Source organism: Parus major, chromosome 7 (genome assembly GCF_001522545.3).
Source record: "Parus major isolate Abel chromosome 7, Parus_major1.1, whole genome shotgun sequence".
Taxonomy (NCBI): Eukaryota; Metazoa; Chordata; class Aves; order Passeriformes; family Paridae; genus Parus; species Parus major.
Window position 1 is genome coordinate 29,224,969 of NC_031776.1, and position 61,007 is coordinate 29,285,975.

Below are 61,007 nucleotides of genomic sequence, written 5' to 3' on the forward strand. Positions count from 1 at the left end.
TAATAATTTTAATATTTATTATTTTAATATTTTAATTTTTAAAATTTAAATACTCTAAATTTAGGAAATTACATATAAATCTAAAAGAAGCCCCTCTGATAAAATCAGCTTTGATACTGATCCATAGATTTTAAGCTATAAAGTGTTTTGTTGGCCAAGGAAAAATCATTATTCCAGCCAAGCCTCAATAAATTTCTATGTTGTAGTTCCTAAAATATTTTCCTGGAATTTATGGCATCATTGGAACTTACTCCTTACACTTTTTAAACACATAACTGTATTATTTTGCCAGTAATTTTATGTTTTGCACTAAATCATTGGGTTATGAATGTTCTCATTCTTTTCAGACTTTGTCTTTTGCAAATCAAATTAATCACAATTTAGAAGTACATAAACTTGATAGGACATTTTTATAACTTTGTTGAGTATTTCAAACTGGATGTACACAAAGCCCATTAAAATAAGAAAATATCTTGAATCAATATTATTTGAGTTCATTTATCAGTGGTATAGAATAAATCACAGTTTCTACAATCTGATTTAGGCCACTTTGTAGCTTCAGTGACAGCCACAAATCATGTACACACATACAGATTTCCTTACATCTCCCCAGTCTCCTCTGCAAAGAAATCTGTTTCCTTTTTGTCCACTCAGCCTTCTCAATTCTGACTCTTTCTGTAGTCTGAGCCTTTGTTTTATAATAAAACAACACACTCTACTACTTATAAGAGAGTATCAGGAATTAAGAAGTCTGTGTACTCCATTGGTGCTGCCCTAGAATTATCTTTCCATACAAGTTGTTGCTTTCTCTTTCTCCACCTTCTGCAGCTGTAAAATGCCAAATGTCTGCAGCCAAAGAGAGGCAGAGATTTATTAACCCAAGCCAGACTTTGAGAACTGCAGAGGAAATTTCTGCCGAGCAGATGCCCCACAGAAGGCATTTGCAACACCTAAAATTAACTTACCTTTTCAAGGCAGCAGCTCCCAGTTCTGCTGCTAATGTTATTTCAGTTCTAGTTCTTGCTTATCCTCAATGGCAGAGTTTCAATACACTCACCACACTCAAACAATTTCAGCAATCAGGAGGAATAGCAGGTAACATCTTAGAGAGGGACTTGTTTTAATCACAGGGTGCAATTCCCATCAGGCAAAATGTCTGCCAGCAAGATGCTGCAGACGCTGTCCACAAAAATGGACTCATGAACTATATTAGTACACTCTGACCTTCTCTGATTTCTAGCAATAGCCCATTTTTGGTCCTTGCAAGCCTCGCAGAAATACTCTCTGATGCAGTTCACAAGTGCCCTGAAATTCTTAACATCTCTCTTGCCCTTTTTTGATGAGCAGCTGATTTGTCAGCTCTCCACAGAGCTGCTGCTGGCCCAAGAAACATTATGATCCAAAGTTAATTTGATGACTGGACTATAAAACCTGAAAATAATGATTTGTGTAGGATGCACTGAGAGACTTGTGACAAGGACAACACAGCAGCAGCTGGTGTGATAAAACTTATACTGAAAGATTATTTGAAGGAATAGAACAATTCAAGTAATTTACTTGACATGAAAAAATGTGGTTTACAGCTGTACATCTCAGTGGTCTGCTTTCAAATAAAAAAACAGAAAAAGCAGTGAAAAATAAGTATATATTCAATGTTTAATATATAAAAAATATATAAATGAAAAAACACATAAATATGTAATTTCTATTGGGATATTTATATATTAATAATTATATGAATTTTTATTCAGACAATTCAGGAAAAGAAATCAGAATGATAGATCCAGAGTGAGACTCTCCTTACACTAAGCCTTTCACATCTGATCATGGAAAATCTGTCAGGCTTGGTACTTATTATCAAAGTCTTGCAGAGCAGCACTGGAAACATCCAGATGAATGCCATGTCTGAGGCACGGCCCCACCTTGGCAAGGTCCCAGGCAGTTCTGTTTCCTGGGGGGGCAGGTCCCAGCAGGGAGCAGGACACCTGGTAGCAATAGCACGTGCAGAATCAGGACCAGCAAGAGCTGGGAGCTTTTGTTAAACCTGACAGTTTAACCTACTGCTGAAAAAGGAATTTATGGACTTCTAGCCCTGATTTAAATCACTGATTTATTGCTTTCATTCTATCCCAAACTTTTCCCAGTGAAAGCCTTTGTATTAACAACTTCACTTTTCTTAGCTGAATTTCTTGGTGGAGATTCCCTTTGTGCTCACTCTTTATCCAAAACCCACTTTTTACCACTGCTTTGTAGCCACACGAGGAATTTCCAATAGAGTGGGGTAAAATTTTTCAAAAACAAAATAATATATTCATCAGGAAATATCTTGTTGTAACCATACATAGAAATATTTGAAAATTCAGGTCAAATTCAGCAAATAATTTGAAAACAAAAAGTTGGAATAGACAAATAATGGTTAAATAGTGTACTCAAATATTTGATAAACAAAATTTTTGATCTGCTGATGTCATATTATTGCTTTATCTCATGGGATTAGCTACTTTAGTAGAGAAATATTTTAATGACATTTTAACAAAATCAAAATAATGAAGTTGTTTATATTAAAGCTGTTGAGTTCAAAAAAATCATTTAAAGTATCTCCATGAAAGAAAGAATTTTAAAAAGACTGCTGGAAGTAAATGTGGACAATGATCCTCTCAATCAACTATTTTGATTTGGTGATTTAATAGGAGGTGGGGATGGGAAAAGGCCTTTTACCCATCTCATTATTAACCCAGACCTCCCCTTGGTACTGAACTATGAAACCAAGGATGAGCAGCCATCACAATTAACACTGGCACAGCAATTACAGCCATGATCTATCTGTGTCTGGAAAAGTGTGTGAAGATCTCATCTAAGGTGCACATTGAATCTGATTTTAAAAACCCCAATAACACAGCATTAAGGTTTAAACTAAAGTTTTGTCCTCATACAAGTAGTACCACATATTTCAGCTGCCCACAATATGTTAGAAAAACTATTGCATTGTTAGACTGCATATAAATGATGTGCAATATCTGGAAGGAGGTGCAGGAAATGTCAGGGACATTCATTTTATCACTGCTTCATAGGATGCCCCAAGAAGAGACATGAGTGAAAGCCTGAGAGCAGATAGGTGCATGAAAAATGGACCTCTTTCCCTTCCTGTTCAGAAATCCTGAAGCACTGGTTCTTCACTGCAACACAACTGCTCCTGGCTAATAGCAGTAAGCAAAAGAGACACTGAATGAGAAGAACAATTTCTAGTGGCTGTTTATTATCAGAGTTACAGCCGTTTAGTCTAGTGTGGAAAAACTCAATCCTAAGAAATTTCTTTTTCTCACACTCCTAGAAGAAAGACTTCTCATGCCACAAAGGCACTGCACTGCCTGCAACACAGCTATTAGCACACATTTGGATATCCTGTCTGCATTCTTCTTAGAATTTTATACAGCAAATTTACTCACTGTTTTTAGAAATTCATGAAAGTACAAATAAAAAAGGGGCAAAAAAACCACAACAAATATTAGGGGAAAAAATCTAATGTCAAACACTGTGCAAAATCAGAAAAACTTTATGCCATTGGAAAAAATCAAGGCACGAGTAAAGGTGTCCATATATAATCTTGCAATCCATGCTGTGTGTGGTTTACCAAACTATCAGCAGCTCATAAACATGAGGGGAATCTTACATTCTTCACAACACCTCACATTAACTTCTTACATTCTTAAAATAGACCATAGAAATGATCTTGCACTCTTTCTTTGCATTAGGAGAATTTCACCCAGCATAGGTGGTATTTGGAATATAATCCAAAGGATCTGCCTTCCACTTTGCAATCCTTCAGTTTACCCAATACTGAAACTCATTCTACCACCAAAACACCCATAAATCTAATTACCAATGTGCAGACTCTACTCATCTAAGAAGGCAGGTATGTCTGGCAGAAGAATGATAACTGTGAAGAGAGAGAAATAAACTTTATCCAAGTGACTGACAATGATTTGTCAAGCTTACCCGAGCCTTGCACTCACTCAGTGGTAGGAAGCAGCTAGACAGATCTTAGACTGAATCCAGCCCTTATTCTGTTCTTAGGTTATCCAATATGTTATACCTTGAAAACAACGCTTATGTAAGTGAAGTTACAGAGGACTCATATTTCATATGTAGAGAAACAGCTGCTTTTTTAATTTAAAAAAACTAAATTAAATCATAACTTAAAAGCTATGTCCCGTCATCTGTAGAACATGCCAAATCATATGCCTGAAATATAAAACTGATGCTGAAATTCTGGTAATATTTAACATGTTCTTTATGAAGAAAACATTCTTCTTGAGCTAGGAAACTGACTGAACAATAGCAGCTTTAGGACCTCCAAAGCCGAAGGCGCACAGAGGTTATGAGAATGTGTCTGCCCAAAACTACAAATCAAAAGAGTAACAACAATACCATATGTTACAGAACATAAAGTATCCTTCACAAACACTATAAAACCCCCACATATCTCTGCCTCGAGAGTCCCACTGGCCAGTGGAAGGTTGTGTTTCATTATGCTATCACCATATAAGAACATTTTTTCTCCATTTTTAATGGCATGCCGAAAACCTAGTGGTACCACTGAATGACCTTTGGAGGGGTAAGATTAAGTAGTAGTGACAGAAGATTGTCTTTGGCCTAGTACTTTTTAAAAATGCAGAAGCTGATTTCATAGAGAGTGACTCAAGCTGTTTTTAAACTACAGCCAAAAATTCATGCTAGTTTGGAGTTTTGGGGTTTTTTGGTTGTTTTTTTGTTTTGTTTTGTTTTTTATTTAATTTATTTTTTAATTCAGGGAAGGTGTATGGATTTGTCTATCCACATAAGATTCTTTTCTTATTGGAGTATTTCTCCTCACACAAAAGTACTGAAGGTCCCTCTAAGGTGCTACAAAATATAATAAAATCCTTTAAGGTGATCAAAGGTGTTGCAAAATGTAAAGAAATGGACACGTCCAGATGGGCACAGGGACTCTGCACCCAAACAGAGATGGGAGAAAATTAGTGACCCTCCTTGTTCCAGCTGCACAGAGGCCCCAGGCTCAAGGATTTATAAACCCTGTCACTGGGTGAAGAGAAATATGGGAGAAAGGCAGCTTCTCCTACATCTCACTTCAGCAGCAGGAAGTTTGCCCTGGAGTGCCTCCATTTCTTCTGGTAATAGATTATTTCTTCTCTTGCTTGCAAGAGAGAGCAATGCCTTCAAGCATCTCCAGGTCACAGATGTGCTGGAGGTGGCCTGGTTCTGCTTCAGTAAAGGCACAGAGAACTTGTTCAGCACAGACTCCTGCAGCAATGGGACCTGCATGAAACCCTGAACTAAAAGCAGTGAACATATTCCTACAGTCCATTTAGGATACCTCTAAAATAAAAGAATTAAGCTTTACATCAGTGCCAGGAGAAAGCACAAAGAGGCACAGGGGAGGTCAAGCTTTGAGTTGTAAAGTATCTGCCCCTGGGGCCTGGATTAAAGTGTGCACACATGCAGCTCTTTGCTGAAGGTCACCTCTCTTCTGAGAAATATTAGCATAAAACTATCTTTAGGTTGACTAAACATAAACATGAAGCATAAACTTTATCTATAGCTCCCCCAAATTTTAGGAAGTATCTGGAATACTCTTAAACAGCTTTTTAACTAGAAGATAATGAATAACAAAACTGTCAGCCTCTCTTTCCTGTATTGATTTCAGAGAGATTTTCCTTACTCTGTTAAAATTGCCTTTTCAGTTTCCCAGCAGGAACACTCAATCTTGCTCAGCAGAACTTAATCACAGCCTGTGCCTGGTTTACATGGAAGTTTGGGTAGACCTTTTCAATATGGTTATGAGAAGAGAAATTCCCAGATTGCCTATACAAACACTCCAGTCACAAACTGACTTGTGGATTCTTCTGTATACATTGTCTAATCAGAAAAAAAAATTACACAAAGACAAAATAGAAAAAGTTTATAACTACATGAAAAAAACAGAGAACCCTTCTCAGAGCTTCCAGGAGGTATAAGGCTTGAATAGGCATTTACAGATATTCTTTGTGCTGAACTCTTATATATATTCTTTGACTTAGCAATAGAGAAAATTACAGCTTTGAGCAATTAATCAGTAATTAAAGGTGTTATAAGTGTCGTGAGTGCTAGAGAGAAAAGCTTTGGCGTACTCATTGGGAGATGTTTTAGATCTGGGATGTGGGCTGTCAATGGGAAACACTATTTAGGTTTCCCAGCAGCATGGAAGATCTAAAAGGGAACTTCTGTAAAATTCAGCCAAGCCCAGCACTCCACATACCCAGAGCACCACCACTGAACAATATCCTTTTCCTTTGCCTCATGCCACATGAACAGAATTATCTGTAGATGGGGCTGAGGAGAGACAGCGACAAGAAATCCTTCCAGGCTAGGACTTAAATCCTTGAATTTCTGATTGAACTGCAGATTACTGTGGCCATATGCTGCCTTTCCACACCAGGTGGAATACACTCTATCAGATCTGCCATTGCCAAGACAGCTATCATTTTACACTTTTAAAAGATTTATGTCCCAATTGTCTTCTTTCTCTCAGACAGAGGGCTTGCCTATGTGGGAAATTTGCTGTGCAGTAAGCCAAGCCACATGCTTTTCCACAGTAATGCTCTGAATGTACACTTTTAGGCAAGAGTATTGTTATGTGGGTGGTTTGTTTTTGAGGCACTCTGACAGAATATATGGTTAGAAATTGGTGCAGAGAAGTTATATAAAATGCACAGTGTCCCATGCTACAGACTGACTTACTCTGGTGAAAGTTGGTGTAAACAAATTCCCATAAAACTAGCTGAGAGAAAAAACGGTGTTAAGGTCCAGCCTCCCTCTTCATTGCTCTTTTCCTGTCCCTGTGAAAGCTCTAGAGCTTTCCTAAGTGTAACTCCTTCACAAGTCTGGCAGACCTAAGGCTTATTGCTGTGGCCTGTAGTCAGACAAAGCAGAAGAAAGATATTTCAGCATTAATGGAGCTGAAGCCCTTTGGGCCTGCAAGCAAAAGAGAAGAGAGAGTGAGTCCAAAAACTCTGGCAGGGCTTTTCCATTGGAAGAAAGCAGTTTCACCACAATAATGTGCTCAATCATTTCTCTCACACTGGCATAATATAAACATAAATGATATAAATAATATCGTACTTGGGAGAGTTGGCTGGGCTGGATGTAGGCCGGACCCTCAGGCTCAGGGCTGTGAGGAGCTGAGGGCCACGGCCCTTCCTGCTGTGGGGACAGGCCAAGCTCCCTGCGCACCAGGCTGGACAACTGCTGATTTTAATTTCTCCTGCTTTTTCTAATGTTTTAAGTGCTCATTTCCTTTCATGTTGACAGCTGAGCAGTATTTATCCCTTTCACAGACTGATTCCCTCATCCCAGAGCTTCCCTCTGGAGCTGCCTCTGTAATTCTGCCCAAGCTTGTTTTCCTGCTCAAACCTTGCAGAGGAAGAGGCATCCCAGGACAGACAGTGCAGCTTCCATGGGGGGAGCGTGTGGAGCCTCTGCCCCAAGCGAGGCCGACATGAAGCGCCACAGCCAGACCCGGGGCCAAGGCAGCCCCGGGAGATCCATCACCCTGAGCAACAGCACAGCTCTGCCATGCCATGGCCAGACAAGCCCTTGGGAAGGATCTTCTTGTGCTTGCAGCTGAAAAGTGGGTAGTTTGTCAGAAGAAAAATCCCGTCCCTCACTCCAGCTAGCTGCATAAAGAAAAGCAAGAACCAGGGTGGGCAGATTTATCATCAAGAGCACCCACATCCATTTAGTTCCAGTAAGAGGTAATTCTGAGTGTTCACTGGAAGTATTGCACTATCACATTTATGGCAGTGCCACATATGGAGAGCATAAGGTGTTGCTGTGCCAGGTACTGTACATTATTATTATTTGTACTAGCACCGTGCCAGGAGCCAGGCGCTGTACAACATAAACCAAAAAGTAATTCTCTTCTGCAGACAGGTTACAGAATAATAGCAAAGGTGACCATCCCTGACCTGGACAGCTTAGTCTAGATCAGGACAAAAGAGAACACACATCAGACAGCAGGGTTAAATAAAATATTTGTTTACTTCACAGATAGGGTCTTTGTCTAACTGGAGTCAGGACTGCAACACTTGGAGAAAGCCAGAAGGAGTGAACAGACACCTTTATCACACCATGTTTGTTCAGGGTCCTTTTTGAAACATTTTATCAGAGACATCAAACTGCTGAAAGAAAACTGCTTGGAAGCCAGTAGTGAAATTTTAGTTCTGCAAGTAGAAATGACCACAAGACACAGAAGAATTAAACACACAGATTTTACTCTGAGTCAATGCTTCATTTGCAAACACATATGCAAAGCACTGTCTTGCTCACATGCTGAAAAAGCAAACATTATAAATATTTCTTCGAGCCCAGTAGTTTTTTCTTCTGTAGGTGAAGACTGAAGAACCCTGAGCAGACAATTTCTCACTGCACTTGTGTGTGAGGTCTGGCCTCAACACTGCCAGGTAGCTTCTCTATGGAAATGGACCTTTAAGTCTTTTAAAGCAAAGGAACTCATCACATTAAACTCATAAGTCTTATCTGTGGCCTGAAAGTTAAGGGAAAAAAATAATTCCAAACCAACATATTAAGCTTAGAGCTCAGTTTTTATATCAAAACTGTAATTTTTCAAGCGTACTTACACCAACTCTTACATTCCTCATCACCTGCTGCAGCCAAATGGGATCTAAATTTTAAAAAGAGCAAAATAAGAGGAAAAAAAGGGTAAATACTAGCAATTTTTATGGGGAGAATGTTGCTTTAACACAGCACAGTGCTTCAGTCATGGGTGGAAAGCTAATCTGGGGTAAATGGCATCTGGAAGCCAAACTTGCATCTTCAGGGACACCATCAAGCTGGTAGACCTGGCTGAATTAAAGAGATAACACAGGAGAAAAAAACCGAAGACTTGGCTTGATCTTTTTCCTTTTTCTTGGGCATGCAAATTTCAGATTTTAAAGTTTGAAATTATAGCAGAGTTTCAAGAAAATAAGCAAAAAAGGTGTGGGATGGATTGTAACATGATTTATACATTCTTTGTCATATAGACTTTCTGCCTCCTTTACAACTGGAAGGCAACATTCAAAGTATCTAAGATAATTTCATCAATACTTTGGACCTTACTGATCAATTATATTCTTTTCATATTGTTAAGAAGATCCTTTAAGGTTTCCTTTGCCAGAATGAGAGTCTTCATTGACACAGGTTTTCAAAGGAAAGCTGTAGCAAAGAAAAAAAAGTATCCTTTTTTTCGTTGAATTATAGAAACAATGCCAAAAGTTTCACCAAAAAGACCCTAAAATTCATAAGAAAATATAGATAAAACATCAACATTTGTTTCAATTTTTCAAATCATGTTACACCTTATTCACCAGGAAATCTGAGTAAAAATCCAACAGAAACACTTGTAAAGACCTTTATAAAAATCTGTTTAGCATGTCTTCCTTTTGATTTGGCTGAATGCAAAAGGGAAGTTTGAGAAATTTAAGGTTAGGGCAAACATGCCCTAGGAAAATCCATTCAAATCCCATTCCAGATGCCCCTGGGTTTTGCTATGTGTCCCTCCCCCAGCTCCCTTCATCTTGGTGCTCATTGTCATGTATCTCAACCCCACACACAGGGTCTGAACCATTGAACTGCAGTTTCACCATTGTCCCTATAAGGTGACGGATCACAGTCCTAGTCTTTTACCTGCCTAATCCTTTCTCACAGAGGGATGCCCCTAATTCTAATTAACTGAGTGCCTTTGGGTCCCTAATCTATGCAAAATCCTTTTCAAAATTTCAAAACTATAAAAGTGCCAGGGAAGTATGTATATTCCAAGATCCTATATGGAAAACAGAAGAATTTTCTTACCCAGATATAGTCTTTGTGATTATTTCTTGATATGTGTGAATCTTGCACTTTTAGTATAGAAACTGCAGATTATTTGACAATGAAAGGTCCCCCTGAAAGAGGTAGGGCTGGTTTTAAGATGATGGAGGCATTCTGTGGCTAAAACCAAAATATTTTCTAGGGCAGGGTGGAAAAGACAAAGACTAAAAGTTCTCCTTGCTGAAAGACAGACTCAGAGGTGGTCTCAGGCTAGCTGTAGAGGCTGGAATTGATAATCATCAAAGCAGAAAAAAAAAAAAAAGAAAACAATAATAATAATAATAATAATAATAATAATAATAATAATAATAATAATAATAATAATAATAAAAGGAGCTAAAGGAGAGTACTCAAAAGACAGGCTCTCCCAGACAAGTCTTCAGGTGCCACCAACTTGGCAAGTATTGACAGTGTTATCAAAGCTGAAATACCAAAGCACACCCCTCCAGGGCTGGGCATCCTGGCTGGGTAGCATTAGGGATCTTCAACACACAGCTGTAACCTGGTTGGAATTAGTTCCATGTGCCTTGGGAAGAGACAGCAGAATAAGTGCTGCTCCTATGACAGTCCCACGCTCTCTGAAGGAGATCCTTCAGAAGCTTCAGAAACTGTACTTTAGGAAAATCAACTAGCTCCCCAAATTTATTCCTCTTTAAAAATGTATTTTACAATTCCTGGAGCTAGATCTTGACATGTTTTCTCCTGGGATTTTACCCTACAAGAAGTTCCACATAAAGCGCTGTTCCTAGTAAACAATAGATATAAGAATGTGTCTGGGAATGAAACATATGAAGCAACATCTATTTCCTAGTGGATTTCATAATTGGTGAAAATAACATTAACAAAATACAGTTCCTCCCTTCCCCAGTGATTCTTCATCTGCTTACTGAATATTGTGGGTTTACTAAACCCTCTGCAATCTGAATGAGAGCCTTGGCCATTTGAGAGTCTCCCAAATCAACAAAATTCCCCCTCCTAATTCTCTCTCTGTTAGAATTTGCTTTGCATGGAATTTATTTTCCCGTTTTGCATGAGCTGTTTGGCTGTAATCTCAGCAGCATGCAGCCTTGCCAGATTTCAGAAAGATGAGTAAACTTCTGAATCTGATAGCGACTTCAACAGAATACCAAAAAGGAGCTTCTTTGTTCTCCATAAACAGACTATTTACTTTGATCTGGCAAAATGAATTAATGAAAGGAAATGACACCTTCCAATTTCGTGTGTTCAGGAGAAAGAGAAGTGGGCTTAATTTAGTTTGTCTTCTTTTTTTTTTCCTCTTCCTTTTCTAAGGATGGAGTAGGCTAAGGAGCATCCTTTCGAAAGTACAGAGCTCTTAGAAACAGATCTTTTCTCTGGTAAAAAGTCTCAAAACACTGTAAGGTCCATGTATATGCAAGCAGTTCAGAGTTATTACAAATCTAAAATAGGAAGCTATTCACTTGATCTTTTGGTTCAATCCTATTAGGACCCCCCTGGAGCTCTAAATGGATACCAGCCTGTCACAGGCCTGTTGCTGTGACGACCCAGTCTTTACTGAACAAGAAAAAGAAATGATAGTGATTGGCAGACCTTCCTTGCCCTAGTATGTAACACAAAGGGAGACAAAATGAAGAGGAAGTCAGACTGTTATTATAGGTTTGATGCTTCTTAACCTTACAGCACCTTACACCTGGTAAGTGTCACCCTGCAAACTTAAACCCTCGGCAGAGCGCTGTTACATTTCAGTATCAGATAGGAAGAGCTAAATCAGGCATTAATTTATCCATCCTCTTGTTTCAGTTGATTGAAATGCAAACAGCATTTCAGCAAAACTGCATTAGCAGAGAAGAAATAAACACAAAGGGCCAAGCCCTGCTCTCCTGGCCCTCAGAAGTGAGTTTAGTGGTGTAAAAGCTGTAAGTCAAGCAGGATTCATCCCAGAGTGTAAATGAATGAGTGACCAGCAGAGCAAGGACTGCAAGAGGGAACTGTCTGCAGCCCCTATTCGCCCTGCATGAGAGAGGAAAGAATTTGATAAATTCTACCATATGGTGCCATGCTGTATCTTGCTAGCTATAAATAATAGTCTTTCTGTTTCTGGTTTTCTTTAGCTTTCCTTGGTAGCTGTGACAGATTTTCAGCAATGGGTATAAAAAAAGTGCAAAATGCAGTTTCCCCACCTTTTCATTTTCTTTAAACCATACTGAAAAAAACAAACAAACAAACAAACAAAAACCTAAAAAAGATCCAAAGAAAAGGAATAAAATAGGAAGCTTTCCATTAGCTTACCAACATGAAAATCCAGATAAAGTCATCGTGATGTTAGAATATTGTACATTTAATTGTTTCTATTAAGAGCTGTCAATGAAAATGATTGCTTCAGAGTGACATATATACACCTGTATCCACACTGCTGAAGCTATATGCATATTTTTCTTAAACTTAATTATAAAATTTTTTACTATCACATAAGAATCTTGAAAAAAATCCCAGGTGACAAATACCCTTCTCATAGCCCCACAGAGAACGTTCATGTAAAACTTTTATGTTTTCATTCCTTTCCAGGTTCTTTTAAAAACAATGGTTTTTACTCATGAACTTTCAAACAGCGTTTCTGACATTTGTTGAACAATCTTGTCTTTAAGAGTGTCACTAAACAAATGTTTTCTTGAGTAGTCAGATGAAATCCAATAAACCATGATCCTTAATGATGGTATAAAAGTTTGCTGCATTAGCGTGATCGAAAAATGATGTTCTCTAAAGATAATAAGGGAAAGTTAAATTAGCAAGAACAGAAAATCTGGCTGTATTCTGAAAAGGCTTTTTAATACTGTAAGTCAGAGTTCAAAACATTCATTTTCTTGAACAAGCAAAGCTGAACTTTTTAAAGGTTTGTCAAAAAAGCACTTACTCTTAAAATCAAAACAATAGCCCAGACTTTTGGCTGACATAGGCCAAAGTCTCTTCACTGACTGCAGTGAAGTCACACTGATATAAAGCAACAGAGATTCTGATACAACCTTCTAAAAGCTTTTTTTTTACCTAAAATTTAAAACAATATGTTACTGAGTCTTTTGGGTGAGGCTTTGGGTGTTTACATTTACAGCTGTCCACCATTCTCTCTCCCTAACCCCTCACTTCCAAAATGACACCCACCTCCAGAGCAAAATGCATAATAAATAGGTATATGTGTTATTATGAAGACAGGGATTTAAAAACCTGTCCAATATTTCTCAGAATTTTAAAAAGCAAGGAATTCAGCACAAATTTAATCCTATTTTTTCTTTAGTCTTTATACAACCTGATTTCCCCCACACCTTAAAAAAGATTGTTTATTAACTTGTTGAGAGGAGATACGCTTCTAACAACATATACACATTCTGCCTGAAGAACTCTGCATTCATAAATAAATCAAAAGCTTTTGTACCTGCTACATTTGCTACATATGTAGCATTTACCTGAAAAAAATATTTGTTAACCAGGACAGGAAAAAGGTTAAAGGTTTAAAAAAAAAAAAATATAAAAAGACTATATTTCATTTTGTCCTGGAGAAAGTATGGAATATGCTGCTTTTTGTATACCAGTAATCTAAACTATCCCACAACAGACTTTGTTAATCACTGCCAACTGAGAAACTTAAATGAATGCTTCTTTTACAGACCCTTGTTCTTCTTAAAAAAAAAAAAAAAATCAAAACCAAAAACAAACCAAAACCAAAACGAACAAAACCCAAACAAAAACAACAAACCTCAAAACCCCCCAAAAACAAAAAACAAGATAGAACTCTTAAGAACAATAAATTGAGTCTATTTTTTATTTTCTGATAAGCTGAATTCATGTATATATAATTTTATTTTTTTTTCACAATGCAAAATGAGTTTTCATATGGCAGCTTTGTAATCACAAGCTGAGGTTTTTAAAATGAAATAAACACTTCAGCTTGCCTGAAACGAATATGTTTCTTTTTCTAATGTTTCAGCATTCAGCAATTAAGACATGTTTTTTTCACGAAGAAAAATTATTCATTTTGTTATCTTACCACCAAAAGCCATATAACATATTTAAAAATTCATGTTACTAAAGTACACTATTCCAGTAAGGAGAAAGGGGAAATGTTTGTCAGTTCCCATTTCAAAAAAGAGATAACTGATAACACAGTTTCATGACATATCTTTAATTTTTTAAAATTTGTACACATGGATTTTATGGTTTATGAAAACCTATTTATTTTTATAGTATCATTTAATGACGAAGTTTAAAAAATAAAGAAGTAATTGAGCAAGATGGAAAAAGCAAGCACAAGGAATCTAAAATCGGATCACATTTTTGCCTGCATTCTGCACAGCAAGAATCGCTTGTCCTGTAAACATGACTTTAGAAGTCATTTGCTAATACCTTTATTTTATTACCATTATTGCAGCATGATAGCAGCAGTTGGCAGTGTAAAGTTCCCCTGCATTTGCTCGCATCCGCACAGGTACCACTGCCAGCCCTGGGTGCCAGCAGGGCAGCGGAGCTGGGCAGCGCGGTGAGGATGGCGAAGGCGGCAGCGCTGCTCTGGGCAGTGCAGCCGGAGCTGGCCCCGGCAGGAGCTGCTCTGTCCCTGCCCGGGGATGCGCAGGGGCTGGGCACCACCTCCTGGTGCGCTGGGGAACAGCCGGAGCCCCGGCTCCCGCTCTCCCATCCCTTCCTCATCCCGCTTCTCTCTCCTTTCACCGCTTTCACCCCCTGCTCTTTTTCCATCCCTTCTTTAAAACTTAAGGGCCATCAGCGCCGAAATCCCTTATGCTGCCCTGCTGTTCCCCTAAAACGCAGGGATGAAGCAGAGGAGTTTACATCCCCTCTCGCTGCCCATCTCCAAGAACACATCTGTGGGTAAAGCCAGCGCTGTGCACGTTGCTGGTGGGTCCCAGTCTGGGAAGCATGGAGACCCTGGAGGGATGGAAATCCCCCAGGCCTGCAAGGAGAGGTACACTCTGGACTGACAGTACTGGTGGCATTGCCACTGGCTGGCAACTCCAGGCAGGATGGTTTGCACAGAGCCTTTGTCACAGCTCTGTCCCCTCAGCCATCACCGCTCCCAAGCTTTCATCAAACTGACCAGAAGGTTCCAGAGAAACGCTCAAGGATCTTGTCTGAGGGCTTTCAAAAATGAAGAGAAATATTCCTGGAGTTTCCAACAGGCTCTGAGTCAGGCCCAGAGCTCATAAATTCCTGGGATAAGACCACTCTTGGAACAGACAAGTCCTACCACCTCTTATGCTCATTGAACAGCATCCTAGATAGGTCTGTGGGGTTTCTGACACAGAAAAGGGATTAAACAGAGCAAAAGGCAAAAATGCAAAATCCCAGAGCTCCTGAACTGGATCCTTGTCTCTTGTGTTGGCAGAGCCCCTGTGTGATGGGGATTTGGCCCCATAAGTGTAGTAAACAGTCTAGAGCAAAACAAAAGAGCTAATAAAGGGGTTTCATCATCTGCTTGGCTTTGCAATCCCAGCTTTAAACAAAACAAGACAATACCACTATAATACCAGAAAAATAAATGCTTTTCTTTCTTAGGTTCATAAAACACTCATTACCCATAATTAATCATAATGACATGCTGTATTCAGGCCTCTAGCTAGGTTCTGGCTGGAAGCGTAAAGAATTGGCTTTTCACATCTTCCAGTGCTTTAGCCAGTATGTTCTTCAGGATGCAAAATTGATTATCCAAAATAGAAATCTCTTCGTTTCCTTTGTTTTTGTTGTGTTGAAAAACCTATTACTTAGTTGTTAAGTCTCTGCATTTTCTACTTCCCTGAACAATGGGCTATTTAACTCCACTGAAGTTAATGGGTTTGCACTACAGTGAAGGTAACCTAGCACCTACAAAGTTGTTAAAAGCTTAACCAAAACTTGACCAAAACTTGGCCTGATACTCACTTACTATTTTGCGCCCCTACTGAAATTTTTAATAAATTATGTATGTCTTAATACTATCTGCTGACAATAGACCCCAGGATATAATATATAATATTGATTTTAATGCAATCTCTCCTTGTCAAAATACCAGTTGATACTATTTCTAAATATGATTCTAAGATTTAAGGCAAAATAACCCACAACATCATAAACAGTTGAATAATAAATGTTCATGATATATTATAAAAAGTACAAAAAATCTTTGATTCTAAAATTAAGAGTGCAAAGAGAAAGCAAATGTTGTATATACATCACCCCAGCCAACTATGATGCTTAAACTAAGAGTACAATTCTGCTGAAAAGATTTTCTTCACTCTCACATCACTTACAGGGAACCCTGATAACAGGAGGTCAGCACTTGATCCAGGGTCTATTTAGCCAGCAGTTTTGTGCTCATTTCAACATACAGGTCTAAACAAACCTACCCCCAGGAGACACCATACCTGTAGGCTTTCCCCATGCCATGTAGGATATCAGCTCAGTAATAGAAAAACACCCACTGGCTTTTGAAGTAATTCCTACTTCCTTCACCTCCTTTCTTCCTCACAAAGCATGGATACCTGTACCAATGTACTCATGCCAGCAGCTCCTTTCCCCTCATCATGGCCAGCCTGGCCAAGACAAGTTCTGAGTATCCTGGATGTGAACTAGCTTATTTTCCTAAGCCCAGGGAACTGAACAGAAAATAGATGCTCACATTCTAAAGCATTTTACATCCTTTTTTGACAAATGTGACCATAAAGTGTGTTCAGTGTTGCAGAAGTAACCACTCCTGCCTGCTCCTCAACAGGGCATTTGCACAACACAAACAGGGGACCTCCCTCTGACACGCTTCAGAAAATAGCTTTGCTCAGGCAAAGGTAGCAAACCTACACCAACATTCCCAAGTCTGAGAGGACACCATCCTATGATTTCCTCATAGAGATGGACCTCAGAGTTTAATTCCTGTAGTTTTTCATGAGTGTGCAAAGGCTTTGTGAAGAATTATGGGTTTGGTTTAGAAATCCAAAACAGACTTAAAAACTCTGAAGGAAAACCTCCCAACAAAGTTTTGTGGGCCAGACTTCTCCCTTTCTACTGCACTTAGTGCAGTGGGAAGGCTGTCACTTATGGCTACCTAACACACCCCCATGGGCTGCTCCAGCTTTCACCAGATGGCAGTGGTGCCTCAGGGACTATCCATCACACGAGGTTAACAGCAGGCTCTCCTCCCCTCTTCCTGGCACGCCTACCAAATGGGGGGCTTTGGGGAGAAAATCTTCTCTGTCCTGTTCAGGACTCTCCCATTTCTTGTGGCATCTGCAGCAGGATGTTATAGAAAATCTCTTAATCCATAGGAGTACCTGAACAATGAGAACAACACTAAAAAATAGGTGGTCCTGGCAGTTCCTGTAGCTACATCTACAGACTTCTGTGAAATTCCATAGATCCATTCTGTTACTAAACTTGAAAGGACATTTTTTATAAATACAAGAACAAAGTCAGATGGATTCAGAGCTTATAGATTCAGTTGTGCCACAAGCCCTGTATTTGAGCTAAGTCATCTAACCTTTCCATTTTTCAGTCTGAATGATGATCAGTAATCCTCTTTCAAACAATATATGATGGGTTTTGATTCAGTTGTCATCTGCAAAGTGCTCATGGTGACGAATATCATGGAAGTACCTATCTGAATGTTTGTATAGGGGTACAGTTCTGAAGCATAGGCAATATTTATATTCATAACTATGGAAACACACTGAAGTTTCCAGCAAAAGATTTCCATCCACTTCTCCTCCCAGCCTTTCCATAGCTCCTTTCACACTCCACACTTTTTCATAACCTCTTGTTTATTTTTGTTACAACTATTAGCCTGCCATTTCTCCTGCATAGAAAAGCCATTTTCCTGTTTTGATTCTCACTTTTCTCCATTGGTTAGAGTTTGGGACAGATTTTTTTAGAGCTATGAACAGATTTTTCAGGACATGTGGGGAAACCCTAGAGAAAACTACCACTAAGGGTATGGATTCTGCCAGTAGTGAGAGTCCAGCTGGGATATGCAGCCCAGCTCAGCTGTCACAGAGAAGGATGGCTCAGGAAATGGTACCTCAACAAAATCACATTTTCCTAAGGAAATTGCCTCTTACCATCTAGTGGACCAAGAGATTAGGCAGGTGTCATATAAACCTGATCTGGTCAAAGGTTAATAATGAATATCTACACACATACACATGTATATGTATATTACAGTACAAATACAGGCTTTATGTGCACCCAGCAGAAGCACACATGTGATCTGCCACAAGAGTCTTCTTTGAACTACAGCCCTGGTAAATGCTGAGGCCTTTCTATGCTTGCATAAAACAATTGTACTGTTGAGAGAAATGATGGCTCCAGTGGCATTTCCGGCTCCTCTAAGTGGCAGATGGTGGGCAGAGAATTGTCTGTGGTATGTGGGCTGAAACCTGGCACCACCTGAACTCTCCTGAGATGTGAGAAACAATGTATTATCCTCTGTGATGTGAAATATGCTCTGAGGCACAGGAGAAGTCTTGTCTATTAAGGGAGGCACAAAGAAAAAGGAAAGTACTGGCCTGAAGTGGCTGTGTTTTTATGCTAAATTTATATTCTTGCAATGCTGAGTTTTGAGCCGCAGCTCCATCCCCACCTCTCCACAAGCCTGCAGCTGTGCAGATGTACAAGCTGTACTGCACAAGCAAGGAAGAGACACATTTTTAATAAGTTGTTCTGACATTTCTACGCTATGGCATTTGTATTTATTACAGCAGACCATCACTGTGCACATTGCAAATCAATACAGTGAATGTGAAGGCGTTCGTAGCACTCAGAGCCTTGTCCATTACTGTACTATCCAGTTGTTTACAGTGCAGTAATGAGGCACTTGTAGGCCTCACTCAAATATGGCTTTCATTCCCCAGCATGATCAAATGCCAACATGCTGTACAATGCTTCCTTTGTGGGCCAGGTACAGACTGATTTAACCTCGGATAACACTACGGTAGTCAACAGGGCTGTAGTTCACTCACATCATCAGGTAAAGACAAAATAAGTCAAAATCTCAGAACCACACAGTTTCCAGAATTAGGGAACTTTTGGCTCTGATCCCTTTCTATCAGGAAGAAGAATTTAAAGAGGAGAAGGGGAATGCAAGGAGAAGGGGGTGTGGAGACAGGAAAAATATGCTATTTCAGCCATGCATTGGCAGCTTCCATATGACAAGTCATGAGCACAGCTCAAAAACCCATTTTACAGCTTCTTTGGCTGAAACAAAGCCTGAGCAAATGTCTGTATTTCATTTTCTAGTACTACAGACTGAGTCTGCACTGGACAAACTGCAGAGACACTTACTGATTCTCTTTGCCATGTCTCTTGTCCCTTCACATGTCCTAGGTCTGGGCTGTTGAGTGTTCATTTAGCAAATATTCTGGAAATCTGTACTTCATCTCTATAGAAGAGATATATTTACTCTATATTAAATATTAAATTGAAACCGGGTTACAACATTATTATTATTATTATTATTAATAATAATAATAATGATAATAATAATAATATTGTAGTTTTGTTTGGTTTTACATCAGAAATATTAACCCTGTGAAAGGGTTTGTTGTCTACAACCAGAATAATTTCATTCCATGCTTCCAGGAAGGAGGAGACACATTCTGAATATGACTTTTTGTTCTTTTCTCACCAGCAAGACAAAGGGTCTGTAGCAGGTAGGAAGTTTGAGCAGCTACAGTCTGGTGTTACAGTGGGAAACTCAAAGGCCAAAGAGCTGGTTTGCTTGCAGACCAGAGAGATTACAATAAGATGCCATGTGCAGCACTGACTTACTTAAAACAGGGCTTGGTTCTTCTCTCAAACGTCTTCAATGACCATATTAAAAGTAAAAACTGAAGCTCTGGGTAGAGAAAAGTAATAGATGACATACAGGTATTTTGACTTCTCTCATTTTGTCCCCAAAGGCTCATTTCCTTCTGGCAATTACAAATTTCTTCAAAATCTCCCACCTATACTTCCTGTCTTCAAATCTCACATTTGTTCCTCTTTATTGTTTTTTAAATTTTTTTTCAGTCTTTCTTCTCTTTTTTCAGTCTCTTCCTGCCAAGGATTTCCTTTTCCACATCTCCCTTAGCTCATTTCTGTCACACCCAGCTGCTCCAGTGGCCCTTCCCTATTGGACATCTCTCTAGTGCCAGCCCTTCGTTATCTCTCTGCAGCAGCAGGTTCATTACCCTGCTGTTCCTAACCCAAACCCAAACCACCTGTTTGACAGCAGCCAGCTCTGGTGTAGGGCCAGTTTGGATGGAGCAGCCCAGGCAGGCTGGACCAGTAGCTGCTCACAGATGTGGCTCAGGAAGCCAGACTGATCTACCCAAGTGCAGAACAGGAATGGCTACACCTGGGTCTGGTATTTGAGGTGTTTGAGGAGGGGCAGCAGCTGGAGTTGTGGAGTATGGTAAATGTTGCTGAGCACAGAGGGTGAAGACAAGACTCACCTGACCACAAACACACTGAGCAGGAGCTATGGCAGCAAGGCTACAGCTTCAGTGACAGCTTCTCCCAGTGAAGGGCATGACTGTCAGCTCCTTATCCAAAAACAATTACTCCTCAGAAGTCAATAACTAGGCATAACTGGGTGCCTTGCCAAATTGTTACAGGATACTTACAAGGAATTGTTGCTTTGTCTGAAATTACTCTGTTTACTTGCCTTAACACTTCTGAATTTATTTGCTAATCTGAAAATTATAGTAAATCATTTAATTTAGCCAATTAAACAAGATGTGGGTTTGGAATACCTTACATTTTTTAGACATGAACAATCCATAAAATTTACATTTTATTCAGCAGCTCCTAATGAGTTGATTGTAATTGGTGTCTCAAGCAAAACTTATTTCCGCTACTGCCAAAGCTGATTTCTGAGTGTGACGAGTTGGTGCAGCAGATAGGATGCAGCAAATCCTGCAGCTGATGGATTGCCCTGCTACATCTACTCTGACCTGGCATGGCCACATCAGGAGGAACATTACTGCTGTAGAGCTGTGTTACTCTGTTTCAAAAACCCACACTTCTCTAGTGTGTACAAATAACAAACTCCCTCGCTACTGCTCCAAAAATATTTAACAGTAGTGGCTCCAGGGATGATTCACATTATTGAAATGTAATTAGTCCTACAAGAAGTGTAGGAACACTTACTAGTCTATTATATTAGCATAAAGAATAATTACAGTGCAGGGACTTATTTTTTAACACAGTTTTAGAAGTACATATTTCACACTGTCAGCACAAGGAAAGACTTAGCAAGCCCACAGACAAGTGTCTATTTGAGTCATGAGAAAAAGAAGATACCCAAGGTCTATAAGTAACCTGAAAAAGGGACAAATATACTGCAGTGACTCAACATAAGTGCTTATTTTAATCCTAATAAATATGCACCACACGTATCTTTTATAACTGTTATGTTTTGCAGTATTTAGGCAATAGTTGGTAATGGAGGCTTTGTCAGCTATGCTTCAGTGCATTCATAAAAGCACCTTCCATTTAAAGAAAGAGGATTTCATAGTAATGGGCAAAATTGTAAGTGCTGTCAATGGGTACATTTCATCTCATTGATTTACACTGTGTAGGATGATTGCCTGATCTGAATCACATATGCTGGAGATGTGCTGCATTCGGTGCAAAACAACTGCAGCTCACAAAAGAGATGAACAGGCAAAATCTGCTAATTCTTGATGTGGTGAATGTCCATGGAACACTCACAGGATTACACTCAGGTGATCTCAACACTGCAACAGTGAGGGGATACTAGCAAATGATGAGTCTGCAGATGCTGTCTGAAATCTCTCTGGGGCCAAAATACACCTACTTAATTAGCAGGTGTTCAGTTTTGGTGCATAACATTGTTGAAAAGAGGCCTTGGGCTGGGAGAACCACTAACTACAGCTAAGCAGAAGGCATCTCAAGATGGAACATGCAGATTGGGATGATTGGCACTGTTAGCAAAACACTACTGGAACCTGTGTTTGCTGGGGCTTGTTCTTGCTCTGGTTGGATGGTCTGTAAGGTGGGGGAAGCCTTGGGTGGGTTATAACCTGAACTATGAGAGCGAAGTTGTTGGTGCAGCAAGGTGGCTGTTTTGCACAGAGTGATAAGTTAGGTGTGTCACATGCCTTACCTGGACTTTGTTATGATCTTAATGACAAGAGATAACACCCTGGCATACTCCACCTAAACTGTGCCAGCAGCAGTGAATCAAAACACAGAGGTTTGCTTTGCTTTGCACTTCACAGCAAAGATCAGATGCAAACACCACATTTTCTCTTCCAGCCTATTTCATATTAGTCCTCAAATGTTGTTTCTGTTTCTCTAATAGATGAAATAGAGCATAGTCTGGATATTATAAAAACAGTTTAATTTTTGTTTTCACTCTCTCAAACAGTTTGTGAACTCAGGTGGAGCAAATGCATGCTTCTTGCCCCAAACTACAATGGTAGGGCAAGCAGAGATATTGTTTAGCACTTGTAACAGCTTAAAATTTCAGTTTAGAGAGGGGAAATTATTTGAAGTGTGCACTTCACAACAAACTTTCCTCAAAAGCATCTTAACAATGGAACTTAAAATACTTTCAGCACTACTAAAACCTTTAGCTTAGAAGAGACTTGAAAAAGTTTCCTGGATTTAAAATACAGGCTATAAGCCCAGGCAGACAAAAGGTTAACTCAGAGCACAGCAGAACAGGACAAAGGAGCCTGAGCAAGGTCAGAGGAAGGTAAAACCTCTATGCAGCACAGCAGAGAACCATGCTGAGTTTGAGTCCCAGAGGCAATACAGATGCACCAGTGCACATGTTAATAAGCTTCATCTCAGCAAAAACTATTAGCATGGCCACAGCCTCCTGCTGCACCAATTATTCAGCTTTGAGTGCCAGTCTAGGTTCTTCAAGGTGCTCCACTGCTAACAACAGCCATGCCCTCTGCTCCCCTGCCCTACACAGCTCCTTTGCACGCCTCAGGGAAGGCACTTTGGATCCCAGCATCTAAAGGCCTCGGGCATTTCACGAGCCTTCACACCTCAGTTTCCCTTCTCTAAACAAACCATACCACTTTCTTACCCCTCAAGCAACATGCAGGAATAAATACTTCAAAGTTTTTCAGGACTGTGAGTGTGGGTTGATGAACACCAGCAAATGTGCCCAGGATCTTCTTGTTTGAAAAGCCCATGTGCCATGAATGCCATATGGGCACTGGGTTTGTGGTGCCATGGCCTGGGGGCCCGTGCAGACATGGGAAGAGTCTGGGGGAGCTGGTGCCATGACAGGGAAGATTTACACCCCGGCTGCCTCCACAGTAACGTCCTTGTGCACACAAGTCCTCACTGTACCTGCAATGTTAGCCACAGAGATGTGCTATTAATTCATGTTCCAGCCTTGTGTGCAATAATTTTTCCATGGAGACAAGCCCTCAGACAGACATGAGAATGGAAATGTAAGGCAGAGAAAAAAGCTGGAGCAACAGCATGGTGGGAAAGGAGGGTTGTGTGCCACTCTTCCACTACCACTGCAGAACTAGCAAAGACTCCTGTAGTCCCTTCATTATTCTCTGCTCCTTGTATATAATATACAGAGGAACCAAATCTTTTAAGAGAAACTTTCATGAGTCAGTGTAGACAATGTGGAGGATGGAGCTGGAAGGATTTGGTTTGTCCTGGCTTTTTAACGCAGACCAAGCTGAAGTTCACCGCAGAATTGAGCAGTTTGTGCTCACAGACTCACACAGCAACACAAGATTGGAGGGAGAGAAATGAGGGCCTGTGAGGAGGAGATGCAGAGCCAAAGCAGGCCAGGAGAAATGAGTATTAGGCAAAAAGAGAAAGCGGGCATGCCTGTTGTGAGTGAGTGTGCAGCTGTGGAGAGGGGCATGTGTGAGACAGAAAGTAGATGAGGGACCTGCCAGTGGCAAGTGTGAAGATGAACACCCAGTAGTGACAATGATGTTTGGGGCAATCAATGATGCTTGATGCATGGAGGACAGGATAGATGTCATTATTCTACAAAACCGTACACAAGCAAAAACAAAGCCATCTTTTTTAAATGAAAATGAAAGAGAAATGACAGGCAAAAAGCAAAATATTTGTGAGATGATTTAAACAAAGAGAAGTAAACCCAAAGAATATATTTTTTTCCCAACCAATATGATGTACGGTATAGTTTACAAGAGAAGAAAGAAAAAAATCAATCTGTGGCAATATCTGATGTGCCTCTGTGTAATAAACTGTTCTGCAATTATATGAACAAGGTAGTGGTGGTTACGAGAGGTAGGGGATTTTTGTGTCTCCAAATGTGCTGGGTTTGTATCATCCTGTCACCAGTTGTTCAATATTGTGATACTGGACAATCTCCAGTGTTTTTCCCAGTAGGTCAGCGAACTTATTTTCTTATCAAGCCTTAAGGCAGGTGCAGACATGAGGAAGGCATTTGCCTTTGTTTTTCTCCTTCAGCCCAGCCCAGCAGCTCCTTAGTATGCGTGGCCAGTGATTCTACCACACAAGTTTCCTCCTCCCAGTATTTTCTTTATAAGGATTGCCGTGAAAAGCACTATGGGGAGAAGTTTCCTGTCTCCCTGTAAATACGAATGAGAGAAGTGTCTAATACCTGTTATAAAAGATGGCATTTTAATTACCACCTGTACTGCAGCAGGCACACGCACACATATCTGCACCCACCCACAGAAACACACTCACACACACCCCCACTGCACCTCTCCCCCCTCCCCAGGATGAGGAAGGTCTCCTTCCTCCTCCAATCCCTTCTTCGCCTTTATGCGACCCGGGGAACACGGGTTGATTGGAAAGGTCTCTTTCCTTGATAACAACAATTCAATGCACCTTGACATTTTAATAGCCTGCCGTCCTAGTGAACACAATCGAGCTGAGCAGTGAAGCAAAAATCATTAGGTAAGCAAGATAATCTAAACGAAAAATCAGCCTCAACTGGTTTCCACATCTGGGGCACATCTGGGCAGAGCCTACCCTTTCCTGCCTGCTTCTGAACAGGAATCCTCTCATGGGAAGGCTCGTCAGGGGAAAGAGGAGCATCCACGGATTTTTTGCCAGGGGAAATCCACCCCCTCCTGCCCTCCTACCCCTCCCACCTGCAAACCCCTTCCCTCTGCTCAGCCCCCGCCTTTCCATAGGAGTGAGATGCTGACTTTGCAAGCCATTCGCTTTATGAATATGACCCTCAAAGGGAAGAAACCCTCTCACAAGCCCAGAACTATGTTATCATCGTTATTAAGGAGCTTAAAAAGGAGCTGGGAAGAGGAGACACCGGTGGAATTGCAGCCTGATTGTGATTGATGTGTTCCTATTAGCTCCTCACTGTTATCTCTCTGGATGGCAAGAACAGCCAGTGGCTTGTAACACAACAGATTACCTGAGTTTTCAGCCCTAGACGGATGTTTAAATAAAATATAGTCCCTTTTAGCGAGAAGCTCATTTTCTCTCCGAGGCTCCCAGACTATTTCATGTCAGCTGTGATTCGCTGTGACTCTCCTCAGTAAACATGTCTTATCATTAATAATTCTTTACAAGCACAATTTCATGGAGTCTTTTTGTATGCGCGCGTGGGGGAGGAGGGGGCGTGCATGCGCAAATGTTGGTCTCAGCCTCATCTCGATACAGTTTGGGAACCCAAGGTGCTTCTCTTCAGAATTTCACCTGCCTTGCCAAAAATGATTGATTACCCCTAGCAGACTGGGTGTCCAGCTATACCCAACAAATGACTTTGGCCCCTAACAACAGGCCTTGGCCAGATAGAAATCAATATTTCACCATTAAAATCTATCAAAGAAGAGTTAAGGCACCATCTGTCCCTGCCGCCTTTCCATGGTGTGTGAACATTAAATCCGACACTTGTAGTACATGAGTAATCAATATATAGTAGTTCACAGATCATTTGTGGTCCCCTTTTAGCAGTGATGGATGCTTGGAATAGTTGTGATTCATTTTGTCACACCATTAAACAAGATTCTGTCCAGTTCCTTCCTGATTTCATTTAGAGGATCATTCTTCACAGTTCATAAGAGAGAAACGGTTTTACCAATCTGCTTCTATTTCAATAAGTCACTTTATAGAGATTTTGTGTCCTGCAGACTGTAAAAATTCTGGAGAGATAGTACAAACATACCTCTAAAACTATTCACTGCATGACATATGCATAAAGTGTGAAAAACTGAATGTAAATATGTTTACCTCTTTATCTACAAATATTGGTTTTAACCCTTCCCTTGCCAGAGGGGATTTGAGGCAGAAGTGCTTGGAAATACAGCCTTGCCTAGGGCAGATACAGCCAAGTTTGGGAATGAGCTGTAATTAAAAACATGAATAAAACAACTGCAAACTCAGTGATAGAGCTCTGTTCCTGAAATTGAAATGGTGAGTTCTCAGTAAAATAAACACCTTCTTAATTGCCTCTCCTGATATGCACCCAGCTTTTTCTGAATTGTTCATTTTATACAGACAATAAATGTATAATTTCAAAGCACATTTAAGTGGTTCCAAATAAATGACCATATTTTTTCCTTTTTTTTTCCTTTTATTTTTTCCTTTTCTTATAATTGCCATTATTATGCAGACTTCTTCCTTTTTGGAGGAGGGGAGAGAATTACATATTAATGTTCCATAGATTATTAATCTCATAAAAGGCCTGCTCTTTCAGACTCCAAATCGTTCAATCAGATCCTCAGACGATGCTATAATTTGGCATCAAGATGGAGCTTCTTCAGATTTAAACACTTTAGGAATTGGCCCTATCTGGACTTCCCCTGGCTGCAGTAAGAGATCCAAATAATATAAGCAGCAGGCTTGGATGCAGAGATAAAATCAGAGGGAGCCCTGAGGATCTGTCAGAAGACATCTAAAATCTGCATTGTGCTGCAATTTTCCTAATTAAAGGGCATAAATAGCAGTGATTCATGCAAGTATCAGTGCTAGCCTGTCCTCCGTGGAGCACTTGATGCAGTAATTTTTAATCAGGTTGCTCATTTACAACCCGTTCATTTTTAGGAATCTCATTTGTCTGCTGGAGTGCGCTGACTCACTGAACACAGGGCAGAGGAGGAGGAGGAGGAGGAGGAGGAGGAAGGCAGGTCCCACCAAAGCTTTCCTGGCAGCAGACCAGACCCCACAGACATTGAATGCAAGTGTTCCTGGAGGGAGAACGTATTTGTTAGAGAGCCTACACCTCAAAGCGTGTGGCTGTGTCCCAGCAGCGTCGAGCAGCTCCAGGCAGATGGGAAGGGGCAGGCGGAGAAGGGAAGAGCCCTGCTCTCCTCAGTGAGAAGGGAACAGGGTAATCTGATGAGTTCATGCTCGTGTGAGTAAAGAAACCAGAATATTAGTGATAAAATGGTACAGATGATTTGTGTTAGTAAGGCTGAGTCATTGGAGTGAATCCGTAGTGAAGATGGAGGGGCGCAGGAGGGGCCAGGCCTGGCTTTGTCACAGCTCCTGGGTGGCTGGACCCGGGTACATGAAATGGCTCCAGGCAGAAAAGATTGCCTGGCTACACATGGGCTGGTGTCCCAGGAAAACTGCCCATGGCTCCACATGCATCAGAGCAAGGGTGAGAGTGGGGGAGCTGTGCCCAGGAGCCCAGCTCTGAGACACAGGCCTTGGCTGCAGCTGGACCTTCAACTTCTGCCTTCATCACTTGCTAATTCCATAAACAGAGCTGTGCTCCTGGGAGATAAAAAATGAAAAGCATCATTGTTAAAAACAAGCTGGTTAAAAAGCTAGGGCCAGAACTTCAGCACAAATCAAATATCCACCTAGATTTCAGTGTAGATGTTCTGATTTGCACACATGGAAGGTCCTGTCCTTTACGCTTAGGATTAATGTATTTCAGAGAAAAGAAATGCCAAAATAATTACTGACTGTTTTCCAGAAAAAAAACCACATGGTATCACTGTATGGAAGCAGTTCCTAAATTCAGGCAGCTGCCTAATGTCCTGGAGCTGGAAGTTGCTGAACGTACCGAGCTCCTCCTGCTACCGCTGAGAAATTTCTCAGGTTTGGTGCAGAAGCATAGAAAGAAAAGATTAAAAAAAAAGAAATCAAGTAAGAAATCTGAGTTATCACCAGTAAAGACATTGCATGGGGAAAAGAATCAAAAATGAAAACATGCATCATCTTTACTCTTCAAATATTACGCAGAGCACCCCTCTTTGGCTGAATCTCTAATATGTGTAAACAGATACAGGTATTGATTTTGTTGCTAATAAACTGCATAGCTGTGATTCCCTTATTATAAATCTTTTCCTAAGCACAAAAGTGAGCAAAGGGAGGGGGAAGGGGTTGTAGGGTAACAAGACTAATCAGGACTTCACCATCTAAGTAAATACATCCAATTAACAGCTATTAAAGAAGAATTTTATGGCACTGTGCACAGTGAAGGCCATTATATCCAGTGGAATTAATCTTAATTATTTGTACCTGGGTACATACATGCAAAGGAAAGCAACTCGCATTAATCTACATTAAACTTAATACACAGTTGGTGTATTATCTTCTTAGTCAAAATTGACTGCTGGTTTCTGCATATGTATCTCTGGTGCTGTCTTCGGTACATATGGGGTGTCTGAGGGCAGAATTTGCTCCATATAGAACCCAGCAGTTAAAATCTTTTTTGTGATTTCTAAAAACAAAAAACAAAAAAACAACCCTCCCCCCCCCCAAAAAAACCCCACAACAACAAAATCAAACCCAAAAACCCATAACCTGATACAGGCAGATATTATAATCAGAAGTCTTTCTTAAAAAAAAATAAAAAAGACACACAAAAAAAAGCCCAGAAAAGGCTGTACAGATTTATTATCCAGCTTAAGAGGAAACCGAACAAATATAAATCTGTGGCTTTCTGAGGTTTAAATAACGGCAATTACTACCCCCAAAATATTGCATTTCATGCACTGTGGACAATGTTGTTAAAACCACCCACAATATTTTGGACTGTGGAGATTTTTTTTTCAGGTTTTTACAGAAGCTGACAGTAAATTATGTTGGTTGTTTGTTCACTGGGTTTGCATTATTTGATAGAGCTGGCTGTGGAGGTCTGTGCTGCAGTAACAATAATGAATGGTGTACTTTTTGCTTTAAATCCCTGTCTAATGAATATAGACATAGGCAAACAGCTATTTAGGATTCCAAAATATAACTACCTACAAAGCAGAGCTCCAGCTGGTCTTCCCTCCTACTGCATTGCTCAAGGGCATTTTCCTTATCAAGAAATGGCTTTTGAGTCTTAAGAAGAAAAAAGAGAAGCTGGTATCCATTGTGCCCAGCAAAAGCACTTGAGATGTGGTGGTGATCGAGCACTGAACTGCTTAATAGTTCTATAAATGTTTACACTTAACATGGGCTTTATCCAGCTCATAATATGCAAAATCCTGACTGTGCAGAAGTCAGTAGGTCCCAGTTTGATGCTGTGTCTCTGGTCAGGATCCCCAGAGCAGATGTTACCTACTTTAGCTAACACAGATCAGTGCCTTGTCCTGTGTGAAAGCATAAGCACTGCATTTTAGTTCAGTTTTTATATATTTTATTAACTTTCAGTAGTTATCAGGAGATTAAAATCTCATAGAGCCACTCTACAAAACATTTCTCTTAGGGGTAATCATAGCCAGCAGGAAGTTAAAGTCTTTCCATGCCAGCATTTGCAGCTATTTCAAAATATGGATCAAAGTCCTATTATGCACTTCAGTTGTTATTAACAAGCATTTTGAGTTAACAATTGTAACTATGAACCTCTGTAGTAAAACTGGCAGACTCATGAAGATTTAAAGAAAAGGCTTGATAACGTTTCATGTTATTTTCACTCCTTCAGCAATGTTTAGTCTGCTCTTGAATGTTTTAGGAGGTGTTACATTTCACTCTATGCTACTTAAAAATTGATGCATGTTTCTCAGCTATTTAACCATTATGGCTGAAGTGATTTCTGCTGCCCAGGCTGCTCCTGGGGCTTGCTGCAAGTTACACCTGCACAGGATACTCAGTGCTCTTGAACTGCTGTGCAGTCTGGCATTTTAGCATGAAATCAAATTCTTATGTCAATCTTCATTTTTGCACTGTCGGGGAATATCAAAAGGGGCGGTGTCACTGCATTTGCTTTAATTCAGATGCTTACTGAAGTCTGAAGTGACCATCCTCTCCTCTGCTTGTACAGCAAACCTGAGGCTTTTCCCCCAAGCCCACATCACTGTCCTGTCTTTGCACATTAACCATAAATCCAGAGATTATGTTGCCTTTGGGTTTCTCCATCAGGATGACAATAAAAGCACCACAAACCAGAAAGTCTCCCAGCCCAGGGGCATCCAAGCAGCAAGGAAACTAAATGGAGAAGCTCCTGCAAAGGTGGGGAGCACAGAAGATTAATGGGGATGAAAGGAAACTAACTTGGAAGAAAAAATGGGAGAGTCACCTGCCAAAGACTGATGTGCTCAGAATGACCTCAGTGACACTTTTGGATATTCAAAAACACACCATTTCCCACTGTAAGATGGTAAGATCAGAGCCCTGATGCTCTTCAGAGAAATTCTGCACTGGGATAAGTTTGTAAGTTAAGACAATGCAGGTGGTACTGAACTTTTAAGAAAGCCAATGAGCTCCATGATGAAATGAAGGCTGGAGGCAAAACTACAAATATCATCATTAGCTACATTCCCAAGGTCTACAAAGTACAACAGCAATGTCTTTTCATGCAAAAAGTTGTTAGCAAGCCTCAAAACCACCAAATAAGTGGCTGTGGGTGAAGAAAAGATTTGTATACAAAGCTGTGTCTTTCTGAGTGAAAAAAAAAAACCAACAAAACCCACAAATGGATGTTTCTGAAAATATCTCAATCCTGAAAGATTAGCCTCAGCAAAAGTGTCACTGCAGAAACTATCTGCATATTGAAGAGGTTGCCTAGCAAGGGTTTTTTCCCCCTCATTATTATTTTCTACTTAGATTGGTAAGAAAAGGTCTCTCAGGAGAAATAACAGGAGGATCTTAAAAATAGTTCTGAATCTGCCATTAAAAATTCAACAGAGATGTTGTCTAAGCCAATTCAGGTTGTTTTGAAGTCATCACATTAAATATGCTGAGATTCTCTGCTGAGCTTGGTTTCAAATCTAGCACCCACTAAAATATTTCCCTGAATTTGATGGCCAAAGAGCAGTCAGTGCTTGGGAAGCAGCTTGTGGGTTTGAGGGTACCTGGACATCAGGGCAGAGAGAGCAGGCTGCTTCCTCCTAAAGGAATAAAACAGGATGAGGAATTGCTCTGAAACTCGGTGAGGAGATCCACAGGAGTTACCATGAGGACAAGGAATTGCACTCTAACTAGAAGAACTGATACACAGGAGGCACCACCCAGCAATAACAATGAAAATGGAGTGAACCAAAACCTGATGTCTTCTCTGCTTCTCCCCTGTGCTGTTATATGCATTTCTATTCCTGCAGTGCCATGTACAACCCACACTTATTTGATGCCAGAGACATCACACATGAAGAGTAGGGTGTAGCACTCTTCTCTTGTGCAGATGTTTATATTTATATTGTTTACCAAACCAAATATTATTTGGATACATTTAGTGAGGATGAATGTAGCAAGCAGAAACCTATGTTAAATTATGAATACTTACATTTGGAGGAAAGTGAGTAAATGATTGACATTGGTTAATAATTTTCATAATTCATCTTAATGTGGAGCATATAGGTGGAAGTAGGTGAAACCTCAGCCCAAGTGAATCTAGTGGAAAACTACTAGATTCTTTAAATTAACCAGCAGAAGCCATAATTTTAGGTGGATAGGAAACACTGTAAGGATTTATTGTGTCCTAAATTTTCCACCACTACAGCCTCCAAGCACATCTCAAGGAATATGAGTCATTGTTCCTCTTGACCTTCCTCTGGGGACAGAGAGAAGGCACCACAAAATTGTTTCTTTTGCCACCAGCTGTATTTTGGGGTGCAGGGGCTGCAGGTCCTGTTTGCTGCTGCAAGAGGAAGGCAAGGTGGGGATGTGTGCACCTGGGAGGGCGGGGAATCGTGCCTTTGGTGTCTGCCCATTGCCAGAGGAGTTTGCTTGTCAGGCTGGCACTGTGAACACCCGTCCTTGCAAAGAGGAGGATGCCTGGAAATGAATTCCAGCATGCTGGAGCGTGGGGTGGGCAGGCAGTGCCTCTGTCTCCAGCCCTGTGGTGCAGCCTGGTCTCAAGCCACCACACACTTTAAAGCCTCAGACCTGTTCAAGAGCGTCAGCGAGTGCGTAAAACCCTTTGTGGTCCCACACAATAATTCAACTTCCATCAGCGCTGCTGATCTCACCAATGCAACAATACCAGCTACCACATGCCAAAGCAATAAAATAGCTGTTTCCATGAGCAGCCCCACGTAATCTGAACTCTTCAGTTCCTTCCAGTTATTTACAAGCATTGTGTGTCACAAACAGACCACCTCTTTTGTAATGTTCTTTAGGAAAGCTGTGTATTATACTGGCATAATAGTCTTCTTCAGGGAGAGCATTTTGTTTTAATAAAATGTGTGCCACCATATTTAATCAATCAGATTGATTGACACCAGCACTAGCTGCGTCTCCCAGCAGATGCTGCTGCTACCTCATTCTTATTCCAGTTTCATTTCTCAATCAAATCCATGTGTAAAAAACATAATGTGCTGCCAACATAATGTAATAAAACTTCAACTGAAATGCACACCACCACGACTGAAACTGATAAGTCAAAGTATGGGGAAAGTTAACTTCAGCAAAATCATTTTTGACATGAAAATATTAAAGTTTTACAGTTCAGATATGCCTTGGCTAACCCTAACATAAATGCAAAAGTTTCTCGGGTGTTAAAATAAAAAAAAAACCAAAAAACTATAGAAAGAAATTCTTCTAGAAGTTATTGAGCTTTTAGCTGGCTCCCAGCATTTTCTAATTTTCTGAGTTTTCTGGTGCTATTCCAGTTCAATTTAGTCCATCCAGGTGAGATGAATTATAACATTTAGCTGGACAGTTCAGGTGCCTGTGTCAGGTGGACACTGGGTAGTGGTGATGGAGGGCTCTGTGCCAGAGGCTGAACCAGCAGGTTTGGAAGGCAAGGGTTCCTACAGGCACAATGGAAACCCTGACTGGTGGATGTCACACACAGCATGGAACTACTCTGAACTCTTTCAAACTCACCTCAAATAATCTGCACACCCCACATTACCCACAGGGCACGTGTGGGTCACAGAGCACATTTCTGGGGAATCTGCCTTTCCTGTACTTATGGGCTCTGGTTTCAGACCACTGGAGTTGAGACCCCTCTTGATTCAGGTGGTCCCTCGTACCCCTGAGGAGGTTGCACCTCAAATCCCAAGGCCAAGCTTCATAGCAGTCCCCTGAGCCAGTTGGGAATTAAAGCTAAGCTTTATTCTGATTACTTGACAGATTTCATACTATGTGCATGATGTGTAATTACTGCAGGAAATATTAAAAGAGCTCCAGAAGTGTTTTCTAAGGTCCCACAATAAATGACTTTCCCTTTTTTTATATTTCTCACAGTGATTATATGATAGGAAACATATGCCATGAATTCACATTCCACCAATTTCCATCCTTCTGTTAAAAAGGAGAACAGAAGTTTTAATCTGAAAAGATTCCTGATGCTTCAGAACACCTTTTTTCCTTCACCACTAATTTTCAAATTAAATTTTCATTAGCTACAGTCCTGCTGGGCAGTGCTTTGGCCTCACATAACCAAGGAGAGATTGGGACATTTTAGGCTACAAGGAAGTTGCTTCAGCTGAAAATTTTTCAGCCTCTACTTTCAGCAAAATGCCCAAATGGTAACTATGGAAATAAAAATTACACTTAAAGAAATGGCAAGACTGACATCCATTTTTATGTCCAGTGAAATCCAGCAGTGCTGGAGTTGCTGTCCCACCACTACCATCCCCCTCCTCCTGTCCCTTCCCAGAGAGGAGCCAGGGGTCCTGCCTGCCAAGACCAGCAAAGACATGGGCAGCCTGAAACTGATTCCAAAAAAAAAAAAAAGCCAAGGGAATGATTCAGCATTTGGAAAAACCTGCTTCATAGTGCAAAGATCAGCCTATGCAATTCAGTAGAATGAAAATTCAGCAATAATTTTGTTATCATCTCCACATAATATCAGGAGAAGTAATTCTGACAGCAGAGGGCTCTTTAAGCCAACAGGCTGAGGTACAGAAGGATCTAGTAGCTGCAAGCTCAGGCTAAACACATTTAAACTGAAAATAAGCTAAAATTTATTAGTGATGAAAAAAACTAATCCCTAGGAGTTCTTTGCTTTAGAAATGAGTTGGATTCCACAGCATCTGGAACTATAGTTCCAGTTGGATTGTAAATATAGTTTTCATTTAAATTAGATGTATTTTTTAGAGAAATAAACTTGTTCAAAATTGCATTTGTTATTATGACAAACTATAGTAAAACCTAGGCTTGTTGTTATCTTGGAATAATTCAGATACATAAAATAACACACTGCATCAATGAGATAAAAGTGGTTTAAATTCCATAGTCATTGCTTTTTGGCATGTAGTCTGAGGGAAAAACCTGAACTTCTTGAAAGAGCCAAGGCTGCAAATTTACCACAAAAAAATGCAATGCACTGCCTGTATTTTTTTTTTAAAGTTTATAAGCCCTCAAAAGTTCATTGTTTGCTCCCAGCCCACTTCAGGATTGAGACCCCACTGGAAGGTGTCAGAGAGATTTTGTTCCCTCAAGTTACACATGCCCGCTCCTTTAGATGGAGCATCCTGTGTTGAAGGGATTTTCCCTGTGGACAGGTCACAACTTGCTGCCTCTGAGAGCTCAAGCACTGGCTCTGCAGCATTGAAGTGTCCAAAGTTGAAAATCTCATCCATGTTCATCAGATGCAGGTAGATATTTCCACCAGAAAAGCAAAGAAAATTGCCCATTTTGTGAACAGAACACAGTGGAGCAGGTGATGTATTGCATATTTGAGGAAAGGCAGAGCCAAAGTCAGAGCAGACCTTTCTTGGAGATGGTACAGGGAAAACACTCCCATGTGGAAAAAAAGGAGAAACCTCTCCAAGAAGTTTTCCTCAGCACAGCTGCTGAAAGGAGTGTTGTGCCTCAGTACCACAAAGCACAGTGGCTGGAGCAGGGTTTCTCATGGCATCTCACGTGTGCCCCAAGCAGAATCTGGCTCAGAGTAGCTTCAGGAGACAGAACTGATGGCCTGGTTCCAGGGAAAAATGGCTCTATTAAAACACAAATGAGAAAGAAAACAGCAGAATGATTTTCAACCCTAAAATACTTTGATTAAATTTCACCCACATCTGTACTAAGATTCTTTCTGGCACAGCCCTAGCAACATCCTTCCAGGTTAAAACATTCCATGTTATTCCAGATAGTACCAGTGGAGCCCAACTACATCCAGACTCATTACTTCCATTTTCTGATTAGCAATACCATCACTTATCTCAGAATCTGGGCATGTTGTTTCTCTTAGGAGTGGTAATTTGCACTGGAGACCATAAAGCCTTTCCCCTCTGTTCCTGAATTACCCCTCCCAGAAGCTCTTGGAACGAGGCACAGCTTGCCAATGCATATGTGGAGGAATTAATGCCCAGAGGGTGAAGATGAGCAGCTGAAACATCAGTCTCCAGTGCCAGGTGGGACTCTCTGGGCAGATGGCATGGGTGTGGGGCTGGCAGGGAGGGAGGATGCCTGGTTCCCCACATCTGCAGTGGAGGGCAGGGCTGGCCCGTGGAGCGTGAGGCACATGAGTTACAGCAGATGAATCCCCTCCAGAATGACAACAGCTCACTCAGCATGAGGCTGCAAGCACAGCAGAGCAGGAGCTGGACATGGGCCCTGCTCACAGCTCAGAACCCTCACCTGCCCCAAAGTGCCTTTGGTACTGACAGACCCCCAAAAGAGGGAGTGAGACTCCCTTTACAGGAGGGACAGACAGTGCTTGTCTGAGCTGACACCCTGCAGGCTCTGCCACCTCCACACAAGGACGTCTGCTTGACTAATACCTTTTCACTAATGTCTCTGTGACCTTTTCTGGTTTTTGTTTAACACACAGTTCAAGCTTGTCAAAGGTCTGATCTCCGAAGTGTATTTTTGTGTGTACCTTTGGCTATGAACATTCCAGCCCCTGCATTTCAGTCTTCCACCACTGCTATTTGTTGCTTCCTGATCTTTCTATGTCCATATTTATAATTAAGTTTCCCTTCTCCCTTGCCCCCCAACATAAATTCTTGGTATAAGTAAGTGGAAAGTGCTCCTCCCTTCCAGGAGCATTTCAGCCCCAAAGCAGGGTATGCTACCACTGGGTCACGTTTTCTAGTGGAAGTGAGGAGACATGCAAGGGAAAGAGGATCTGTGCCCCGGATGCCTGCGGTCAAGGCGGGGAGGACACATTTTCCTGCCTTCTGCTCCCTCTGGCTGCCTTTTCCTGCCATTCCCTAGCACAAGACCAGGAGTGTTGATTCCTTCTCCCCAGGAGCCTGAGAGCTGTGATCCCATGATTTGACTCTGGATGACAGAGAGAAAAAAAAAGAGGCACAGAAGCGGGTGGTGAGGGCAGAGGAAATGGTGCTACTGCTCCTCTCCATGGCCAGCCAGCACCATGATCCCCTGGCAGCTGCAGGCATTCCCAGCACAGGCTGCTCCCGCTGCCTCAGCTGCACCGCTCTGCTACAGCGTCCCTGCCTTCCATTGGGTTTGGCCACCATCCAGAATTTCCCTCAGGAATGCAACTGGAAGGAGGGAAACAGCAGTTTTTAACACTTCATATTTCAGCCCAAACGGAGAGAAGCTTCAGTGGAGCAAAAACACGGAGGTTGAGCACCTCTGTAACCCGAGGGCTGCCTGCTCACCAAACACTGCCAGCATGCCACGATCCCAGTGCCAGCCTTGTGAAGGGAAAGGACAGAGGACAGCTGTGAGAGGGGACATGTTGCAAAGCCTGGAAAAAAAAATTTCATCGCACACTCTCTTGTGGTACATGCCAGAGAAGTTCAAAAAATACAGACAATTAATGTTTTGGAAAGTTTTGAATGTTTGAACTAATACAAATACCCTCAAACTCTGGAAATTTTTCAATTCCTATTCAGCATCCATGGCCTGACTCCATCTCTAATCCATTTGTTACTGCACAGACATTAAAAGTCCTGTCCTGTTGCATGTTGGGCTCCCTCCTTGGCACAGTGGGGTTTGCAGCAGGGTTGTAGTGCCTTACACCCACGCTGTTCACCCAGAATTTGGCTATGGGGTTATTTACAGCCCTTCCCATCAAACGAGGCAGGGGGGGACAGTTGACAGCTGTGCTGGTGGCTTTTGTGATGAGCAAACTGAACGCTCTGAATTTGGCTGGAAATGTATGATTCATTGCACTTAAAAAAATGAACATATCAGATGTGAGGCTCCTGTTAAGTGCCCTGCTGCTTGGCTAAGGTTTCTCCTCTGTGTGAAGAAGCTGCTGCACAGCCCAGGACTATGGAAGAGCTGGGACAGCAGCTGTGCTGCAGTCATCCTGTTGGAAAATTGCTGGATTTGAGGCTAGTTTTACAAAGACTTTGGCAAGGTACAGAGAGGAAGAAACTTCAGGATATGTGGCCAACCCTGGGAACGTCCCACTGAGAAGAAGCTCTTCAGATTTAGGTGCTGATGTTGAAATAAGTTGATGTCGTACTAATTTACTCTTTCCCAAATAACTCAAAGAACAGTTGAGTAGTTAGTACCAGGAGAGCTCAGGGAACAGGACACTAGAGTAGAGTATCCTCATCCCTGCTCATGGGAAGATGTGCAGCCATCTTATAGTGAAGAATTTTTGCACAAAAGGCTTTGTTTTCTCTCATTTAAGGCATCCACCCTGATGTTCTTCTCGCTTCATCAGTTGTTATGGCTCATCATTCATACTGGAGCCTGTTTGGGACTTACATATTCAGAAGAATGGAAGTTTAACAGAGTCGCAATTCGGGTAAAATTATCTGTGCTAGGATGGTATAAACCAGGAGTTTTCCCGTCTAGGATGGGAGAATATTTTGGCCAGCAGGCCTCTGTAACAAGTATGAGAACTTCTTTGCCATGACATTACAATCTCTAGAATAACCCAAGTGATTTGATTTCTTTGCTCCACAAAAGAAACCATATGGACTGGGGCTTGATGAGAGCCATTCAAAGGACTGCTGTTATCCCAAAATTTGAATAACATCTCCTGGAGAAAGTGAGGCAGAAGGATCAATGCTTAATCAAGTCCAGGCTTTCATTTGCTTGGACTAACAGCTAAGGAAACTGGTTTAATTTTTTCTGTGAGAAAAGTGAGATAAATGATGTGTGTATGTGTGTCGGGTAAAATATTTGATCACTTACCTTCTTAGTCATCACTGGTCTTTAATCGCACATTATGTAACACTACACCCAATACAGATTACATCGGGGGGAAAAATCACAACCATGCAGCCTGCAGAAACTAGAAAGTAATTTGTCTCCAGGAGGAAGGATGCTCTTTTCTGCACACTCCATGTGCAGCACCATTTATCATCTGGGAGCGGAACCGCACTCAGCTAAAGTCACACCAGACCAAGCCTCCTCCTTGAGGCGCCTGTCCCAAGAGCAGCCAGACCCTACAACTTTCCCAGGGCAAAGGCCTCTAAAAGCAGTGCCAAATCAGTCAGCCCAAACAGGTTTATAAGACCTTTTAAACTCTTGGGCTTTGCTGTAGTGAAGCCTTTACCAGGCTACCTCTGTGACAATGCCATATTCAGAGACCTGCTGCACTTGCAGATTGAAGACAGATCTATTTGGTAATAACAACAAAAAAAAAGTCTCCCAAAGCCAAACCTTCCAAACAACTTATTTCCTACTGAAGAAACTTCTCTGAGCCTATGAAACCTAACTACTCTTTGGCATGTCTTCTCAAACACAGCATGCAAAAGTAGTAATATTTTATGTTTTCATTACAGGACATTGTGGGCTGCTGCCATCTGTTATGAAAGGGACATTCTGCTCCCTGAACATCCTGGTTGTAATTTGCACAATATTTGAGTTTCTGAGAGATACCCGGAGCTCCAATACAGCATGGATACCCATCAGCACTAACAGCACTTAAAAAATGGGAGAGGTGACTTGAGAGTGACTGGATTTTGGCACCTCAGAATTTTTCCCCAGGCAGGGGAAAATATTCCAGCATGAACTAAACATGTAATAAACTTTCCCCAAAGCACATGCAGCCCCCATGGCAAAGTGAAAACATGTAGGAGTGCCTCATGCCATAACATCATCTCCCTTTGCTGGAGCTACAGTTGGGTTCAATTTTCTATTATTGCAGATCTTTGGGGTGGGACTTTTTTGAAGGGCTCAGCCTTGGCCCAAATCCTCTCCTGTTGGAAAACAATGAGCCCCCCGACCCCCTCGCTGCTTTAATGGCAGAAGAGCGCAGCCAGCACAGAGCGCTTCGGGAAATTCCTCTCCTCCACCCGCTCCCGCACAATGGGTCAAATGTTTCATCCCTGCATGAAGCCTGAATAAACAGGCATTGCACAAGGAGTCGCCGTGGGGAAGCGCAGCCGCCGTGCCAAGGGCAGCCTCAGTCGCCGCGGCCCCTCTGCGTTAACCATTCCAGCTCACGGACCGGGATCCTTCCCTGGAATGCCGCTCCTGGGGAGCCTCCCCAGAGCTGCCTGCTTGACTGATGCCTCTGAAGCTCTGCAAGTGGTGGCTGACAGGGTCAGGCTGGCCATGACATGGTTCATACTTCCATATCCTCCCACAAACAACAAAGATGGTAATTTCTGACCTTGAGGGCTTTGTGCTGTATGCTCAGAATGGGTTCTCTGGTAGCAAATTTTGATGCAAGTTCGTATTTTTGAAAATCAACCCATTCAATTTATTAATGAAAGGATAACATGCCCATAAATCATTATGTAGGACCTTCAGAAGGAGAAGAATTTATTGTTGAAGTGTCTGAACACACTGTACCTACCACCAAAGACAAACCAGACCTGGGGACATCGATCTGCCATGTCACACCCTGACATTTCTTGATAAAACCTGTCTGCCAGCTCGGTGTCACACAGGCAGAAAAAACAACCTAGTGCTGCAAAGTTCACCCACATTCTTCTCCTTGGGACTATGGATTATGGTACAGGTAGGAATTATGAATGGAAATGCACAGGCCCACAGTGGATGGGAGCTTCTTCACCCATTGACTGCCTTGCAGGAGAAGGTGGCATGAGGACTAAATATAGGCTCAACAACCTTGAGCTTGAGCCTGTGCCTTACCTGGGCTATTTCTGGTGTGGTTCATCAGTGCTTTCGCCCTAAGTCTCAGGATGTGTTTCTATAGGCTGAAGGGAATAAACAGCTTTTCCTTCTGCATTAGGGAAAAAGGCACAGTAAATAGGCTCTCTCAGTTTACATTATTTGAGGATCTGTCTCATCATCTTCAATGCCAGGAGAGCATTTCCAATGACCCTTCTGCTGATGGCTACAGCAAAGGCATAAAGCACTTTCTCGGGCAGCCCTGTGCATAGTGTGCTCATTTGAGCGGTAAATAAAGAAGACATCACGGCTGGATGTGCGTTCTCTGCTAGCAATCAATGCACAGCATACACTTTTGATGAGGTTAGATAACAAGCATCACATGGAGAGAGGAGTACCATGCACACATAACCTTCTGAATATATGTCAGCAATAAAATGATAACTACAAAGGCAAGCAGTAGCTGCCCACTGCAGGATGTCTCATCTAGTTCAAGTTCAGCTGTGCAATACAAGCCCAACTCCGTGTAGTTTGATAAAAAGCCACCCTAAAACAACAACAAACCCCTCAAATACACTGCTCTGAAGGATTAGCACAAGGATATATCTTTGTTCACTGAGCCCTTTTTAAACTCCAAAAAGGAATTTCTTACATCAAAAATAGCGAATTCTTTCATGTCACTGTCAGCTCTGTAGCCCACCTAACATTGCATTATTACCACTGACAGAAAGACAGGTGTTAACAGCTGGAGAGAAAACAAATGTAGAGCGCTGTGGCAAAATTTGAGGAGAAACAGATGTGTGAGCAATGCTGCCTTTGATATTTATTTTAATAGTGCTTCTCAAACGTGTTCAATATTTATGCAGCCATAGGCTCAGCTTTCAGTGGCACACGAGAGCCCGCGCGGTGCATTATTCACCTCTGCCACCACCTCTTCTTTTCTTTTCCTCCCTTCCAACCGTCATGAAAAACAGCATCCACAAATCTCCCAGGAAAAGCCGGCTTATTCCTCCTCCCCTCCCCCAGTATGAAATGGATAGAGTTTTTTAGCAGTGGGAGCTCAGTGTGATTAGTATGCTAATATGGGAGAGAGAAAAGGAAATGGAGATGAGAGATACGGTCCTTTAGCGAAGAAAAGCAGGAACAACTGAAAGGAGGATCTCTGCTAATCAATTAACCTACAATGGACCTAATGCCATAAGAAGCTATTGTGCATAAAGGGACAGAAATCTCGGTGACAGATGGCACTTGGGCTCATGATATTACAGGGCTGCTACTCAAGAGCTTGTTTACCTCCCATACAGGGGTAAGCAATAAAGCAATAAAATTGCTTATTTATTTTAAAGAGAGAAGTTGAAATGCTTATTTACCAAATCAATCAAGGCTTACTAAGGCAGAACAGCCACAATCCTCATGGCCCTAAAATGCTGGATACTTCACTGATTTCAAATAGCAATTATCTATTGCAGTTTCTTGAACCTACTCTGACTGCAAAGAGACGTTTAATTTGCAAATTTTGATGAAAATTGTCATTTTTTTAATTGCTTATTTCACCAATTTGAATTTTAAAACAAACGATTAACTAGAAGCTCATTTTTACTTGCCTTGGGCAAGCCCAGAAAAATATTTGTCAAGACCCAAGCCTGTCTGCTTAGCATTTGAGTTGAGAAATGCACAACTGCCTTCAAGTCAACATTAGCTGTGACAGAAGCAAGACTATTATTTAACAGTAGCTGAAAATGTCAAAAACAAGCGGCATTTGGCATTTTGACAAGACGGCGCTGAAAAGAAACTATTTTTTTTCCCTCAACACTCAGATAACTGTAAATCAAAACTGTACAATTACCACTTGGCTCAGAGTACTGCTTTGGTGGGTTTCTTTGAACCAGTGGGGAGAAGGAGAGCAGACAGGTCTCCATTTTCTGCTTGAAGCCACCTTCAAGGTCCCACCACGACCCAGACCCTCCATACTTTAAAAAATCCATGTTCTGCTCCCAGGAACGGAGGTGGCATCATCCAACAATTCATGTCAGACCTCAGGCATATCAGCATGATGAAGACATCCCAGAAGCTAAGGATATATGTACATGCTACAATGTATATGTTTTAGGCGTTAACGGTCTGCCAGAATAAATTCACTTTTTTTTTTTTTCTTTTTTAAAGTAGGTGTTGTGCCTGGGCATTATCAGGTTTTTTTTTTACATTAGAAGTCATAACAAAGGGTCAGCTGAATTAATTAAAAATAGTATTGTGTTGGAGAGAAGCCTGACACTGAAGAAATACAGGAAAATTAATATCTAAACCACTTTGTTCTCACAGTCAGATTAAGTTGGAAGTTCCTGTTTTAATCAACGACAAGATACGACAGTGCTCATGGTAAACAATATTGTGAACCATCTCAGGGAAACAATGACATGGTGAGATACAGCCTTCAAGAGATTTAGATACCAGAATGAACAGGCCTTAATAATTTAAGAGATACCAAAGTGATGAACATATGTTCATCTTCATTGCACACACCAGATACTGCCCACCATTTATCTGGACTCAAGTAGAACAGTTTTTCTAGCAAGGTTTCCCACTCATGAAGTCCCTTTAACATCAGTCAGCATTAGGCAGGGTATCAAATCCCATAAAGATTTGTCTTTACAAGTGGCAGCTGCCTGTTTCTGTCCTTCCTCAGTGAAATGTCATCGTGCACCTCAGAGCATCTGTACAAGAGAGACATCAGGGGTGTGTTGCACCTTCCTAGGTCCCATCCCTTAATATCACCTGTACCAGCTCCATGACCAACCTCACCACATCCCTCTGGGTTTCCTCAGTTACTGTGACCTCGGAAATCACAAACTCTCAGGGTCTGACAGTTCACCAGAGTGAAAGTATTCCATGAAAAACTGACTCGGGAGATGCCAGAAAGCATTTACTGTCCCCATAGATTTAAAACTTCCCTGAAAGTTTGGGGGGTTCTGGTGGCAAATGTGTCCCTTTCCCTTGCAGAACACCTTTGGCATCCTGCTTCTAACAGTAGTGGGAAGCAGGAGGAGGCAACACCACAGACAAGAAGTGGCCAACCCTTTGCACTGACCTTGCACTGATGGGGAACCACTCCAGCTTATTTTATTGCCTGGGAACAGATTCAGGGACCACATCTGTCAAGCCACAGGCTGTGAGAGCAACACAGCCATCCTCGTTTACCTGTGAGCTGATCCAGAGTGGTGAAACCCAGTGGTTTTCACATCCCAAAACACATGGAAAATCCAGGGACTTGGGGTGCAAAAAAGCACCCTGAATGTACGGGTCTGAAAAGCCAATTCCCCCAACACCTTCAAGTTTACTGCCACCAAGACTAAGGGTTGAATGCAAAAGCAACCTGTCATACCTTTCTTTGTCTTTTGGTACTTAAAGGTGACTCTCCTCTGTAAATTTGCATTTTAAAAAAAATCAAAAAGCCTGTGTGTGTACTTTACAAATACCACTGATATTTGTCTTTGAGCTGGACATTTTGACCTGACATCTAAACTGAATTCCCTTTCGTATCCAGCCAGCTAATCAAGTGACCCCCCCATCTTGCTGCTCTTCACTGTCCCAAAGTTCATCCCCTGGACCAGCACAATGGTCAAAGTCTGCAGAACTAACCTGGGAAAAAAAAAGCCAGCACATTTCCAGGAAGAGGTACATACCTTCTTTTCCACCAGCTTCATTATTTCTTAACACTGCATCTCCACACTTACTACCTACAAACATGTCTAATGCCTCTTATACCACCTATCCCTCCCCACAGTGGACACATCACCTCATCAATTCGTGTCCTTAAACCACTGGACTTCAGGATATTTCAATTCATCTTCAAGCCACTACTCCAGCACCACTTTTGCTTAATACACTGATTTGAGAGAACTGGTTGGTAAGAGGAGTCTGAAGCTACACAAAGCAGTATTATTTCTGTCTCCCCAGTTTAATCAAAGCAGGCACAGGCCCAACACAAAGCCTCAGCTGAATTTCCTACAAGCAAAATACTAGACTAAAAAACAGCAAGCAGGATTGTGGCAAGCATCTATGACAACAAGCTCATCAGCAGCCAATATTTTGTATTTTCAACATTATTAATCTGCTTTGCCAGATCTGATTCTCCTGAAGAGCTGATATCCCATAGAAAAAGCACACTGCAAATCACAGAGAATGATGACAGTTTTCATCAGTGCTGAAAGAGGGGAGGGAAAGGCAGAATCTGTGGTGTGCTGCTCTTACATGTTGCACAATGTAGGAATTTTTTTGATCTCTATCAGATAAGTAGTAAGGTCTAAACAATTTCATCCCTTTCAAACACAGTGGGCCAAATTCCCAACCAGCATGAAATGCTGCATATCCACTGAAATCGATGGAGTTATGCCAGTCCGGCTGAGAACTTGGCTTTGCATGTCAGTTCATTCAGCAATGATTGCACTTGACGTGCAGCTCAGAACAAGCATTTGTTTTTAAAAAGAAACAGTGGAGTCTTTCAGTGCTATCCCAGCCTACACACAGTCCTGGCTCCATGTGCAGGATTAACTGTCCTTAGCTCAGGCTGCTATGTATTTGTGCAAAGGGAGAGTTAAGGAGGAGGAAGGAAGCACATTATTCTCTCTTTAGCACACCGATGGCATGTCTCACCACTCAAGACAAGAGATGATGCTCTGCAGAGCAGGGCACCTTTGCTCTGTGTTGGAACCTGTAATTAACACATGCACTTGATGTCCTTACAGGCACTGGGCACCTTTTCACCCTACCTGAACACCGTGGAGTCACATCCCTCACTTTACCTCAACATTACCAACCAGTGCCCTTGGCCAGACCAGCAGTTTCTCAGAGAGTTCAAATGGAACATGTCAAACGAAGCAAGAAGTTGCTAAAGTGTATTCTCATGAAAATTCTCTGGTGGCATAGCTAGGCTTACCCCAGGCATCCCTAGTCACTGAGGAAACAACTGGCACAGCTGGGATAGAGAAAAACAGACGAGCCAAAACATGTTCTGGTGATCATTGCCAGTGAGGTGAGATGTCTTTGGAGTGCAGCTGAGACCAGAACAAGTCAATACAAATGCATCTCTAAGACTCCCCTTACCCTTGTTTTGAAACCCAGGGTACAAATAGAACCATCACTTACTGTCCTTTTTCTTCTTGCAACATTATGGAAAATGCTGGAGGCTCTCCTTGCATAATTTTTGTATGGCAAATTAAGGTGCAACCCTGTTCCTCACAGCTTTCCTTTTAGTGCAAATATTTTCCCCCAATAACTGCATGAAACAAATCTTGCTTTGTGGTTTGATTACCAAAAACTATTAAATAGCTAAATGTTGGTTACCAGACATACACTGAACTAACAGGAGAACAGAAACAGCAAAACTATGAATTCAGACAGCAACATATTTTTAAATAGAGATTTTTCCTTCAATGAGTATTTTGCTGTATTGGCTTCAAAAGCAGTTTCAGGACTTCTACCAACAAAGTCATAAAAGGCAGATTTTATGGCTACACCTGTGGACCTTGCCACTGCAAATGCTCTGCAATATGTGCACATATGCCTGTAAAACTACAGTACAACAGGTCACTTCCTGCAGGGATGTTTGTCAAAGACAAGGCAGAACTGCTGCCTGTACAGAAAGTGAATCCTGTGAATCTGTCTGGAAATGCTGCAGGTTGTGCATCTGACTGAGATGTACAGGGCACACCAGACACAGACCTCCCAACCAGCTTGGCCTGAAGAAAATTAGTAGCTGCCCATTCACTTTATAATCCTTTGTGTTTCTATACATTGCCTCCTATCTGCTACAGTGCTGGGCAGGCTAAAAAAGTGTGAATGTGCAACAGGAGCTACTAAACTTGAGCTTTTCTCTTGCAAAGAACAAGAAAGGAAAACCTCAAGAAAATGCCAAACTACATTCCAACCTGGATTTCAGCTCTGATCAGATCAAGAAATAACCCCTACTTCTTCCCCAGCAAGGCTTTTAAACATGTAAAGCACAAACTCCCAGTATGCTGCCTGAAAAGCCCAGGCATAAAGTTTATCCTTTAATTTGAGGCTTTGTCATTTGACTGGGGAGGAGGTAATCAGGACAAGGCTCTGGACCATGCTGCTCAAAATATGACAACAGACACACCAAAAATCCAATCTGGCTGCCTGAAGCAATTAAAGGAGTGTTTACTACTCCATGACAGTTAACATGTTGGACTGACCTTTCATTTACTGTTTAGTGCTGAACATTAAGCTGCAAAATTACTCATGCTTTGCATTTAGTACTGGCATCAGAACTAACAGCATTAGATAGCTATTCCCACGGCGAGGCACGCGTTCCCTCCGCCCAGCTGTGCACGTACTTTCACTGACCCGGTATCTAACATCATTTCCACAGGTCCTGTTCGCCCACTGCCATCAGGAATTATCAATAACACTGCTCCAAAATGTAAAAAGCATATGCAAAATGTCCAAGGTGATGTGGCTGGTGGAATTATGTTCTTTCTTACATACAAGGAAAGAAGAAAAGGGAGGACTGGTGTATGCCCACAGGTCCCCCTGGCAGGTCCCTGCCAGATGGCAGCAGGGAAGTACAGAAGCTACGGAGGAAAAGTCTCTTTGTTTACTCTCCTCCTAGCTGCTCATAGCAGCCATGTTTTAATGAGAGGCACAGGATGCATTTTTCAAGAGCCCGACAGTTCACCAGCTGGAATATTCCCCCAAAATCCAACTTTCCATTCGACACCCTCAGGCTGGAAGGACCTGGAATTTCCATTCTCCAAGGCTACAGATGGGAGAGGTTAAGTTTCCAGCCAAACACCTTCACTCACATGCTTTTGGCTAATCTTAGTGCTTACCATCCAAAATTATGGTTATTTCTACCCCTGTCTGTAATCTGCATGCCCATGATGCTGCATTTTTAATGCAGAGTTAGGAATTTTGGGCCACAGGTTGCCAACACAAACAGAGCATTTTTCCTCTCACCTCTTGCACTCCTTCCAGCTTTCAGCTGCAGTGCTGTCCTGCTGTGGGACTGCATCCCCAAACCTCCATGCATCTCCCTTCCCACCCTTCCCTCACCTCTGCCTGGATGCTTTTCCATTTCATTTCCAAACCTCTCTTTATCACATCTTTTTTGAGACAGTGATGGGCATGATGAATGGAGTCTGTGAATACCAGAGTAACATTCAGTTCATAACCAGACCATAACCATTCATGAATACAAATATATTATGAATTTCCCAGCCATTTGTGTTTTGGGTTTTTTTCATATCCATAGTAGCTATTTATATCTAAATCTCTATTTTCTGTATTGTGAGTGAAGTTATCTTATTCCCACTGCAGATTCAAAAGAGTAGATTTTCTACAGGCTGCTCAGCATGGTAATTAAGATAGAATCACAGCTGATTTGATCTTTCCTGCTTCTTTTTCACTATTTTTATACAGATGTGCAACCAATATGCCAGCTAAATGGTCAGAATTATTATGAAATTGCTGATAGAAGGCAACTCAGTATATTTTAAATATCAATATCATTTCTTAAATAAAAAAGAAACCTATCAATCAAGGTTGTAATTATGTTTAATGCACATTTTGCTTTTAAAGCAATTTGCCAGTTTAAACCGCATAGACCTTATAAGGGTTAGAGTGCTTTTGAAGTTGTATCTAAAATATACCTTATTCATTCTTTACTGAGCAAACATTTTTACGACAGTTTAATGTTATAACTACATGCTATACAGTAGCAGCATGTCCACACCACTGAAGTTAAAGCCATGTCAGCATTCTCATCATGAACCTTTCTCAGGGTTTGAACACATGAGCCATAAAATCACAGCACTTTGAAACAACAGAACACCCACAATGTGATCCTGTACCGATGTTAGTCAAGTAAGAATAAAAACAGTAAGACACATATAATGAAGGACTCCACCCAAATTTATTTTGGATGATTTCTGCCTTTGCACAACATGCTTAAAATTTCCAAAATGAAATTTAAAAGTCAGCGGACAGCACAGTCTAACCAGGTTTAGCTGAATCTGAGTGCAAAGTGCTACAAAGTGGGTGCCACAGATGTACAACAACCACTTCTCACATACTGCACATTTCAACACACACAAAGCTGCTTCTGTGTAAGTATCAAGACTGGCAGATAACAGCAGTTCTACCATCAAGGGAATAACAAAAACAACTCATCTTCAGTTGTACACACTCGTTGGTCATGATGAAACTACACTGTTTACCAAGTCAGCACACTGGCTACTGAGGTACTGTGTTATTCCCTACAGTTAGGATAAGAAACATCTCAATTTTTATGTCACTCATGCCCTGATAACTCAATAGGGACTTCTCACACTGTCCACCAAGCTGAAGTCATTTGTTGAAGTAAAGGAGGTGGATGAGGCAAAATACTGTAAGGGAGAGACCCAACAGCTTCTTCAGCAAATTGCTAGAGCCTGCCTAATGAAACTCACTCTTCATTCCTGCCCAGCTTCTTGGTTTTACTATTGAAATGCTTCTTACTCTCATATGGTTTGATTAAGAGAACATCTCTGGTCAGGGAACTACTTAGACAGGTTCTGCCTCTGCTTAAAGCAAAGTGCCTCTGTAGGTGCTTTCCTGAAACATCATCCCAGGACAGTGGGCTGCAGGTGATAACACTTTGTGGAGCTGCAGAACCAACCTCTTCATACATCACTTGCTTATTTATTATTTTTACAATTTCCCATACAAGATATTTTTCTTTTGTGATCACGTCTTTTGTTACAATGCTTTTGGAAGTGCTCATTCCACACTTTTCAGACTTGGAGGTAAACAGGTAAGACTGAAAAAGTTGCCTAGTTCAAGCTTCGTATACAACGCATTCACACACTTATGAATAAAAACTTGTCTAAACATCTATTTGCTCTTTGGACCAACTCCAGCCCCCCTAGATGACTGTAACATGCCTTATAAACATTTCATGGAAGACTTAAAATATAGTACTTAAAGACAAAAAAAGGAAAACAAATACATTTAAACATCATCAACAAAGACAGAAGGGGAAAACAAAGTGGAGACATCCCACGCCAAACTCACTGCAGGCACAGGTTAGCAGTGTCCTCTTGAGATCTGCTTTCTGCCTTCTTGCACTTCTTCCAGCTCATGGTCTTAAAAGGGAGCTGCAAAGCCAAGAGAAAATTCCATGTATGCCCCCAAAAATGGGTCACACACTAAAATCCTTCTTAAGAAGGGAACTGCTCAGCACACAGCCTATTTCAGCTTGCTGTCTGTGCACAGGCACCTGACAAACAGGGGTCACAGCATTTCTCTACCTCAGAACACTGCTACAAGAAGAAATGCATTTATGGTTGCCTGGACACGGTAACAGCAACGAGGGCTCCATCAGTACCTAAAATACAGCCCTGCTGATCCCTGCCAACAGAGCAGGGGGTGGGCAAAGACCACCAAGAGTAACATTGGTAATGGAGGGGTTTATGACACTATATGGTAGTGGCCAATTTACTTCAGCAGAATTATATTTTGCAATAGAAACTCTCTAAGTTGTTTTTTCTATCAACACAAATCAGCTTAAAGGATTGTACAACAATGACCTGGCCGTATCCTGTTTTGCACACAAGTAGTTTCAGAATCTGTCCACGGTTCACATAAATTCAAAAACAAACATAGATGCTGGGTATCCCAGGGGAAAAATAGCAAATAGCTTCCAGACTCAGTTTCCATTTCTGTGATACTGGGCACACACCACAGACAAATGAAATGCTATGGCAATAACCCATGAAACCTGCATTGAGTTTCCTCACCTGTAATGTGAGTCAGAAGAATTATATACTGTGTTAATAGGCATAAATCAGTTACTTATTGCATCAAAGTTCACCTGTAATCCATAAATTTTATACAGATATTACGGGCTGTCATCATGGAAAGAGATCTTCATTGCTAAACGTGAACCCACTCTGTCTTTCACTAGCTGTTAAGAACAAATTCCTCAAAACTTTCAAGATAAAGTGAATCAAGAAGTTTCAGCTACAGAAACGTAGTGCAAAGGTTCAGTTTGGCACTGCAACATTACAGACAGACAGGAATTTATGGTAAACTGTTTAGATTTGGAAAAAAGAATCCTATAATTGAACCAATATTGTCAAATATATTGCATACTATTGTAACTTCACAGTAATCAAAATCAGACATCAAGGTTTCTATAGAAGCAGCAATCACAGATTGCAGTAAAGTATACCACTCAAGGGAAAAAAATTGCATTTTGGCAATTTCATAGTCAAGTGTTCCTTATGCTCCTCCAACAGTCACTTGTCAGGCATTTTCCTGTTTAAAAGGTGCACATTGTTTCCTCTCAGTCCTCATGAGACTTCTCTGCAATCACTTTGCATTCATACTGAAAAACAGAAGTTGACAAAATAATATTAATTTACATAACTTGTGAAACAGGCTTAAGTGATTTTTCTACAAAATGGATGATAAAATAGCTCTTGTTAAACTCCACCCAGATAAATTTGATCTCCTTAAGCTCTGTGCACATACTGGTGGTTTCCAATGTCTGTCTCCTGAGCACGTCAGACTTTGAGGACAGCCCAATTTCTCCCCAAACACATGAGCTCTTACTTAGCTCATGGTCCTGAGAGTATGTAACAGAGTGTACAGAGCAAAGCATGGGTGTGCTCTGATTTACAGCTCACCAAGTACATCAACAAGAAATGATTGCTGATTTCTACCTCACTGCACACCCTTGAGCCAAATAGCTGGCTGGTATACAAGGAAGAAGAAATGATATATACATTTAATCTTTTAAATAAACTTTTAAATAAATACATTTAAACTTTTACTGGAAGGAAATCAACCTCCCCTCCTCCAGACTCACCATTGCCAGCTGCCTGCCAATATTGCCCATTGTTATTCCACCAGCAAAAAATATACATGGCAACCAGGAACGGACATAGAGGAAGTCTGGGGATGTGTATCTGGAAAAGAAGGCACATTTTTGAGCTCAGTGTTTTGCAACACAAAGAGTCCTCCAATCACAAGGCAAATTCACAATTATTTCAATATTTCAACACAAAAAGATACACATTATAGAAATTTAATTTCTTGTAGCAAACAACAAAGGAGGCTTCTTATTGATTATAGCTGCATTTATTAACCAAAGTGTGTTACATCATTGGCAAGGTAGCAATTTTATTTCAATTAGCATTTCCAATTAGATTTCTCACTTACATACACATAAGAGCTTTCGTAAACAGTCCAATTTAGGCTGTGCTCAAAATGAGGTGCTGTCAGCTTTGAAAATCATATCAAATTACACCCCTTCAGTTATTCTGATTTAATGTTATGGCTTCAGAACATTATCATTTCACCTTAGGGGAGCAAGTACTTACTGATAAACTCCATTGTACACCAGAAGCTGTGACACCAAGGTGGCCAGGAAAGCAATTCCTACTCCAAGACCAAAGCCACTTCGTGACCTGTCAAAGGTCCACCACAGCCCAATGGACAGGGCTGCCAATGTGAGAGACAGCTGGATATTGTTGGCAAAATCCACCTTCTGTGTTGGCTGTTAAGGATAAGCTTGGAAATATCATGTACAAGTACAAAGAAATTTGTGTCATTCTGTCTATTTTGGCACAACAGGAAAAAAAATACCATTAGGACACGTACAGTGCTACTTGTATAATTTCTCACACAGCTATCAGATGTGAGGAATTAAGGCTTGTAATTTTAAGTATTTCAGGAAACTAAGAACTTATGACACTGCTTCAAATTTTAGGGTCTTTGCACTGTGAAAGACTGAAGAGCCTCTTCACCTACCAAATAATCAAGCATTTTATATAGACACACAATGCACATGTTACTTCTCATCCTTGCCTGGCCCTTTACTACACTCAATATGAAATCTTAAATCTTGCATTAAATTTCTTCAACTGACAGGGATTTACCAAAAAAAGGTATTTATCACTCTCAATTGTAATTTTATGATGCTTTACATTCAGCTCAACATTAAAATGTTAATGTGTTCTGTAAATCAGAATGAAAATATTACTGAAATGTGTTCATGTAAATCAACACTGAAAGTCAGTTTTGTCAGCTTGTGAAAGAATTGTGAAGTCACTACAGATATCTTTGTGTGTGATACCATCACATCCTTCAAAATGTTTTGGAAACACTAACTCATCCTCATTACTTCTGTCCAAAACAGGTAATTAAAAAGGGGCTTGTCATGTTTCATAGGCCTGAAAGCAAATTTATGGGATGACAGTATAAAAACCACTGTCCTATTTTCTCACAAAAATCTGGAGGGAGATCTAGTGGAAATGAGAAACAAGTCTGACTAACTGAAATAAATAATTACAGGATGAAAATCAATAGCTTCAGAGAAAGTGTCAAAGAAGATAGAACCAAATCTGGCAAAGTGCAGAACTGGCAACAGCTGAAGAGAAAGCAGTCTGGAGAGCTGTCAAGCAGGAAATACAGACAGGACATTACTGATGTCCTGGGATATGGGGAACAGCTGTTACAGAACTGTAGAAAATTTGCTGTAAATAAACAGACCCATGTAAAAAGGAGCTGTCAACTCTTATTTTTTAGAAGCAGCAAAGTTTCCAGGGGCTCACCCAGGTCAGTGAGAACCACAGCACCAAACCAGTGCACCTCTGGCAAAGAGAAAGAGATTTGTCAGGGACCGAGGGAGTGGATCAGAACCTCGGCAGCTCCAGCTCATCTGGCCATACTGGATAGCAGAGGGTGGGGGGAAAAAAAAAAAAATCACACAACAAAACCCATCAGTGGCTAAGCAACCTCAGTGAGAGTTCAGCCAGCCCTCCCGTCTTTCACTTAACATGCCCTCTCTTCCAGGGAAGGAGGAGATTCAGTAGCACAAGAACAGAACTTTTAGCACCATTTCTGTGAACTGTGAGCTGACACAGATGGAGATAAGCGTCACAAGTTTCTTTACAAGACCCCAGTTTTCACCAGCAGACCCTGGTTTTAGCTGACAGAGGAAGCATTAGGCATAACTGCAGAAAGCCTGTCAGACCCACAGCACTGCCAGTAAGGTGCACCAGTCCATGAGAAAGCATCCTGTCACCTCAAGAGTTACCAGGGTACTCTCTTGGCATCAAGGAAGGCATCCTTTGCAGAAGGGGGTAGCAACATTTCCTTCAACTTTATAGTCCCGTGTATTCCTGGTCCTGAGCTTTCCCCACTCTACAAAGTGCATGTGCTTCACTCAGGACCTCAAGACAGGGCCTCAAGCTCTTACTACAGTGTTATAAGGACAAAGCTTATAACATCCTAAAGTACTTTTCTATAATACCTACAGCATGAATATCTCCCCACACTAACTTTAATTATTCAAAGAAAACAAAGAGTCTAAGAAAAAGCCCAGTATTGAGACATTCCTAATGAAAATATTTTTCAGAACAAAAAGATGAGAGACTCATCAGCCCCAGTACTGCTACAAGTTTGCAAAAATGCTGCATGTTAGCCCTTTAACACCAATTCACCATGACTGACTGTGTGAGCTTTTTTAAGAGGAAACACATTTTACCACCAATGACATTACAGGATACAGCACTGGCATGATTTATTCCCACAAAGACTGCTACACATCGCATCACACTGGACCATTCTCTCTTGAACTTATGTGGCTCTCCCAGATGTCTGTCCATGCAGGGGTACAATAACCCAATCACAGCTGTGGACACAGGAAAGAAAAAAGGCCCTGAAGTTAAAGCACTGGCAACATTTAACTAGAATAAAGGCTATCTAGACTTTGACAATTATAGTCACCATTAAAACACATCTTTTAAGGATAAACAGCACTAAAACACACATTGAAAAAGAAGAGGAATTTCAAAGAGTTTCATTATTTAAAAAATCCCTATAAAGTTCAGCAGCATCCTCAGTCTCTGCAGCAGAAGTAGCAATACAATTTGAACCAAGGGCAGCAGATACAGAGCTCTCCTCCACACCAAAATTTGCACTGTAGTTCAGAAAGAGCATTAATAGTTTATAGGTTGGCACTTCCAAAAATCCCACACATCAAAAGTTTAAAATAACTGCAAAACCAATATATGACAGTACTGGTGTGGTTTATAACATCAATATTTTGTGTTTTCTTTTGTTCTTGTAAAAAACAATCAGGCTTTGTTTAGGTAACATTTTCTTTTCTTCAATGCTACTCTCATGCTCACCCAGAAGAGAGAAAGCCAAGAGCCTACGGTAGCTGTTGAAAGCAAACAGGAATTCCAGCCTCAGGGAATTGTGATGCTCTTTCAGTATTTATTCACAAAGGTGTTCTCTACTGCAACTGCAGCTAAAAAGACTTTTACCTATCCCACTAAGGAACAACAATGGTGCCTTAATGTTTGACTTCAGTGGCGTGAGCACAGCAGAGCCTGAGCCATCGGCACAGACTCCGGAGCCCTCAGTCCAGCACACTGCTTGGAGTAACATTGCAAATGCTCTTTATTCTGCCACAGAGGAAACTGATCTCCAGGATTCGGGAAAATAAATCATCTGTAAAGCTGGAGTGGAAAAAAACCTCCCTGAGCAATTTTCTTGCCAAAGGCCATGGGCCAAAATCATGACTAATAACGGTGATGGATGAAAAGACTTCTCTGAACGCAGCCTCGATCAGCACTGATTATAAATATGCAAAATACCTTTATTCTGTTCATAATAATAAACCATACTGCAGAGAAATGTTCATGTCAATCCCAGGAAGGCTGTGCAAGTATAAATGGTATGAAAACAGGTGAATTATTGGCATTTACCACAGAGGTTCCTTGTATGTATGCTAGCAGAGAAGAAAAGGAAAGAAAATGGAAAAGACTGATAATGAAAAAAACCAAACCCTGAACACCTCAACAGGGGTGACTCCTGCTGGGAAAAGCCAATTAAGGCTGTAATATCTTTAAATCAGGTGGCTTAAAATCAAACAATACCCTTTACAAGCCATATCCAGTCTTTTCATCAGAAACACCAACCCCTCAGACCCAGAAAGGCCCACAAATTTCCTGTGAGATGATGGCAAGATGTAGCCTTCCCAAGTTCCCACTGGCAGCTGCAGCATTCTCAGGTGACCCCAGAGAGCACAGGGTGCAGCCTGATGCAAACAGCTGACGGTGCAAAAGTTGCACTGCAACACTCTGCAAACCTCATGCACTGCAGCTGCAGCAAGTTGGGGCTCATTTCAACCCCCACTAACTCATATATAAGAGGCTTATTTGTCAAGAAAATCAGTTTAATCAGTTTAAAGCATAAAGGAAAAATGCAGGAAATGCAGGATATGAAACAAAAGCTAATCGGCAACCTCAGCAAGACAAGAAGAAAAGGACTAAGATAACTACAGATAAAGCAGGTATGTAACCACCACCATAACATGCCAAATGAATTCCCACTGGAAACACAACATTCAGGGAGCTGTTAGGAGGGTTTCCTTTCAAATCAGGCTTCTCTATGACATCTGAAGTGTACTGTTTCAAGAAGGTATCAAAAAAAAACCCCTTAACAGTCTACTAGAAAAAAACAGGCTGAAATATTACCATTAGTAAAACAGTGATGCCATCTCAAAAGCAAGATTATTGACTCACATTAATAGTCAGAATTGTGAGCTTCTCAATCTGATTAAAACTAGCCTCTAAGAAGATACCCCCTGTAAAAACAGATTCACCAAAGCAGAATCCTGCAGTACTGGCTGCTAAGACTATTCCCTTTGTAAAGCATGAAACTGATCCTAAGGACTACTGATCTCCAGAGCCAGGTAGAAAGTCAAATTCTATCATGCCTGTAACATGGATATGCCTTGACTCCAGAAAGGACAGGAGAGAGTTTCTTACTGCCTACAGCAGTCAACTCACTTTAACTGGCTAAACACAGAGAATGCTCAACTCCCTGCATGGTCACGGGAGAAAGGGAGCATGTTCACATCATCTGAGATACACAACTGCCTGTAGGTGCTCTGTTCTTCTGCACTGTGCCCCTCCAGCTGCCAATGGCATGACTGGCCTCAGCTCCCAGAGACACAGGGAAGGCTCCCAGCTCCACAGGGCTAAAGCTGCACCTTGACCTGGAAGGGGGAACAAATGGAAAGCTGGACCACAAACGGGAGCATTTCTCAGGGTGGTTTGCTGTGCTCAAACAGGGCACTGTGGGCTGCACAGTCTGACACCACCAGGGTATTTTCAAGGGCTGTCTGGGAGCACAGTCCTGTAACCCAACTCCAGCAGCAGCAGCACCGCCTCCTCACATCTGTTAAACTCTAACCCAGCAGAAAAAACAAAGATTATGCTCTATTAACAATATCAGAGTAAGACAAGTTAGAAAAAAAGTAATTCCTGGACACATGTTTATGTATACATGACATTATTTATGTATACATGACATAAATATGGGAGATCAGAAGGACACTAACAGCTCATCATGAACAGTGATGCTGAATTTTTTCATGAAGGGAATTTTTTATCTTTTCCATCTCTCACAGTTTTTTGCAACTACTTAACTTTCTCAGCACACCAAGCATATACATATGACTGAACTTACCTGATGCTGTGCCACAGCAAGGTGGTACCCACCAAGCCGAGGAGAAGATGCTTGTGATCACATCAGGGGGGAAGAGAGTAACGTTTCTCTGGATCTGAAGCAAGTTTAATACTAATGCAAGAAATACACCAATAAAAAACAGCACTACACCACGAATAACCAAATTCATGCCACGACTGGTTACAGATGAAATGTATGGGCCGCACTTTTTTGGTAGGGTTGGCATTGCATCATTATCTGCCATGACTTCTTAAGTTATCAGAGGCATCCAAGAGGCTGACTGAGAATTTACTTGCAATAAGTATTTCAACTGTCTTCAATTAGGAGACACCCAAACCCTGAAAAATAATAAAAAAATAGTGAAAATTCAGATATAAGAAACATTACATATATTTTTCTTTTCTTATTTGGAGATTGGGTTAAAAAAATGCCTATTATATTTTCTCTGAATTTGCTGAAGAATCAGTTAGTCCTTTGACAGCAAAATCAACCACAGCTGCAAAAAACATGTTAAAAAGGGAAGAGGCTTCACAAACAGCTTTTTCTACTAGGAGACAGAGGAGGAAACATGTTGGATGGGACAAGCCGGAATGTGAAAGTACATTCCAGAAGGTGAAGAAATGACACAGGTATCAGATGGAAGAAAGGCTTGCTTTGCAGTAAGAATAAATTGTTTTACTCCCCTCCTTTAAGCAACAACTAGAGGTTATATAATTCAGCAGCAAGTAAACACAGCCCTCAATTCCAAGTCAGCCACAGAGGTTCAGAGATCTCTTTTCTTGAAGAGACACCAAAAACATTTCTTAATTGGAAAGCGAAATCTGAGAAGTAACTTCTTTCAGGCCAGAGTCAGAATTTCGGCAATCCTGCAGCACACGTTTTGTAACCTCTAGTAAGAACAAACAGCTCAGCAAACCAGAGCAGTAACTTCAACACAGAGAAATATTTGCCAAAGTAGCACACACGTCTGGTGAAAACTGCCTTATGTTACTACAAACCCTAACTGTAATCAGGCACAGAAGCACCTGAGGGCAAAGGAAAAGAAGCTCCACCTGCCTTCGCACTGGGAAGCCTCTGACATGAGTAACTGCCGGCACTACAGGAATGGCAGAGTTCCCATCCCAATCCCCTTCTTAAAACAAAACAAAACCTGTCCATCATGAGTCTTGTTATACATGGATTCAGTGCCACATTCATGTATAACAGCGATTTTGATTGACAGCTTAGCCACCTGGAACTTCAGAAAAAAAGCCCTGACATTGTTTTTAAATTTGAAACTGCCAGCTGGTAGCAGCTTCTGTTAACTCTTATTTATGGCACATGGGGAGCCAAACCAGAACATCCATCCCCTTTCCTCTCAGCTCCAGCCAATCCCGAGGAAGCTCTCTGGAGATACAGAAGCAGAGCAGAGGACTCAGCATTCATTCATTTCTGCTGACTGAAAGCCAAAAGGAAAGTTAAACACATCCAGGCTAGTTAGGATACTCCAGATACAGAAGTGATGCCACACCATGGCACACTCCATCAGATGAAAAAAGTCCCAACAGACAGAAAAAAAGGAGAAAAAAAAAATAAAATTCTCTTCATGCAAAACTTCCCACTGGCAAACTGGGGAGGCAACAGTGTCTTCGTAAGAACACAGGCTCTCTTCTACACAGCCAGTTCCCCACATTCCTTGTAATCATGAACACATCTTGGGTGGAAAGAGAACCACCAAGGTGTCAGGCTGCTTCCTGAGTCAGACTGCCAGCTCCTTGATGTCTGTATCAAGGCTGGCACTGGCACTGCAACACTTCCTTGAAGCAAACTTCCTTCAAGCAAAAAGGAGGCGCTCCAGATTTTTCTTGCCTGCTCTGGATGGCACAGCACTGGAGCTTGGATCATACGCTTAGCCTCCAGCAAAGAAACCATGGAGTCACAAAAACATCACTATTTCAGCTGAGCATCTCCCTCATGTCCCTTGGGGCTTTGCCCACCAAGTGATCACTGGAATTCTCAGAATTTACAGGAGCCTTTTCAACACATGGCACTGGAGGCTGTAGCTCCCAATTAGAAACTTTGCAGGAATACTGTGCTTAACATGAGTTTTCAAACTGTTATGTCCCTTCTCAGCTCTAGCTTGCCTAGGAAAATAAGCTACGCTCTTAACTCTCCACTTACTTCACCATCCCAACAGCTTTTGATACTTCCTGAAGTCTGCATATCCCTTTTTTAAAATGCATGACCTGAACTGATACATAAAAAAGTTCACACTTTCAGGTCTTTCTTTACTGAGCAGCACACAGGATAAGTTTATTTTTTCAGCCATAAAGTGGTTTGCTCATGTCCCTTGATCCTTTACTACATTCAAGTCCCTCCTGTTACTAAAATCCTTATTCCCTGGTACCAGCACCAGACCATGCACACTGCATTTCAGCCCACAGGCGTTATTTAATTTGACATACCTAACTTCAATCCATTTTTCCTGCAGAATCCCTCAGATCTCTTTGGCCCTGCAAATGTTGCTAGCTTTGGGTCATCAGCAAGCACCTTACTGCATCTTATTTTGTGCACCAGGGTTATCAACTAAATTAGAATCATAGGATGTTTTGGGTTGGAAGAGACCTTAGAGAACACCTAGTTCCACCCCCCAATTACTGAGAGAGATCAGCCCAAGTCCATCTTTGATGAAAACTATCAATAATTTCCCTGCATTGGTTATTTCCCCATTTTATACTCTCTCTTGGTATCTCCCTCTAACAAGATTCTGCTTCTTGTAATTCTTCAACTACAGGAATTGTTAGCCTAATTAAGAATCATGTACTGTCCCACATGGCAATACTGATGCAAACACTGATTGGCTCTTACCGGTTTTTCTCCTAGAAATGCTGATGATCAAACAAAAGTCCAATTTTATTACGGTATAAATCATTTTCAAATCATAAAGCCTGCATTTGTGTAATTTACACTTTTTTAATATGCCATTCAGCAAATACATATTTAATGGTGATGGCTTATCTAAATGCAACAGGAAGGAAATCTCTTACTACTTCTACACAAGCACAGCAGGTGCAAGTTATTCCAGACACGAGCAACATATTTTTATTAGCAGATAAACAGACTGACCACAGTGAGGGCACCTGGGTAGGTATATATTGACAGACGTTTATAAAAGTAATTCAAGGTCTGAAACTAGCACGATGCAGTCATTTGCACCTGGTGGTTTCTCACCCTACACATATCATTCCTATTTGTTTTATCAGTTTCCAGATTTTCCACTGACCCTAAGAGCTTCTGGCATGCCACAGAGCAACTGGGGAATGGAGCAAAGTTATCAGTGCTCAGGAAATATTCTTCAGTGCCCCAGACAGCCAAGACACACAATGTCCTGGCACAGCACATATATATACTATCATCACCTTTCATGGAAATTAAATTATCATCTCTAAAGACTCCAGTCCCTTCTGAATAGGAGGCCACAGTTCCTGCAGACAGCAGAGACTCTCCTTTAAGCCTTATGTTTTACAGCAGGCTTTCTCTCGGATAGGAACAGATCACAACATATTGAACCAACAAGACTTCTGAGCCCTCATTTCTTGGGAATGCACATTCACAGCTGTAACACCGCACTGAAAGCTGCAGGCTTGGCACTGCCAGAGTCTCAGCTGCACTTCCATCCTGGCTGAAACACACGGACTCGAGCCCAAGTTTTCAACCCACCGTGCACCACACACGACCTGCAAGGCGGCCGCACGGTGTCTGGCATTGCGCAAAAAGTTAACAAGTAAATTATCACCCTAGACATTTTCAGAACACTTAGTCACTTAACTGTCTCCTAAGGAGAAAATCCATCCTGCTCCCCTGTGCTCTCCTTGCGCACCGGGAACGATTCACAACTTCTGACACCACACTACCACACCGGGCACGGCGCGGTAAGGCCCAGAACGAGAAGATTTATTTGGGCTACACCACGTAGGAGATGGCAAGAAACCATCCGTCTCCAGCGAGGCAACACCAAAAGCAAAGCAAACCATCGCCTCTCAGGCATCGGGCGCGACGGTTCTGCCCCGAGCCCCTGCAGAGCCCAGCCCGCCTGGGCAGCGCCGGCACCTCCGGCCCGGCCCGGCCGGCGAAGGAGCCGCGGGCCCGGGCAGCGCCGCCGGGCACGGGCTGTCCCGGCTGCCAGGGAACGGCCCCGCCGGCCTCCCCCTCTGTCGCCTCCGGCCCGGCCCCGAAGCACCGCCCCAGCCCGCGAGCAGCACCGGGCCGAGGGGCGCCGCTATACCCGCCCAGCCCGGCTCGTCCCGGCCCGCGGCTCCACAGCCCCGGCCCAGCCCGGC

At 41.6% G+C, this 61,007-nt stretch overlaps 1 protein-coding gene across 2 annotated transcripts; it reads right to left on the bottom strand.

Annotated features, from left to right (window-relative positions):
• Nucleotides 1–28,695: 28,695 nt before the first annotated feature.
• On the bottom strand, nucleotides 28,696–60,714 carry INSIG2 (insulin induced gene 2). 2 transcript variants are annotated; one of them, XR_001522851.3, is made up of 7 exons: nucleotides 60,497–60,714; nucleotides 56,689–57,026; nucleotides 53,715–53,839; nucleotides 51,525–51,691; nucleotides 51,011–51,110; nucleotides 49,213–50,527; nucleotides 28,696–35,129 (listed from the first exon to the last, which is right to left on the bottom strand). XR_001522851.3 is itself a non-coding variant. In XM_015634947.3 (6 exons), exons 2-6 carry the CDS (start codon nucleotides 56,930–56,932, stop codon nucleotides 50,486–50,488), a joined length of 678 nt encoding a protein of 225 aa, XP_015490433.1. In that variant the 5' UTR covers nucleotides 56,933–57,026; nucleotides 60,497–60,714; the 3' UTR covers nucleotides 48,052–50,485. The 2 variants fall into 2 exon arrangements, 1 of the variants encoding a protein (XP_015490433.1); XM_015634947.3 differs by lacking the exon at nucleotides 28,696–35,129 and having other exon boundaries at nucleotides 48,052–50,527.
• Between the last annotated feature and the right edge of the window lie 293 nt (nucleotides 60,715–61,007).

What these genes read in the sequence shown, in the direction of transcription:
- INSIG2 (XM_015634947.3), bottom strand. Translation starts at nt 56,932, where the DNA reads ATGGCAGATAATGATGCAATGCCAACCCTACCAAAAAAGTGCGGCCCA. An exon ending in GTGTACAATGGAGTTTATCA is followed by an intron (nt 51,111 to 51,524) that starts GTAAGTACTTGC and finishes CTTCTTTTCCAG; the next exon opens with ATACACATCCCCAGACTTCC. An exon ending in TTGGCAGGCAGCTGGCAATG is followed by an intron (nt 50,528 to 51,010) that starts GTGAGTCTGGAG and finishes TCTGTTTTTCAG; the next exon opens with TATGAATGCAAAGTGATTGC.